At 42.2% G+C, this 72,089-nt stretch overlaps 2 long non-coding RNA genes across 4 annotated transcripts; one reads left to right on the forward strand and one right to left on the reverse strand.

The window, feature by feature from the left end:
- The first annotated feature begins 1,531 nt into the window (after window positions 1-1,531).
- Window positions 1,532-52,232, forward strand: LOC123577785. Of its 3 annotated transcripts, none has more exons than XR_006702085.1 (3): window positions 1,532-1,628; window positions 45,650-45,817; window positions 51,798-52,232. It is a non-coding gene; the product is annotated as an uncharacterized LOC123577785 (long non-coding RNA). The 3 variants fall into 3 exon arrangements; XR_006702080.1 differs by lacking the exon at window positions 1,532-1,628 and adding an exon at window positions 38,897-39,140; XR_006702084.1 differs by lacking the exon at window positions 1,532-1,628 and adding an exon at window positions 39,187-39,311.
- On the reverse strand, window positions 30,747-38,747 carry LOC123577789. Its single transcript, XR_006702086.1, has 2 exons — window positions 38,535-38,747; window positions 30,747-31,034 (listed from the first exon to the last, which is right to left on the reverse strand). It is a non-coding gene; the product is annotated as an uncharacterized LOC123577789 (long non-coding RNA).
- Window positions 52,233-72,089: the final 19,857 nt, after the last annotated feature.

The raw sequence follows: 72,089 nt of genomic DNA on the forward strand, positions 1-72,089 counted from the left end.
AAGACAAATAAAATGTCTTAAATAAACAAACAGTTGTTTTGTTACAGGTAGGTACACCTCACCATGCATCATATTTATAACTATCTAAACGGAATTTGGGGCAATTTTCAAGCATTTTTGCTTGTTTGTTTGTTTAAAGAAAATCAAGCAGGGGTGCCTGGGTGGCTCAGGTCAGTTAGGCCTGACTCGATTTCGGCTTAGGTCATGATCTCACCGTGCATGGCATCAAGGCCCTCAGTAGGCTCTGCACTAAGCTTGGAGCCTGCTTGGGATTCTTTCTCCCTCTGTTTCTGCCCCTCCCTCGTCTCTCTCTCTCTCTTTCTCAAAATAAATAAACTTAAAAAGTAAAGAAAATCAATCAATATAGTAGGATTGGCGGGCGTTGCAGTGTCTATCCTATATCAATTTCCCCCTTCTTACAAATAGAACCCTGATTATGTTTGGAAGGGTGTTGTGAACGGAACTGTGTCTTTTTAAGATTCATATATTAAAGTCATAACCCCCAGTACCTCACAGTGTAAATGTATTTGGAGATAGGATAATTAAAAAAGTAATTAGGTTAGATGAGGTTACTAGTATGAGCCCTAATCCAATATAGACTGGCATCCTAATAAGAAGAGGAATTATACATTTTCTTTTTTAAGTTTATTTATTTTGAGAGAGAAAGAGAGAGTGAAGCACAGACATATATGGAGAGAGAGAGAATCCCAAACAGGCTCTGCATTGGCAGCACAGAACCTGATGTGGGCTTGAACTCATGAACCATGACATCATGACCTGAGCCCAAACCAAAAGTCAGATGCTCAATGGACTGAGCCACCCAGGTGCCCCTAAACTTAAATATAGATAACACATGGGTGTGAGGGTGGCTCAGTTGGTTAAGTGTCCAACTTTGGCTCATATCATGATCTCATGGTTTGTGGGTTTGAGCCCCACGTTGGGCTCTGTGGTGACAGCTCAGAGCCTGGAGCCTGCTTGGGATTCTGTGTATCCCTCTCTCTCTGCCCTCCCCCGCTTGTGCTCTGTCTCTCTCTCTCTCAAAAATAAACATTTAAAAAAATTTAATAAGTACACAAATACATAAATAAAAAGATACAGATTACACACAGAGAAAAGACAATGTGAAAACACAGAGAAGGCAGCCATCTACAAACCAAGGAGAGAAACCTCACAAGAAACCAATCCTACTGACAGGTTGTTCTTGGATATCTAGTCTCCAGAATTATGAGAAAATAATAACTACTCTGTGGGTGCTTTGTTATGGCACCCCTAGCAAACTAATATAAAAGGTAAACAAAAACCTTTTTTTGTTTTGTTTTTCAGTTTTTTTGCAAACATGGGTGGCCATGACTCAGCATTCTAGCCAAGGAGACATACAAGCAGAAATTCCTTGGTTGACCATTTGCTAGAACTTTCTAGAATAGGTCAGAATTAGCTCCCATGTGTCTTTTGCTCTTTGCCCTTTCCTTTCTTCCTGCCTGGAATGGAAATATAAATCTGACAGTGTAGTAGCCAACCTGGGACCATGAAGCAACAGCCAAGGACGGCCAAGTGGAAAGACAAGAGACCTGATGGCATCATAAGGCCATTGTACCAACCTAGTGCCACCTAACTCCAGGTTCTTGTAGGTGAGAAAAACAAAACATTTAATTTATTTAGCCACTTTTTCCCCTTCAAGTTTCTATCTCCCATAGCTGAATGCAATTCCTAAATGATACCATAGATATTTGGTGTGTATATGTATGTGTGTGTGTGTGTGTGTGTGTGTATAATTCCATATATTTAGTATGTATATATCTATATACACTAAATATTTATATATACTAAATAAATACTGTATATATTCCAGAATTTAGTGTATATAGATATATATATGGAAAAGAGAATTGTGCTATATAGGTGAAAGATCTAATTGGAAATCACAGGGAACATGAATTTATTTACTTCCAACCATCTGCTTAGCTACACAGTTGCCACCTTCTCATTTGTGAGCAAATTTCAAATGAGATAATTAAACAGAGAGATACTGACTTTTTACTTAAAGTGGGCAATGATGCCTACAAATGCATTTATTGAGTATCCAAGAGGATTTCAAAGGAACTATAATTTGGTAGGCAATGCACTTAGATGTAGAGAAGTTGTCCACTGTGATCATTGGAGTAGGTTTCAGAGTAGCATCATGGGATTCCTTGTCAATTTCCTTGTCAAATTCCTTGTCAATTGTCATATGTGGGCTACCCAGGTGTCTGACCTCTAGCTCATTAGCCTGTGTAGTGTGTGAACCAGCTATGGGGCTGCAAACTGTTACCAATTAGCAAGAGATAAGGAGATAAGGAGCCTGTCACCAAATGTAAAGGAACTACCTCATTTGAATAAACTGTTTAGTTCAGTTTCCTTACTTTATTTTTTTGGTGGCAAGACTTCTCGATGGAGGAAGCAATAAGTTGGATTACAGTCTGGTGCCAGCTCCATATCTCATTGTAGGTTTGTACCGTGAGCAGCACAGTATAACTTGGGTCTGATCAGCTAATCATGGTGGAAGATAAGGATGTGTGTGTCCGCCCTCTGTAACTCACCAGGATGGGAGTCCAATTAAAATCATATTTCTATTAGGTCCAGACTGTGATGATGACTTTGAGCCCCAACTATCTGCATAAGAACTTGGCCATGCTCTGAGAGTCCCTAGAAAACTGTCTCATATTTGTTCAGGAAAAATTCACTCAAATTCTTTCACTTTGGTCTGCTAGCCAAATTGTCCCAGCATGGCCTCTGCTGCTGATATTTTCAGTGACAAAACTGAAGTGTTCTATTATTTAAGATACTTTTGGCTGCAAGTAACAGAATACTCTCCTTTATCTTAATCCATCATATCTTTAGTAATACAGACATTTAATTTTCTCACATAACAGAAAGCCTGGAGGAAAGCAGGTCTAGGTTTGAAACTGGCTCAACGGATGTTTGTAGCTCAGGCTCTTTGCATCTCTCTGTGCCATCCTCAGCATGTTGGTTCTGTCCTTGTACAAGTCACCTAGTGGCTACAAGGGGACCTTCACAATTTTAGATGTCACGGTGTCCAGCAGGAGCTTTCTTTTCTTTTATTCAAACCAGAAAACCTTTTCCAGAAGCAGCAGATGTCATCCCCCCATCTCCAACCACACACACCCAGATTTCCTGTTCATCTCATTGGTCAGAACTAGGTCTCAGGAAATGCCCTACCTTCAAGGCAGTCTGAGAAGGCAATCACCTGATGAAGGGGAACAGGATAAATATAACTGGCATAGTCAATTAGGATTCATTTCCTTGGGCTCCACTCATGGATACCCCAAATTAGATCAAGGTTCTGTTGGCAGAGAAGAATGGGGGGGGGCGGTGTGGGTTTCTGTTGTGTAGTTACCCAGCAGCATTTTCCAGGGATACTGTCTCCCCAAAGCCATCTTTCTTTGGAGGACTAGATCAGTGCTAATGATAGTAAAGAGACCTAGGCTTCAAAGCAGCTTGATCCAGATCAAGTCTCAGAACTTCTCTCATGCAAAGAGCTGCTTTCGCTTCTAACACTCAGTTTCTGAGCCCTTGACAGCATCTTCCGGACGCACACTAGCACTCCCATGACAGGGAACCACAGTTTTCCAGGAACAGATCTGTTTCAAATGCACACTTGGAAAGGAAACATTCTCTCAATGGAACATCATTCTACTGAACTGTAACTGCTGACCACACAGATATCATCATCCACTGTAGCTTTAGCCCCTAACGGCTTGGAGCCAGTCTCAAACATCTTTTTTTTTTTTTTTTTTTCCAGACTGGTCTTTACATTCATAAATATACCATAGAGGTAGTTTTTTTTCCAGAACAAAGAAAAGTGTGTGCAACTCTTTGCTTCTTGCATAACACCAAACTGCTAGATGCTTTGAAATAGCAGTTTTCCAGCTCCCATACGTCCTGTCAAGGTTTCAATAGATTCAAGTTTCAGCCAGGGATCGAGAACTTACTCTATCAAAGCCCTCCTTACAGCAGTTTCCGAAAAAAGCTGCTCTCAAGCAACTGGCGTAGGAATGGGATCTCAACTCTGAGATGGTGGCAAAAAGTTATTTCCTTTTTTTCATCGCCTATTTAGTGATCCTTGTAATTAAATAATACAAAGGAGTGTGTGCCACATACAAAAACAACTGATAGAATTCTATCAAGTACAATGGTGTGTGTGTGTGTGTGTGCGCGTGTATGTATGAGTCAAAATAAGCTGGATGACTTAGGAAGATTTTTTTTTTTTTAATTTTTTTTTTCAACGTTTTATTTATTTTTGGGACAGAGAGAGAGACAGAGCATGAACGGGGGAGGGGCAGAGAGAGAGGGAGACACAGAATCGGAAACAGGCTCCAGGCTCTGAGCCATCAGCCCAGAGCCCGACGCGGGGCTCGAACTCCCGGACCGCGAGATCGTGACCTGGCTGAAGTCGGACGCTTAACCGACTGCGCCACCCAGGCGCCCCTTAGGAAGATTTTAAACAAGAAGCAGGGTTAGAATTATAAGTAGGTTTTGGCCAACGGAGACAAAAAAAGGAGTGAGCCTTTCTGGGTGAGAGGTGTTTAATATTAATATATCTCAAGGTAGGGAGGTTAGGGCTGTTGGTGGAGGGAGTATAGTTAAATTCCCAAGTGTATAAGCAGTTTAGATAAATTCATGATTAATTTATATTTTTGAAGCTTTGTTTTCTGTTTATATTGACTATTATGGTCATTGTGGTGGGTTCCTTAGGAATAACTGGAGCTACCCGGATTCAACCATTTCTTTTCTTCCACTCAGTTTCTTCATGCAATCTTGACCTTGATCTAGCTGCTTCCAAAACAACAAATTCTGAATTTAAATGAATACTAATCAGAAGTTTCACAAGATCTGCAGTCTCTCACATTATTGTTCATCCCAGTAAAAGAAATTGGGGCACATAACCTGTATTCTCTTGAACTTTCTTCAACTGGTATAATTGCCTTTATTAATAGGGAAACGTTAGCGTCTTCTGGTCTTTTCCATGCATAAATTCTGGATATAATTCTCCAATAGTGCTATTATTATTATTATTATTTTATTTATTTAGCACCAATTCTTAAACGTCAGTTCCTTTTAATTTAGAGAAGAGTAAAAAAAAAAAAATGGGTTGATTATTGTACGCATGAGAGTCACTTTTCCATCTTTCCATTTTCTTTTTCAAAAAAATTTGACAATATGCATAAAGGCATGCAATCCTTGCCTTCTGATGAAAGGCAGTTTCTGGCTTCTACTGGCTGGGTTAAATCTCATTAGAGAATTTAGAAAATTGGATTTTATGTGTCAGCAAAACTGATTGTTCTTGAAAGCATTTGAAAAACCAGCAAGGGCGGTGTGAGGGTGGTGGAATCAGACAAATGGGATAGGATATATGGATCCTGAAACAGGGCTTGAGAAATCTTCTTTATTCACATAAGACCAAATGTGTATTTACTGAAAACAACACATGGAGAGGATGGGGAGCTAGAACTTACTTTGTTAAGCTAAAGCTTGGGAAATATTGTAATTGAAGATCCACCTGGTGTGTTCAAAGCAGATTATAAAGCCTGTTGAGCAGCAACCAATTTCTCTGGAGATCAGTTTGTACCTGTGAACGTAGCTGGGTTGGCCCTGTGGTAGTCCAATCAAATCAAACCACATTTTGGTTTCACTCATGATATCTCTCTCTCATTTCACTCATTCTTTCCCTCTCTGTCTCTGTCTGTCTCTCACAGACACACGCAGAGACACAGAAAGTTTTAGTGGGAATGAGTATTTTGGTAGGTTGAGTGATGGTCCCCAAGTATGTTCATATTCTAATTCCGGAAATCCTTGAGTGTTACTTTATATGGCAAAAGAGATTTGCAGATGGAATTAACTTAAAGGTCTTGAGATGGGAGAGAATAACCTGGATCATCAAGGGGGAGGGCTTAAATGCAACTGCAAATATTCTTATAAAAGGGAGGTGGGGGAGATTTGATACAACAGAAGAGGAGAAGGCCATGTGGCCACGGAAGCAGAGATTGTACTGATGCAGTTACGAGCCAAGGAATGTGGGCAACTGCCAGAAACTGGGAGGAAAGTACTGGATTCTCCCTTAGAGCCACTGTGGGGGGGGGGAGTGTGGGCCTGCTGACATCTTGGCCAGGGAGACTGGTTTTGGACTTCTGGCTCCAAGAACTGTGAGAGAATAAATTTCTGTTGTTTTAAGCCACTAACTTTGTGGCAATTTGTTCCAGCAGCAAAGGACATATAGTGGAGTGACATCTTAGATACCAGAATTTAAGGCAAAAGTCATATACAGATAAATCATTGACCCCTGAAAATCACTTAAGAACACACCACATTGGAGAACAATATAGCAAGTTTTGTCCCCAGCAAGCGCTGGAATGGAGTGTTGTTTCTTCACATGAGATGGCAGATGAAGGAGTTGGCTTGTGTTTAGGGGCTATGTTCTGGCAAGAATATTTATCTTTTTTTTTTTTTTAAATTTTTTAACGTTTTATTTATTTTTGAGACAGAGAGAGACAGAGCATGAATGGGGGAGGGTCAGAGAGAGAGGGAGACACAGAATCTGAAACAGGCCCCAGGCTCTGAGCTGTCAGCCCAGAGCCTGACGCGGGGCTCGAACTCACAGACTGTGAGATCATGACCCGAGCTGAAGTCGGATGCTCAACCGACTGAGCCACCCAGGCGCCCCAAGAATATCTATCTTTAAATATTAGACTCCTCACAAAAGTACCTGGCAACCAAGATGGCAGATTTGTATCTCCCACCTCACTCTCAGTCAAGGCACATGCTCTTCGAATGGAACAATGGACAAAATTGCTCATGTGATTTAAATTGTCCTTTTTTCCCCCCCCAAGTGTGATTTGTTTAAGATAAATAATAATAGCTAACTGGTAACTCAGCACATGCAAGATGCTTTTCTAATTGCTTATATTAACTCATTTAAAGCCACAAGCTGAGGTGTACAGAGGCTAATAATTTCACTAAAATGAATTTTTCGGGGGCGCCTGGTGGCTCAGTCAGTTGAGTGTCTATCTCTTGATTTGGGCTCAGGTCAAGATCCCAGGGTCTTGGGACTGAGCCCTGCATCAGGCTCTGGGCTGGGAGTGTAGCCTCCTTAGGATTCTCTCTCTCTCTCTCTCTCTCTCTCTCTCTCTTCCTCTGCCCCTCCTCTCTCTCAAACTAAAATAAAAATAATAAAATAAAATGGATTTTTCATATATTTATATGTATATTTAAATAACCTTCCAATACAAAATCAAAGACACTTGAATATCCCAACTTTTTGTCCCATAAAATTTCTTTGGGGAGGTGCCTAATAAAGTTGCTCTCGATTTCAGAAACTGTGGATCCTTTATGAATATGCTACTCCACAAGGAAGCTCCTCTCTTGTTTCATGCAGACTTTCCCAACTACTTTCCATTCAGCTTGAAATAAAAAGATATCCTTAGAAAACTTTTCCTTTCTTTGCTATTAACTTGAAGACATTCTGCTATTTTCCAAGCCTCTATTTTCATAATTCGGTCTGATGCTGCTAAATTAATATACACTTTATTCCCAAATCCTTTTTCCAGCAACCTCTGTGGATATCAAAGCTGATACATTCTGTGCTCCCTTTACTTATTTTTAGTCCATTAAAAAAATGTCTATTTTAATTTGTGTTTCATACGATGCATTTGAAATAATTTCTTTTCCCTTCCTAACCACAGAACATTTTCTTGGGTTCAGTAAAATTGATGCAATTTTATACAATCTTTGGTAACTCTCTTACTAGAAGAGCCATATGTATGCTTCAGCCACGGCTCAAAGCTGCCATAAAGCTTTGACTCTACCGGTTAAATAACCAGACTGTAGCACACTTGATGGGATTCTTCAGGTGTCCTTAATGACTGAGTGGTGTTGCTGCATAGTTGATGGCCACCCAATGATTCAGAGAGATTGCAAAAAAGGGTGAATTGGTGGTGGCAGCCAATTCGGTCACAGAGCACGCAGGGGAGATCCAAGAACGAATGATTCTGTAGCTTTAAGATCACCTGCATCATTACTGTGCACCCCACTTGTCTCACTGATTGTTTAAAAAATAGAGGAATTCTTTTTCTGGCTTGTTATCTAGACAACTTGGCAGTCTATGGTGGTATCGTCTGTCTTTCTGAGATGTTTCTCCTTTTCTTTGCTACAGCAAAACTCTGTCGCCTAAGGACACCGATTCTCCTGCATCCCTTTTGGGTTTATTTTCCTTTCTCCATATACTTTAGGCTTGTGAAGAAGGATGGTGCAGTTCTTATACTGTTGCTGCCCTGCCCAGATTCCCCTTCCTCTCGGTGCCCTCATCCCATTTGCTGGCTACTCTAAGTGGGGGCTACTGACCACTCAGAGCTGCTTCCTTCTCTGTCACAACATCTTTCTAGACATGTCTCCTAAGGCAAGGGAAACAAAAGCAAAAAGAACCTATCGGGACTACACCAAAATACAAAGCATCTGCACAGCAAAGGAAACAATCAACAACCCAAATTGGCAACCTACTGAATGGGAGAAGATATATGACTTATCTGATAAAGGGTTAGTATACAAAATACATAAAGAACTTATATAACTCAAAACAAACAAACAAAAAAACCCAAAGTATCCAATTAAAAATGGGAAGAAGACGGGGCGCCTGGGTGGCACAGTCGGTTAAGCATCCGACTTCAGCCAGGTCACGATCTCGCGGTCCGGGAGTTCGAGCCCCGCGTCGGGCTCTGGGCTGATGGCTCAGAGCCTGGAGCCTGTTTCCGATTCTGTGTCTCCCTCTCTCTCTGCCCCTCCCCCGTTCATGCTCTGTCTCTCTCTGTCGCAAAAAAAAATAACAAATAAACGTTGAAAAAAAAAAAAGAAAAAAAAATGGGAAGAAGACACAAACGGACATTTCTCCAAAGAAGACATACAGATGGGTGACAGACACATGAAAAGTTGCTCAACATCACTCATCACCAGGGAAATGCAAACCCAAACCACAATAAGACAACACCTCACTCCTGTCAGAATGACTAAAATAAAAAACACAAGAAACAACAAGTGTTGGTGAGGATGTGGAGAAAAAGGGACCCTCATGCACCGTTGGTGGGAATGTAAACTGGCACAGCCACTGTGGAAGCAGTATGGAGGTTCCTCAAAAAATTAGAAATAGAATTACCATGTGACCAAGTAATTCCACTACTGGATATTTATCCAAAGAATACAAAAATACTAATTCAAAAAGATATATGCATCCTACGTTTATTGCAGCATTATTTACAATAGCCAAATTATGGAAGCAGCCCAAGTGTCCATCAATAGATGAATGAATGAAGAAGATGTGGTATACACATATAAAGTAGAATATTACTCAGCCATAAAAAGAATGAAATCTTGCTATTTGCAACAACATGAATGGACTTAGAGGGTATAATGCTAAGTGCAATAAGTCAGAGAAAGGCAAATACCGTATGATTTCACTCATATGTGGAATTTAAGAAACATAGCAAACAAAGAAAAAATAGAAAAACAAACAAACTTTTTAAAAAAAACCCACACTCTTAACAAACTGATGGTTACCAGAGGGGAGGGGGGATGGGTGAAATAAGTGAAGGGAATTAAGAGTATACTTGTCTTGGGCACCTGGCTGGCTCAGTTGGTGGAGCATGTAACTCTTCATGTCGGGGTTGTGAGTTTGAGCTCATGTTGTGTGTAGAGATTACTTAAAAAAAAATCTTTAAAAATAGCATACACTTGTTTTGATGAGCACTGAGTAATGTATAGAATTGCTGAATCACTATATTATACAACTGAAACTAATATAACACTGTACATTATACTGAAATTAAAAAAAAAAAAAAGCTGTTTCTTTTTGAGAACTGCCCTACATCAGTGGGTCTCAAAGTGTGGTCCCTGGGCCAGCAGCATCAGCATCATCTGATCATTTGCTAAAAATGCAAATTCTGAGGTCCCACCCCTGGGCTATTAAGAAACTTGGGATTGGGGTCCAACCACCTGTGTTTCTCATGCACATTAAAGTTGGTCAATTACTGCTTTAGAGTGAACGGAAACCCAGAGCAGAAATGCCCAGGATGATACATCTTCCTTTCAGGGGTTATCTGCAGCTAATGGCTGAATGATTCAGGAAAAACAAAAGGCTGTTAGTCCCTTTCTTCAATAGGGGACAACTTCATGATGCCATTCAGCCTGCAGAAATCCTTGAGGGATCAGGCTGAGGCTGGAATCGAACTGAACCTATATCTTGGCCAAACGTGTTCCCCACCCTATTCTGCACTCTCATTCCCTTAAGAGGTATTATGAGTTTAATGTGTCCTCCCAAAAGACAGATGTAGCTCAGAATGTGAACTTATTTGGAGACAGGGTCGTTGCAGATGTAATTAGTTAAGATGAGGTCATATTGGAGTTGGGTGGGCCCTTAACCCAGTATGACTGGTGTCCTTGTAAGGTGAAGACACAGGGACACAAGGAGACTGCCATATAAAGATGGTCTATGGAGTGTAGACACTTTAATGAGAAGAAAAGCAAGGTTAAGGGTATGATTAACTGGCTACGCATACAGTGGAAAGGGACAGATCCAGCTACCTTTGGCTCTGTCACGGCCCCTCACTCTTGTTGCTTTCCACTGTTCACCATTCCTGGGGTGTGTGCCCCTTCCCAAGCTCTTTCCCAGTGTTCCCAAATGGTGCTCAATATACTGACCTATCCACAGAAGGTACTCTGATGAGGACAGAGTGGCATTGCTCTCAGAACTCCCTCAAAGGGAGGAATTTCCAGTTATACCTCCGCTCCAAGTTGGAGTACTTGAATTAGGAGAAGAAATCAATAAACAGGGCATCACGGAAGGCCTTTGGTTTCAACTCCTAAGTGAAGCTAAATAACAAGAACTCATGGAAGGTATTAAAGGGAAATTCCTAGTGTTGATTTGTTGGGTTTTGGCATGTCCTTTCTTTTGGAACTTCTCCAATGAAAACTTCTAAGTCATTTTCTATTTGTAGAATTCTGTCATGGCTCAGGTTTGGCTTCTCCAACTGGTGCTTTCCTTAGATGAAGCATTCAGTAAGATGGAGCTAAAGAAAATAAGCATTTAACTAGAATTACTATAATGTGCTTATAATGAAAGGACAGGTTTAAAAAATAGTGTATATTAAAACTTAAGTTTCCTAAAGTAGCTTTTCCAAAATAACAAAACATCATTTGCTGGGTAGTGACCGAAGATACACTGACTGGCTCTAGCTCTTTTTTGTTTAATGTGGAATAATTCTATATACTTCAAGGCCAAATTTGCTTCACTTAGCTTAATTGTCAGTTAGATGAATGGAAAATAGCATGTTACTAATTCCAATTTATTTTGCTTTGATATAGTCAAAATTCATGCTGTGGGGAAAAAAAGGAGGTCAGATTCTGATGTGACAACTTTTTCTTTTTTATTGTTCATATTTTGCTATAATTGCTAACATTTAGCAAACGGTCCAACTAAATTACAAATAAAATACACAGCTGACATTTCTTCTCATAAAAGGAAAATGTTAAGCCCAGGATAATTACAGAGAATGAAAAAAAGGCATACTGGTATGGTTAATTTTTGTGTTTTCTGTGAAGAAATACCATACATGATGAAAACCTTTGTAAATAGGTTTTAAGTTGATTCTGTTTTGGTCAAAACTAGTTTCTTAAATCTGATTGCCCAGTTTTGGATTAATCTTCTTAAAGACAATCAGTTCAGGGACACCTGGGTGGCTTAGTCTGTTGAGTGCCCGGCTCTTGATTTCGTCTCAGGTTATGATCTCACGGTTTGTGAGTTTGAGTCCTGCGTCAGGCTCCTCTCTGACAGTAAGCAGCCTCCTTGGGATTCTCTCTTTTTCTCTCTCTGGCCCTACCTCTCTCTCTCTCCCTCTCTCTCAAAAATAAATAAACTTAAAAAAAAAACCAAAAAACCAACCAGACAATCAGTTCATATTATTCTCAACAAGACTGCTTTTCCAAAAGCCGTTAGAGAATCTAGTAGTTTTGTTTTTCATATATAACAAGTGTCATTTTTTTCTGTTCAAAATGGTGCGTGTAGTTGTCTGAGGGGATTGGTGTTCCATAGATTTGCTATTAATAAAATAAGCTCAAAATTGTTCATGGTAAGAAGAAATCTGGTAAAACCCATTATCCTGTATTACACTGATGCTTGGGAACTTTCTCTTTGAATGGGAATTGTCCTAGAAGTTGAAGGTTGTCTGGGCAACTTCAGTCCTCTTGGACTCTGGGACCATCGTTGAGTTAGGACTTCTGTGTAGACATAAATAGGCAACCAGCTCTCTGGTGTGAGGAGTGTGTATATAGGTGTTTGAACCTCAGTTTTTTCATCTGCAGAATGGAGGCAATTCTGCCTACTTTACTGGGTTTTTGAAGGGCTTTAAAATGAAGCAATTTTTTAAAAGGTCTTTACATTATGTTAAAGGAGGGATAGAAAAATGGGAACTGATCAACATAAGGATTATGCTAGTGGTCTCTAGCTCTGCACATATTTATTCAGTGCCTTGTTTTTCTTTAAAATGGAGATGATGATATTGACCTACTTCAAAAGGTTGATGAGAACAACTAATTACTGTTGGTAAAACACTTTGAAAACATTGAGTGCTATCTATGAAAATGCTAAATACAGACTTCCTGATGCAGTTGAAAGGATTAATTAGGGAATGTTTGCTTGAACCTTGATCCCCTAATGAAAGGTGTTTCTCCTGTTGCTATTTTTGTGTTAACTATTATTTTGTGCCACAATTTGTTAGGTGGTAAGTGTCACGTCTGGCTGGTTTTTAACTGTCTCCAGACGGAGTTTTGATAATTTTTCTTCGAGAGATCAAATGCATTTCACATTGTAAAGTGTCTTGTCCAAGGTCATTCAACTAGACTGACCTTTGCTTATTTTGGGCTGTCACTTACAGCTTCCTAGATGTTCTCATCCAAGCCTCTCTTTCATGTTCTGCTTGAAATATTGTACTTAGTGATGGATTTTTAATACTCTAACCCTCTATCTCTCTGAACATTTTTTTTTTTTACCAATTACAAGAAAAAATTAAGAAGATTTTGAAAAAAATTGTTCTTTATTTAAAAAACTTACTGAGAATTAGGATTTACATGAGAATAAAAGGTTGTCCCTTCTCTTTTCCATACTTAAATTTGTAGGCATACAGGCTTATTCTCCTGTTTTATTCTCTTAATTCTCTTGGTGGCAAAAGGGACTGCCTTTAGACTATCCTCATCCCGAAGGGTATTTGATGAAATTTCATTTTCCCTTCTTTCTAATGGATACAATTGCTCCAAGCCATTTTGCAGTGTTCCAATATATTGTGAATGATAATTGTGTCAAAGAACCCACGTGATTTCAGAAGCTGGTGAAAAGGATATCGGGCAGCTCACAGACTCTGTGGGGAAGCTACAGGCCATGAACGATGGCCAAATCATGTTGGAGAAGTGCTTCCTCTAGAAAACAAATCCTATGGCTCGTACTGTTTATATTCCTGACACTGGTACCACCAGCTTCTGCCACCATAACTGTCATTGCTGCCTCTGAAAATCAGATGCTGCCATTGCCACCACTAACACCCATCTCCACGGTAAATGTGGGCAGCCCTTCGTCTTTTAATTAAACTCTGAGGGGAATGAATGGAGCCATAGGAAGCCTGAGAAATCCAGGGCCTGGCATTTCCAACTTCTATAGTGGAAAAGGGGCTCTCTCTGAGGAGTGCAGATGAGCCTGGGGAGGGGTGTCCTTCAGACACTGGGAAGAAGTTCAGACACTGGGTGGCCAAGAGGAATGACAAATGTCCAATAATCTAATAGGACTGTAGTCTGTAAATATGTGCATTTGATTCCTTATATTTACCCCTGGAAGAAATATTTAGATGTTTTTAATTTAAAATTTTTAAAGTTTATTTGAGAGAGCGAGTGAACAGGAGAGGGGCAGAGAGAGACAGACAGACAGACAGAGAATCCCAAGCAGGCTCCTCACGGTCAGCACAGAGTGCAACGTGGGGGCTTGAACCCACGAACCGCAAGATCATGACCCCAGCAGAGACCAAGAGTCAGACACCTAACCGACTGAGCCACCTAGGTGCCCCTAATTTAAATTTTTTCATGTTTATTTATTTTGAGAGAGAGAGAGAGAGAGAGAGAGGACATGAGCAGGGGAGGGGCAGAGAGAGAAGGAGAGAATCCCAAACAGGCTCCAAAGTGCCATCACTGCAGAGCCCAATGTGGGGCTCGAACCCACCAACCATGAGATCATGACCTGAGCTGAAATCAAGAGCCGGACACTTAACTGACTGAGCCACCCAGACGCCCCAAAGATGTTTTTAATTTTAAAGATATCTTTTTACTTTTCCTGTTTACAAAGGCTAAATTCTGCTTGGGATTAAAAAAACAAAACAAAACAAAAAAACCCCTCCGTTATTAATCTCATGGTCTTTAAATGAACATCTCACACATAATTTGTATACAGATTTTCTACAGAATATTTCCTGTTAATATGGCATTGCAAATCCTCTTGATGGCATATTTGAAAAATAATTATCATAAGAGTCAGTAAGGAGGAACAGTGGACTTCTTTATTATTATCAATAGTCATTTCTGTTTGTTTTTTCATTCCTTTGGTTTGTGTCAGCAAAAGATAGCAACTGGTGCCCATGCAATGCCAGAATTCTAACCAGCTCCGGATTAGTTGATTGCATTACTATGGTTTTAACACCCACTGGCTTTTCTCTAAATCTAATTACTGATTTTATGCTTCTCAACATTGCTGATGGTGAAAGCTTTTTTTTTTTTTTTTTTTTTTTACTTTTCTTTCTTCCTGAATACAGTGCCTAGCTCCACCAGAACCATGACAGTATGTTGGTGACTTTTGCAAACCAATAATGCTATTTGTAAAGTTTATCAACAATATTCCCTGTGGCAATCTCTTCAAATCTCAGTTTTCAGAGTTCTCATTTGAAACACATTTTGAATTCTTTCAGTATCAAGATTCCCAATATTTTATTTTATTATTATTATTATTATTTTAAGTTTATTTATTTTGAGAGAAACAGAGACAGCATGAGAAGGGGAGGGACAGAGAGAGGAAGAGAATCCCAAGCAGACTTCATGCTGCCAGGGCAGAGCCCGACACGGGGCTTGAACTCACGAAACGAGAATATCATGACCTGAGTCGAAACCAAGATTCGATGCTCAACCAAATGAGCCACGCAGGCACCCCAAGATTCCCAATATTTTAAAGTAAATTGTACTGGTACTGAACAGGTACCCATGTAGCTTGCCACAAAAAATGGACTACTCTTGTTCAGTTCAGGTATTTGTTGCTCAGCTCTCCTGAAAGTTTTGCAAAGAATTTTTGGTTTTGTTTTAATGTAATGGTGGAGGCAGAGAAAGCTTTCAGAATGGAGACGCTGTAGATGTCAACTGCTTCATAATGAATGTTCGTTCATTCATTAGCATTTGACAATTCATCTTTACTCAGCAGTATTCGATAGTATATCCAGACGGGCTCTGTTGAACTCTCATCATGAATCAAAGTGTAACTGGTAAAATTGAAAACCTTAATCTGGTTGGGGTGCAAATTTTAAAGATTTTTTTTTCCCAATCGCTGCCCTAACTGTACTAGACAGAAGCACCCTTGCCCTTCTTTACCTATACTCTGAGATCCCACTGAACGGTCTGTGAGAGCTCCCATTTATTCCGTCAAGTACTCAAAATTCCCTAATTAGGCACCCAGTCATGTGAGTTGTGCCTAGCGAGTACCAAGGAGCATCCCTCATCTCCTGGTGGCCTAATGCCAACAGAACATTGCAGAGGGGAAAAAAAAAATGAATTTTAAAAGTTGTAAAGATGCTTCTAACCACCAAGAAATGAAGGGTGTCCCACCCCTGCTTCTCACCAGTGCTCACTAGGCACAACGCACATGATTAAGTGCCTGGTTAGGCAACTTTGAGTATCAGACAAAATAAACTGGAGCTATTACGGGCCATTCAGCGAGGTCTCAGTTTGAAAACGTTTGGCTTACAGATCAATAACTCATAAGACTGAAATGGCTCTGAAAAAAGTTGGTCTCTGATCTATGAGGGTACTGTGGTCTGGGAGGCTTGAATGGATATGGAGAGGCATGTTGGGTTATTCTGACATAAAAGACTTTGTAGGATTCTTGAAGAAGCTATGTTGGGTCCTTCTGGGCTCCTACCAAATAGGAGCCACATATCTCTGTATCATGTATAATTAATGTTTTAAAAGACATATTAGGGGTGCCTGGGTGACTAAGTCCGTTAAGTGCCTGACTCTTGATTTTGACTCAGGTCATGCATGATGTCACCGTTCGTGAGTTCAAGCCCCACATATGGCTCTGCACTGAGTGTGGATCCTCCTTGGGATTCTCTCTCTCTGACTCTGCCTCTCTCTCTCTCTCAAAATAAATAAACTTAAAAATAAATAAATAAAAGACATATTAAATGGACTGTTGGTTATTGGTAATATATTTTATTTTGGAACAGATCCACGTTGGTTTGGTTTAAAACACAAAATTCTTCTCTTCCGAAGAGAATATGTTGTAACAGGATCCGTCTATTGATGCAATAAATATTGATCACCTGCTATGTGTGAGGCACCACGTTAGAATACATACTCTCTCTCTCTAATACACGCACACACACACGTGTTTGTATATGAATCTGTATATAGAGAGAACGTACATGCACAAAATTGGTGGTAGCTATTTAGCACAGGGAATTTACTAAATAGGTAGCACATACTGTTTAAGCTGCTCATATGAGAGTCACTCTGCCTTGTGTGACCCCTTGAATTATTATCTCATGTAATTACTTCGTTCTTCTTTTTTGGGTTTTGGCTCCCCACCGAATCTCTGAGCTTTAACAGGGCTGGACTGTAGAGCAGGCTCTGCCCTCCCTCCACTCATTACTCCTTAGCGGTAATTAGTGGATAGATTGCTGCTAAGCATCAAACAGGTGCAGACATTTAGCAGAGGGTAGGGTTACATTTCTCCAAAAGCCGTGCCTTTCCCGCACATTTTGAAGGCAACGTGTTGACAGTACAGAACGCAGATGAAAAGACGTTGGAGGAAAGTATACACATTACACAAACTTTCGTGTGCGTAGCAATCACCTAGGGATCTTGTTAAAGAGTAGATTGTGAATCAATAGGCCTGGGGCAGGGCCTGAAATTGTGCTGGTAACAAGCTCCCACGTGATGCCGGGGCTTCTGTGTGGATCAGACTTGGCTGATGCAAGGTTATGTGTAATGGCCGCATTAGGGACCAGACTCTTACAACCCTAGATAAAGAAGCTAGAGCGCTTCCCCTAGCCATGGCCGCTCTCCAGGCCACCCCCGCCCCGCCGGGTCAGCACCCCAAGTTCGCCCGCCTGTAGTCGCGCCTGGCTGGCCTATGACAGCTGTTTGCAAGGACCTGAAAGGCTTGCCTCTCCCTACTCTCCGAGTCGGAGTCGGAGCGCAGCCGCCCGGTGAGCGCCGCCGCGCGGGCAGACGACGCGACTCACGTGGGACATCTCCAACTGCTCCTCCTGGAAACCCGGCAGACCGGTTTTACCCGTCCTCGTCCAGAAGTGGCTACCGATCCAACTGCAGGCAACCGGAGGAGGCCGGCGTCCTTCCTCACCTCCACCCGCCCCCCGCCTTCCCCAGTCACTTCTTCATTTTTCTACCTGACACTCCCGGAGCCGCAGAAAGCGAAGACCCAGCACAGCAGCTGGCCGAGCACCGTCTCCAGCGACGTGTGTGAAACTGTTCAACCCCAAACACAAACACCAGCCACTGACATGTTTTAAGAAACGCCACAGTTGGATGACTGCGGAACCAAAACAGACCAAATGGGGAGGCAAGAAGGGAAAGCAATTGGCCCAGTTCGGTTGGAGAAGCGGCTCGTGTTACACTCCCTTTGCCAGTTAGCGTCGTGGGCGTTTGTTGCTGTGTTAATTACAGTTCTTCCCCGAGTCGGAGGCGAGAACAGCCCTGGTGGAACGGTTTCAAGTGGAGCGTTCCGCCAGGGGGAAAACAACTGCCTTTCTCCCCAGCTGGGGAGGGATTCCCAGCAGGCAGCCCACGGTGCGCGCTGTGCGCCCGCATCGCCGGCGAGGCTCCGACCGCGGGCTTCCGGGTGCGCTCGCAGACGGAGCCTCGCGCGCTTCCACCGCGTCCGGCTGCCCGGCCGGCCGAGGCAGAGGAGGAGCAGGTCGGCTGGCGTCTCCTGAGCGCACGCCTGGGGCCGGCGAGAGGGCTCACTTCTCAATTCCTGGTTTTCTCTAAGCGTTCCGGGGGAGCTCCCGGAGTGGAGGTCTGGCACGAGAGACTGCCCGTTTCATCTTTGGATGGACCCCGGCAGGGTGGGCGCGGCTGGTTCTGAAGGAATCGGGGACAAAAGTCAGATAGTGCCGCAGGGTGGGAAGTAGGTGCAGACAAAATGACCTGGCTCCAAATCCTGCCTCTGCCCCTCATTAAATTTATGTGACCTTGGGCAAGTTGATACTTTCCTGTGCCGCGCTAATTCTCCCCTTATGCGGTATCGACTATGTTGCAGGACTCTTCTAAGCACTCAGTCCTCACAACAACCTTATAAAGAAGCACTTTTTAAAATTGCCGTTCCACAAATGGGAAAACTGAGTCCTAGAGACGTTAACCGCACAGCGGATGAGTGGTAGGGCTGGGATTGGAAAGGAAAAGTCTACGCTCTAACCATTATGCTAAACTGCACGTTAAGCGATAATGCGTATGTATGTAAAGTACCTGGAAAATAGCAGGGAGGGGGTGGCTATAGGCACATACTCATCACACTGATCCTAGCTAAGATGTAATGGACCCAGTATTGATTTACAAGGGAAGTGACCGAGGGGGGTGAGGGCCCACGTGGTTATGGGAAATCCATCAGAGGCAGCTGAACAGGGATTGGGGAATAGGAATATGGATCCCAGCTCCAACCCCATCAATGTGTCACCCTCATCCCCACCACCTTGCCAAATGTGTCCACAGCCCAGACATGGCTAAAGACCCTAGAAAAACAATTCGAAGCCATAGGGTCAGAAAAGCCCAGAGAAAAGGGGCCTGAGTCTGTGAGTCTATACTAAAGCCACCTACCAGCTCAAAACAGTATAAAAAATACTAAACTGTTGGTTTTCCTGCTATTTGGAAAAATACATTTTTCTACAGTGCTATTTGGGCCTTTTACGAATAAAATTCTTGGAAATGACTCAAAAAATGCAATGCAAAAGCCATGGTATGCACTTGTAACTGTCATTTATGTACACTGAAGGGCTGGCACAGATGTCTGAGACAATATATGGGAAGTGCTTTGGAATAAAAGCACTAGGTAATGATATTTTAAAAGGATACCATACATGTTTAGATTGTAATAATCTTCCTGAGAGAATTCTGTCAATAACACGTGGCTTTCCCTCAGAGTTTCATGTCCCTCTTGGTAAGACGGTTTTTAAAATAGTGCAGTCAGGTTGGGAAAGGGGAAGCCTTATTCATGGGCTCTGAGGATCAAGACGTGGACATCTCTGGGGGCCACTGTTCTGCCTGCCACACACCCCAACTGCTTTGGTGGGAGGCATAGCCTTAATTAATTCAGAAACATGCTCAGCACTTACTCTGTGAAAGGTACTATTAGCAGGGACTCCTGAGTCTCATAATCCTGTATTTGAGTGCTAGCTCTGCCACTTACTAGTTACGTGATTTTGGGCCAGTTACACAACCTTTCTAACCCTCAATCTCTTCATCTGTGAAATGGGGATAGTAATAGTACCCACCTTGTTTTGTTGTTGGAATTAAATGAGATAATGCTAGAAAACATTTAGCACAGAGCCTGGCACATGGTAAACACTCAATGAATGTTTTGTTTATTATTACTAACCTGTCATGAGGATTGCAAAGATACATAATGCATGGTGTCTGGCCTTGTGGAGTTTGGGGAATACAGCGTACTCTACATGTAACTGTGAAGTTAGATAACACACAGGAACAGATAAAGATGCAGAACAGTATCCTACTACAGTGCTAAATGGGGTACTATAGACAGTAAGTGCTATTGAGTGAAGTAAGATATTTTCAGTAAGCAGCAAAGGTAGGAATGAAGGAGGCAGGATTGGTGTTGGGACTAAAAGAAAGGTTAAATATAGACAGGTAGAGGGGGAAATGTCGGGCACATGAGCATATACATGACAGATTACAAGGTGACAGTAAATAAGATGATTTACTTGTCATCTTATGGAATGGAGGGTTTGTGTAGGGGTGTTCATTCATTTCCACTTTTCTTCTGGAGTGTTTAGGGAAGGAGTGTACTATCGGACTTGAAGGGGCCAGACTGGAGGGGCTTGAATACTAGGCTATACAGTTAAGATTTTTTTTTCCTGGTGGTAGCAGAAAACCTTGGGAAGTTTTAGAGCAGAGGTAGATTCCTGGTGGAAGCTGTGTTTAGGAAGGTTGATCCAAGAGTAGTAAATGTAGGATTGGTGGGAGGAGAACCTGAAGGTAGGGAGAGCTGTTGGGAGATGTCTTCAGTGGTCCAGAGAGTAGTGACTGGAGGAGATGTGATAGCAATCAGCTTCAGAAAAGGGGATGGACGAAAGAGACATGACAAAGCAAGAACAAAGAAAAGAAGGCCTTAGTGACACAGAGGGAACGGATACAAAATTCCTGGAAGTCTGGTAATGGAAATAATAGAAATGAGAAATGAGTTCATTTTGAGCGTTGCTGTGTTTGTTGAAGATGCTGGCAGGTCATCAGGTGGCACATGTCCAGGAGGCCATTGGAAATGTGGAACTGGAAGAGAGAGGTCAGAGCTAGACAATGAGGTTTGGCCATCATTAGCAGAGAGGTGGTGGCTGAAATCCTTCACTCCGGTCCCCTAGGCTTTCATGGTCAAACCCGTATTAGTGCCCACATGGGTGGATTCCTAGCCTCATTCCTCTTTTCCTCCCCCTTTATGGGCTAAATTGTGTCTCCCCTAAATGCATATATTGAATCCTATCCCGCAGTCCCCCAGCAGGTCACTGTATTTGGAGATAGTGTCTTTAAAAAGGTAATTAAGATCAAATGAAGTCATCGACCAGTGCCTTTAGAGGAAGAGGAGATTAGGACAAAGACACACACAAGGGAAAGGCCACGTGAAGACATAGGGAGAAGATTGCCATCTACAAGCCAAGGAAAGAAACCAACCCTGCAGGCACCTTGTTCTCCAACTTCTAGTCTCCAGAATCGTGAAAAAATAAATCTCTGTTGTTTAAGCCATCCAGTCTGTGGCATCCTGTTACGGCAGCCCTAGCAAAAGAATGCTCTCCTCCAGGGACCAGCGTCCTTGTACCTCCAGCCCATCTGAGCTGAGGGCGCTCCATGCTGCCAACATATCCCTCTGCTTACGTTTTAACAGCCTGTTTCCTAGCCCCTGATTATCTGGCTATGGTGTGGGTGGTATTTAGTAGCTATCAGAAATGTTGTCCCCTGTGAACTAAAAACAAGGTTATCCTTCCTTGATAACAGTGATATCTTGGGAGGCTCCCCTTGGTGGAGACTCTGGTGTCCAGAGCAGAGCTTGTGGAAGAGAGAGTTGGTCAAAGACGCCTTTCTGAGTACCCAGCTCACAGCTGTTCGAGGACTGTTCTGCCACCTGTTCCTAAGGCTGTCTCTGGCAATAGATTCTCCATGGGCCTTCCTCCGAAAGCATGCTCAGAACAGAAAGAAATGTGTCCCTTCTCGTTAGTAAGGCAGAAAAATGAGTTTTACTGCACTTGTAACTCATACTTTTTTCTTTTCATTTAATAATGATTCTAAATCTTGGTGGGGCCCTATTTTTCAAAACACAGAATAAAGTACATGGGGGTTGAAGACCAAGTTAGCACTTAAAGTAGCCCTCAGAGGAAACAAACAGAGTGATATATTCGCACAACCACCTACAAAGAGCTTATCTATGAAAGGATAGAATAACAAGTGTCCAGAAAGCTCCTGTTAATTCACCTGGACAGATTCCAAGTCCCGTCTTGTAGACCTGTGACAGAGAAATATTCAGACCAGGACCGTGTCCTTGCGGACTTCCGTGTTCGTGAGAGCTGGCCTTTATGATGGATTAAGGCCCTTATTCTGAGGAAGATGCTGATGAAGTGTTCTCCATCTTCACAGAGGACAGAATGAGAGCAACTGGGCTGAAGGTGTAGCCAATAGAGTCATCCTGTCAGAAATAGAAATCCTGCTTCTAAGTCCATTTTAAGGTCTGCCTAGGTTGTGGTTGTGCTCTAGCTCCCTCCTCTGGGCTCCCGCAGTATTACCCTGCATTTTCCACAGTCTCTTTACTACTACACTGTGGTTATTTGTTTATGTTTGTTCCTACCTGGAGCCTGCGAACTCCCAAAGGGCATGGCTCCTGTCCATCTCTCTTTGTCCCTCTGCCTCAGCTGAATATTTCTAGCTGGCACTAGGTGAGGCCTCAGTGGATGGTGACTGGCTCTGTCCTTTGAAAACTTTTTGTGTTCTGGAGACTCTGTGTGTGTGTGCGTGTGTGTGTGTGTGTGAGTGTGTGTGACAGAGAGAGAGAGAGAGAGCGCAAAAGAGCAAGAGAGAGAATAGGTGAAAAAGGCCACGAATAACTGCTTTTGGAAATGTTTTGTTACTCTGGATATCAAATAAGGACATGGATAGTGTAGCTGAATATCTAGCATATGTTGATAATTGATACATACTTATTGACTGGTTGACTGAACAGGGCCTGTGAAACAGGTATTTGCTAAAGGGAGAGGTGTGGTTTCCTCTGTAGAGATTTTTAAAAATATTTATTTATTTTTGAGAGAGAGAGAGAGCAGGGGAGGGGCAGAGAGAGAGGAAGACAGAGGATCTGAAGTGGGCTCTATGCTGACAGCAGAAAGCCCGATGCCGGGCTTCAATCCATGAACTGTGAGATCATAACCTGAGCTGAAGTCAGACGCTTAAGCAACTGAGCCACCCAGGCGCCCCTCTAGAGATTTTTAAGCAAAATGATAGTGATATTTCTGAGCTGGGGTGTGAGCAACCTGCTGAATGCACATTCTTTTTTCTTCTAGACCTAAAGGGTGATCGCAACCATGAAGCTGTGTACTGGATATACATAGCTATCATTTATTGACTCCTACCATGTGTCAAGTGCTTTGTACATGCTATTTCACTGACTTTTCACATGCTTATTTAGATGAATATTGTTTCCCCCAATATTACAGATGGAGAAATGGAGATTCAGAGAGGTTTGTTTATTCATTCAGTCAACCATATTTATCACTTTCTTGCTATGTGCTGAACACTGTGCCGGGCTCTAGGGATACAACAAAGGGGAAGGAAAGTGTTTCCAGGGAACAGGATATGCAAAGGCCAGAGGTGAGAACTACCATGATCCTTGAGAGTTAATTCTGGCTGGAATACAGATTTTGAGGAGAAATAAGGCTGGAGAGTTAAGCAGTGACCAGATATTAAGTATTATCATAAAAACCTTAGACTTGGGGTGCCTGGATGGCTCAGTTGGTTAAGTGTCTGACTCTTGATTTGGCTAGGTCATGATCTCACAGTTTGTGAGTTCGAGTCCCAGGTCGGGCTCTGTGCTGACAGCATGGATTCTGCTTGGGATCCTCTCTCCCTCTCTCTTTGGCCCTCTCTGGCTCTTAAAATAAATAAATAAACATTTAAAAATAAATAAATAATAAGCTTGGACTTGCTTTTAAGGCAACCCGACAGAGGATGAAGGCAGTGGTGGCTTAAATAAAGTAGGAACAGGTTAAGGGACTTATCCAATGTTGCATGACTAGAAAGTGGTAACTTGGGGTTGGAAATGAGATTCCATCTAATTCAGAAACTCATCCCATGTTGTCAGAAAACACTTCCACAAACTGGAGAAGAAAAGGTGGTGACTCATTTGTGGTTTTCTACCAATATCCTCTCCCTACTCCCAGCCCCTCACAGGCTTTCCCTTTTTTTTTTTTTTTTTTTTTTTTTTTTTTTTTAATATTTCCCCAGAACCTGCAATGGCCGAGAAGAGGGTGTGTCTTAGCCTGGGGACCAAGCAACATTTGCTGGCACCAAGGAACAGTTCTAGGACAGCTTCTTGACTGCCTCTTGACTGCTTTCCACCCCTGTTCCTGGGGCTGACATTTCTGTCCATTACACATCAGTACAAGAAACAACCTGACTGCCTGCAGGTGGTGGGGAAGCTACCTCTGGGCGTCTTTCGCTGCCTTCCTAAAACATGAAAAGAAGAACCAGATTCCCAGCTTGAAAGAGGAGGTTTTTGAGGGGGGGGGGGGGTGAAGAGGATGAGATGCTCATGTTCTCTTCGCTGCCATTCGTGTTCTTGGGTGGATTCGAGGTGCGTATGCTTGCGCACTGTTTTTTCCGTGTACCTCCTCAGTAGACGGCTCCCATTTTGCCAATGTTTAACTAAATCCGCATGCCATTATTTCGTATTTTGGAACCCCAAATGTTAAATCGCTTTCATGGTAAACAAAATGTTTTCAATAATTGCTCAGGAGAATTTGGAAAAATCAGCTTGTTCTCTCCGTCTTTATATTTTCAGCAGGATGCTTGTCTTTGTTCTTCTTTTTTTTTTTTTCTCAGTATAGTGTAGTGGGTGAGGGTGCAGTCTCTTCCAGAGTTCAAATCCTGAATCTCACACTTTCTAGGTAGGTGACCTTGGGCAAATTATGTAACATTTCTGTGCCCTCCCTTCCTTATCTGTAAGAAAGAAGTAATAATAGTATCTGTCTCACAGTATGATTATGAGGTCGAATGAGTTAATAAGAGTATGTGGCACATAGTAGGTATTTCATAGTGTCAAGCTACCATTATTATTCATTAATTACTTTGCATAGTTTTTTTTTGGGGGGGCGGGGGGGATTCTAATCCTCAGCTCCAAATATGCTTTTAGGAAAGCTTTGGAGAGATAAGTAGTACAGAACTTCATCCTGAGCACCCTGTCCGTGTGAAGTCCATCAGTGTACAAGGCGATGATTATCGGATGAGGCTTCCCTGAGGATCGAAAGAGGGAGGTACAGTTCTGCTTTGCTAAAGCTTCTGAGAATATTCAGAAGCCTTTGCAAAGGATGAAATAATATCCTATATGTTAACACATGTCACATCAATCATCCCCAGCAAACTTCTGGGTTAGCTTATAGCATGAAGCCCAGTAACAAATTGCAGAACCACAGATGATTTTTTTTAAAAAATGTAGATAATGTTCATTGTATGAGTAAAATTCCAAAGCTTTTCCAAGTCACAGAGGAATGTACCTTTTGAAAAAGGTAACTTTTGAACAAAGTTTTTGTTACGGGTCAGTTAATTCTTTAGCTCTGCATATGAGGTGACTTTTATTTTCTTCGGAAACAGCTTTAACCAGAAAGCGCATGCCTAAGTGGAGGGAGAAGGCTGCCCTTTGATTCTTCTAGATAGAGGCTGTGATAAACAAGTTCTTGACAGTCTGTACTGCCTGGGAATGTGCAGGTGACTATGGAGACAGCCGTGGAGGCACAAGAACGGGCATATGGTCCTCATTGGCACAGCATACCAAAGTAATTAAAAATGTCTTAAAATGCAGAAACCCCCTAAACTGTAAAGTATATCATGGTAGATGTCAAATTAGCATTTTCTGCCTCTTTTAAACAATGCCATAATCTCATTAATCTGCAGAAGGAACCAAATGCATGGACTCCAACCAGTTGGCTGGACATATGTTGCATATTGGACTGGCCATTTGGTTGGATCTGATTAAAGTGGAGAAATTGCATTTTATTTTGGGCACTGAACCCAAATCTGGGTCTGCTTATTACTTTTTGAGCTCCCTTTTTAAAGTGATAGGTTTTTAAGTGCCAAAAATTCAGTACCAACTTGCGTTAAAAAAAAAAAAAAAAAAAGCCTATAAAGAAACTACACAGAGGAAAAGGACAAGGAGTGGAGATGGAAACATAAGGCGGGCTTCAGATCATTGGGATATATTAAATATCAGCATTCACAATATTATACATTAGAACTGTCAAACCCACAGGCTCTCGCTCACTTATGGCAAGGTGGCTCAGTTGATCAAAACATCTTATTTATTTTGCATGGTATCATATACTTTTAAGCCTTTTAGCACAGCGCTTTGTTTTAAAATTCTTTATTAACAAGTATGAAATTTTTAAAATTCTAAGTATATTTGTAAGCAAAATGAATGTATATTGTTTGCTTGCACGGATGTACCCACTGTCTTAGTCAGTTTGGGCTGCTGTAACAAAATGCCATAGATTGAGTGGCTTAAACAACAGAAATTTATTTCTCACAGTTCTAGAGCCTAGAAGTCCGAGATCAAGACACTACCTGATCTGGTGTATGGAGAGAACCCGCTTCCAGATCTGCCTTCTTGCTATGTCTTCACACAGTGGACAGAGAGCTATCATCTCTCGTGTGGTGTCTCTTCTTATAAGAGCAGTCATCCCATTCATAAGGGCTCTACCCTTACGACCTAATCACCTCCCAAAGGTCCTACCTCCAAGTACCATCATACTGGTGATTAAGACTTCAACAGATGGATTTGGGGGGACGCATTATCGATCCATAGCGCCCACTGATATTTCCCAAATATTCGGTGTGTGCTTAGCCCCCTGTACTAACCATTGTAAGAACACAAATTTGCATGGGACGCGGTAAGGTATTTGTGATTAGGGCAAGTTCACGAGTAGCTCACATGCTGGGCAGGGTGTGTCATCTTCAGAAAAGTGCAAAGGGCAAGGGGATTCAGAGGAGGAGGAGATCATATGTGGTGTGTATTTGTGGGGAGAGGTAGGGTTCTGACAGGCAGATGTGGGAGCAGGAAGGTGATTTGCAATCTCAGGAGTAAAGGGTGGAAGGAAACACAGGAAACTATGTAATGGTGGCCACTGGAGGATAAATTTGGAAAGGTGGATATGGGGGATCATCTTGTGGAGACGATGCCACGGCAGATCACAGCGTGGTGGGCAGCAGGGGGATGCTGAGGGTTTTTGAATAGAGGAATGATGACTGGACCTGTTCTCTAGGATGAATAACATGACAGTATGTGATACGTGGGACAAATCGGTGAGAACATCAGATGATGACAGCAGACTGGGTGAGGGGGGGATAGAGTCCTCATCTGAGGAAGGGGGTGAAAACAGAGGGGATGAGAAGTTAGAATTACTGTGAAAACAGAATCCACAGGACACAGACACTGAGTGACTACTGGCTGATGCAGCAGGATCATAGGACTTCAAAATTGTCACTTTAAACAACGATAATCAAAATTGTCACTTTAAACAATGATAATCATTACACATTCATAGACAGGCTAGTTTTCATAAAGCACTCTGGTTGACTGAATGCCCAACAGACAAACTTTTGTTCTATTAAAGATGTCTTTTGAAATGCTAAATCTGGGGCCCCTGGGTGGTTCAGTCAGTTAAGCGACCTACTTTGGCTCAGGTCATGATCTCATGGTTCATGGGTTTGAGCCCTGTGGTTGGGGTCTGTGCTGACAGCACAGAGCCTGGAGCCTGCTTGGATTCTTTCTCCCTCTCTCCGTGCCTCTCTCCTGCTTGCATTCTCTCTCTCTCAAAAATAAGCAAAAAACCTTTTAAAAATTAAAAAAAAAAAAAAAAAGAAATACCAAATCTTTCATTCCCTCAGACTAAGGTAAACTATGCCTGGGGCAGGATAGATGTGGGTGAGACAGGGAATAGGGTTCATGTTCTAAGCTGTCTAACACTGCACCGCAGAGACATTCTTGTTAGCTTGTTCAGAGATGAGGAAACCTGACAGGAGGACCAGAAGCTGGAACTGTCCCTACAACTTAACAATGCCACATGCATTCTTCCATGACAAGCCTTGAATGTTTTTATAAGGTCTCAACACTGACTTTTTTCATTCATTTTATAAGAATTTCTGCCAAGATGGTGGCTAGAGTGGAGAAACATGTTGGTAAGGATTTTAAATACTTCAGTTCCAATAATCTTGCAAAATCTCTATGGATTTTTAGAAGCAAAGAATGCTACCGTTGGGCATTTGCTGGCATGTGAGAGGTGCTCAAGTCGATGGAAGAAAGAGGTTTTTCCTTTTGAAAGAGTGTTCTTTTGACCTATGCCCTAAATCCATGTTCAGATACAAGCAGGTCTCAGTCTTACAAGACGTAGTAGTCATTTGATTTCATTATTCTTTTTGTGGCAGTAGAATTTTCTGAAAGGAAATGAGACCTCTGAGACTTGGCATAGAAACGGTAAATTAGAAATCTATCCAGGAAGACTTCTTTGCATTTAATTAAGTGACACTCTCTAGGGACTTAGCAGCGTATAGAGTAATAAACCCATCACACAGAACTGCTAAATATGTGGTCTTTAGTACCAATTTGTGACAATCGTAGTAAGATTCTAGTGCTATGTGAAAACATGCAGAAATGAATATTTTTGAAGAAATACTTGCTAGCATTTTTTTTTTTTTTTTTTTGGTCTTGATATTGTGACTCTGAGGCAAACATGAATTAAAATGAGTTGCCTGAGTTCAAGTGAAAGTATCAAACCAACACGAACTTTTTGTGGTTTTTCTTACGATGGGGGAAAGCTGCGGAGGAGAAAGAGTCCTTTCTGCCTTATGACGGGGAAGTTCTAGGATAACTTCTACATTGTTCTGTGTGACTCATGACTAATGACTGTGTTGGAGTATCAATGAAGCTGTGAGATCTGTTCCTAGTCCTGTTGAATCTTTTAGGGATTTCTTTAGAAACTCTCTAATACACTGGGCAGAAACAGCTTATAGAGGTAGGGGAGCTATAATGTTGGAATTTAACTTGACATTGCTCAGTTCATATAGACCTGCCCACCTCCTTGCAGAAAGGACTTGCCATAAATTATAGGCTAGTAAAGGTGTGTGTGTGTGTGTGTGTGTGTGTGTGTGTGTGTGTAACTAGCATTTTAATGAGATGTGATACAGTTCCATTTCCGGTTTTATGGGCTTATTCGATTACAGTAAACACTGGAAATGTACCTGGTTTTGATGTTGTCACTTTTTTTTTTCATGCTTACTTATTTTTGAGAGAGAGAGAGAGACAGAGTGTGAGCAGGAGAGAGGCAGAGAGAGAGGGAGACACAGAATTCGAAGCAGCCTCCAGGCTCCGAGCTGTCAGCACAGAGCCTGACACGGGGCTCAAACCCACAAACTGTGAGATCATGACCTGAGCCGAAGTCGGACGCTCAACCGACTGAGCCACCCAGGCGCCCCTGTCACTGTCTTTTTTAAGGGTCTTGCATCTTTTCTGTGATAGGTAGATTCATTTAATGACAGCTTGGAAAATTTTAAAGCATTTGGAAGATTTTTTTTTTTAAACTGGCTTAAAACATTCACTCCCTATTAAAAGAGGAGAGGAACTTATGAGCTCATTTTGTAGATGATGAAACCTAGTTAAATGAGGCATTGAATTAGCGCACCCCCTAGTGATGTTAGTGGCAGGAAGAGCTCAGCTTGGGGGCTCTAGGGTGACTGGGATCGGGGTACTGGCTTTGCCTCTTCCTTCCTACATGATTCACCTTGGGCAGGTCTTCTAGGCCTCTGAGCCTCAGTTATCTTGTATGTAAAATGGGGATATAAGAGGTGAGAGAATGCATGTAGTGGCCTAGAACCATGTCTGGTACCTGGCTGGAGCTCGGTAAATATTAGTGGTCGTGAGCATCATTCCAAGCCTGATCCAAATTCCCATGTACAGATGGCCTCTCATGCCAATGTTGACAGCACCTACTTCTGACTGTAATGGGGATACTTGGCTGCTGATTTGGGCAATGGGCCTTAACGTCCAGCTTCAGTCTGTCCCTTATGATTCCTTTCTCCTTCTAGATGCCTCCATTTTAAGTTTTTTTTTAATGTTTATTTTTGCGAGAGAGAGAGAGAGAGAGAGAGAGAGAGAGAGATCAGAGGAGGGGCGGAGACAGAGGGAGACACAGAATCCGAAGCAGGCTCCAGGCTCTGAGCTGTCAGCACTGGGCCTGACATGGGGCTTGAATTCACAAAAGGTGAGATCATGACCTGAGCTGAAGTCAGACACTTAACCGACTGAGCCACCTGGCGCCCCTAGATGCTTCCACTTTCAATTCTCTTTGACTACCCTTGGGTCAGTGTAGCCTGTGTCAATATGTCAGTATTTAAATGGGGCGATGCTGCTTCTTAGACTAGAGCCTCATTTGGAGAATTGTGTAATCTTGAGCCAGAAGGTAGAATGGGCTTTGAAGCCAGACACATTGAATTTGAATCTTACTTTCACATCTTATGATCTGAGGAAGCCTAGCCCAGGGAGCTGGCATAGCCCAGTGATTTCAGGCTTGAGTTGTAGAGTAAGACTGTGTATGGTGAAATCCTTATTCCCTAGATAAACTACGTAATCTCCCTGAGCCTCCGCTTCCTCATCTGAAAAATGGGGTTAAAATAATCTTTACTTCATAGGATTAGTACGAGGACTAAATGGTACTACATTAAGCGCTCAGCTCAGAATTATAGTGGGTACCCAATAAATATTTGTTACCAGTAATATTTTCACATATGGCCATGGGAAGCTATTTAACCTCTCAGAGACTCAACTGTTTCACTTGTGAGATTGGAAGAGTTCTATCAGTCTCATAAGGATTGGGGAATAGATGTGATAATGTACATAAAGGACATGATGCATAGTAGAATCCTGATAAATGAATTAGCTATTTTATTACTTCTGCAAATTAGCCTTCATGCTGGAGAGCCCTCACTGGCCAAGCGCCTTCCGTGACCAACTTCATGCCTTTCATTTGCTGCCAAAGTTGAACCACATTCCCTAAAGAGCTGACATCTTTCCAGAGTGGGTTCTTTTCCAGGTATCACCGTGAGAGCCAATCCCTGCCCAGGTGGGGCCTATGTAATTGATGTGCACACAGACATGGCTCCTCAGGCCGTGGTGGGGCCCTGGCCTGTGAGGCTGCTGCATTTGATTTCTGTGGGTCAACAAAGAAACATCTGAAATTAAATAAGCATGTTAGTCATGGCGGGTTCAAGTTGCTGTAATTAGCTTCTGTCTGGCTTGCTGTAGCAGCAGCAGGCCCGTGCTTCTTACTGCAAGACAACACTGGTCCCAGAGCTCTGAGGAGAGCTCTGAGGGTGCTGTAGCTAAAAGCCCTTGATGTTTATGCTGCAAGACAGATGCTGGCAAAAGCCTCTTCCTGTGGTGGTGGTGGTGAGTGCTGGGCCTTTAATTTTTCAGGCTACAGAGAGTTCCTGAGCAAGCTATTAGGCCTAGCATTGGGAATATACTGATGGGCTCGACATGGTCTTTGATTGCAAGGAATCATGATGGGGGCAGAGGCAGGGATAAACACACAGAGACCAGGGGCAAAAGGTGATTACATCTTTCTCGCTGGCTTCAGGGATGAAGCCACTTTGGGTTCACACCACTCTTTTGGTCTTGCCGGGGGGGATGTCGTTGATCCAGGTGTGGCTACCTGCTGGGCCCCAGACCAGCTTACGTGTGTCTCAGTGCTCCCCTTGGTTTCTCTACCTGCACAGGCCTAGCTTCTCTCTCTCCTCAAAAACCCTGAACTACCTGGGCACCAGCTTGGCCTCCCTTCTTTCTCTTTCCTGGAAAGTTAGCATGTTTTAGACTGAATTATAGTCTCTGTATATCATTACCCTACAATCTGCCAAATCAGTGATGCATTTAATCATAATGATAATGATGATAATAATAATAACAATACATCGCTTTGGTAAAGTTATTTTGATTTGTCAGAGCAAATTGTATTTTTAAAAAAATTTTTAATGTTTATTTTTGAGAGAGAGAGGGAGAGAGACAGAGTGGCAGAGTATGAGCAGGGGAGGGCAGAGAGAGAGGGAGACACAGAATCTGAAGCAGGCTCCAGGCTCTGAGCTGTCAGCATGGAACCCGATGTGGGGCTCGAACCCATGAACCGTGGGATCATGACCTGAGCTGAAGTTGGACGCTTAACCGACTGAGCCACCCAAGTGCCCCTGTCTCATTTTTTAAAGAAGTTGCATATTCATCACCATCAGGCATGTGAGTACCAACTATGTTTGTCAGCCTTGGAGGTACAAAGAAGCATAATACGCAATACCCACCCACTCACCCTCTATCCTCCAAGGGGAAGCAGTGTGGAAAGTAAATGAAAATAATATGAGCTTTGTCAACCTCTTTGCTACTTACTAGCTCTGTGACATCTGTCACGTTATTTAACCTTAGTTTTCATGTCCATAATATAGGACTAATAATAGTACTTCTTTGTGTGTGTAAATCTCATATATAATCCTAGTAAAAGAATTAGGCACGCAGAACGTGCTAGGGACTTTATTATAAGCATAATCTCTTATACCTTACCAAAGCTCTGCAAGGTAAGCATTACTATTCCCATTTTACAGGTGAGAAAACTGAGGCTTGGAGATGTTCTTATGTGGTAAAGCTGGGATTCAAACGCATACTACACTGGAGTTTATTAGGCACTAAGCCCAAAGGAGTGGTATAAAGCGGTGAGAAGTGGAGGAATGCAGAAATGAGCTCGAGAGAGAAGTGCCTGGTCATTCTGAACATGTTTTTGTTTCCACCCTATTTTTAATGTTATGGACTTCTACTTTTTTTTAAGTTTATTCATTTATTTTGAGAGGGAGTGAGAGAGAGCAAGTGTGAGCAGGTAGGGGCCAAGAGAGGGAAAGAGAGAATCCCAAGCAGGGTCCATGAGCTTAGCACGGAGCCAGATGCAGGGCTCCATCCCACGAACTGCGAGCTCATGACCTGAGTAGAAATCAAGAACTGGAAACCTAACTGACTGAGCCACCCAGGCGCTCCTGCACCTTCTAATTTTAACAAGACATTAACAACACTTAAGAATACTATACTGGAATAATTTGTGTTTGTGTATTTGCATGTACTTAGACATTCTACTTTCAGTAAATGCTAGTGTGAGATATTTGTATTCAAAGGTTTGCTCAAATAAAGGGGGCATTTTGTTTAAAGGGCAGCATTTTGGTGATAAAAGACCAAACACACTCTTTGTGACTCACTTTTGCATCAGTGCCCTCTGGTGGTAAATCTTAGAAATCATTTACCTCTTACAGTGTGTACCAACTAAAGGGGGAAAAAAAACTCCTGAATTTACCCACGATCTTTCTGACTCTCTTGCTAAAATATTGGCCAGTTAATGCCAGCTTCTTTATTTTTTGTATAAAAATATCTTTATGAAGGTCCAAAACTTGTAAGAAAGAGGTGACTTTTTACACAAACATTAGCTGTGTTTGCCTTTAATGATTTTGGGTAAATATTTGGGAAAATATTTTGAAATCAATTTCATGTTATGTAAATTAATGTCAAGGGAAGTAAATACTGCCAAGAGATCTCTACTTGCTGCCTTTTCCTTAGAATCATTTGAGAGAGTGTTGTACTGGAATAAGCTTTTCATTTATTTAAATCTTTTCCTCCATAAAATCCACTAAAAACAAACAAACAAACAAGATATCCAAGTTGGATTTTTCTTGTGCTTGTTTGGAGTCATTGTTGCAAAGCCCTTGGTTAAACGCTGAAAATTCTACTTTTCCTCTGATGCTCAGGAATCTAAGGTTGGATTCACTATCGTGGAGAGTAAATTGTGGAGAGTATCATTCAGATTTCCATATTTTCTCCTAGGTTCTCAAATGTGGCATCTAATTCTGTGGTCCAAAGGATATCCTGGATGGTGTTCCTCCAAAACAGGTGATATGAGCAGGTGCTACTGGCCAGCCATTGTGTCAGGTGTTTTACATCTTGTTTCATCTTCACAATCCTTTGAGGTCTGGTTTTCTAAAGAAAAGGACTCAGAGAACCTAAGGGACTTGCCACCCAGCTGTTAAGTAGCAGATCTGGGATTCAACCTCAAGTCTCTGACCTCTCTCGTCTTATGGTTTTGCCTTCTTCCTTTGTAGGACTCCAAATGCTGGGTGGTGTTCATAGGCAGCTCTAACTCCAGACTGAAACCGTGACCTTGGCTGTGTGTCCGGGGAGAGTAGCAGTGGGGCTAATGTGTTTTGTAAACAATCTAGGCTGACACGTGCCAGTGTCACCTCTATGGAGCCACAGGAAGCAGAAAGCTCTGCTTTGCCCCCTACCAATAAGTTACGATAAATAAAATGGATGACCTGAACTCAGGACGGTGAGATTTGCAGTCACACCTGTCCAGACTGGCAGGACTCCTTTAAACACATAACCACCTCTATGGCACAAGTTGGAATTCTCCATTCCCCTCAAGAAACTAGACCAAACCCAAACTTGCATCTTACCTGGTATCTCTCTTGGTCCCTGATTTTGTTACTCATTTGCTCATCATGGCCTCATCCTGTCCCTGAGATTTGATACACTTTGGTGCTTTCCTGCTTAATGACGTTAGCTCCCAACTGCAATTCTGCCTCCCTTTCTTGGAAAAAGTACTTTGTAAAAAATATTTACAATCCTAATCTTCTCACTTACTGATACACTGTTGGCAGGAGGGTAAATAGACTCTTTGGAAGGCAATTTGGCAGTTGCTGTCCCGTAATTTCACTTCTAGGAATTTATTCTATATACTACTCATGCGTCTGTTCAAAGTTACATTTAAAAGAATGTGCACTGCAGTATTGTTTGTACTAGCAAATAAATAAATAAAAGGAAAACCCCTCTGATATCCATCAATAGGATACTTACTAATTAAGCAAATAAAGGCTACTTGATTCCATCATATGTTTATACTATAGAATCAAGCAGCTGTTAAAAACATGACATGGTTGTATGTGTTAATATTTCCCAGATGTACGGCTACAAATGGCTCTACAGTATACTGTTCAGTTTAAAAAACAAGACAAATTGCAGAACAGTGTATATAATAGATAAACTTTATGACTTGGCATCTGCATAGGAAAAATATATGGAATGATATATACCAAACTCTTAACAATAGTCTGGGACTGGGAGTGGGGCTGGGATTGAGGAAGGATCAGAATAGGGTGCAGGGAGTGCCTACAAGATTCAGGATTATGTGAATTCTTAAAAATAAGCATGTGTGAGGGACGCCTGGGTGGCCCAGTCAGTTAAGCGCCCGACTCTCTTGATCTGGGCTCAGGTCACGGTCTCACGGTTCGTGAGTTCAAGCCCCGCACTGCGCTTTGTACTGATAGTGTGGAGCCTGCTTGGATTCTCTCTCTTCCTCTCTGCCCCTCCCCTGCTTGCGTGCTTTCTCTCTCTCAAAATAAATAAACCTCAAAAAAATATATAAGCATGTGTGAGTTTTGGAATTAAAAAGCTAATGCTTTCTATATATTAATTGTAGCAATAATTGAAACAATTCTGCCACAAATGTAGACGACAGGTAGGACTTGAAGCCCATCTGATCTAGTACTCCCAGGACTCCCTATTCCGCTCACAGGTTTCAGATTTCCCTTGGCCAATGCCCCTCGCCCCTCCCCTCGAGCTTGCCTTAGGAGGATCTGAGCACCCAAGGGTGTGACGGCTGGACAGAGGTCAGCAGTGGCAAGTAGCCGCACTCTGCTACACTTTGCATGCCTCCCCTCAACTCTGCTGTAGGCCTTTCGGGTATATCATCATGGATAGGAATTCACAGTGAAGAAGGAAGGTGACATGGCAGCAATAAGTTAGAAAGCATCGTGGAAGACCAGTTCCACAAACCGGTTCCCCAGACCTCAGGTGGGAGCCCCAGTCCCCAGAGAAAGGCTAGTCCCCATAGGTTGACAGGTCACTGTGACTACCGAGCAGGCTGGCATGTTGAACATGTGCCAGGCTGGGGGCTGACAATACCAAGGCATGTCCTGAGTCCTAGAGGAGGTGGGGTACCAGGTCAACAGCTAAAAATCAGGTATAAGGAAGAAAGTTACACAGAATGGGCCCAGGGCGGGGAAGGGTCTCACGAACAAAGTGGAAGTTCTCTAAGAGTCTTCTTGTAGAAGGTCAGCATGGGTTTGGGGCTAGCCCTGAGTACACAGGGAAAGGGAAGGCTCCGGCTCTGTAGGGAGAGAAGGCGTGCAGAAGTGGCAGCTGCAGATAGCCTGAGACGTGGGGAATTTTGTCTCTTCTGGTTTCCAATTGCTCCAGCTTCTTGAAAAAGTTTTCTTGAAAAAACCGAGTGTGGGTGTCGGGTTGGATGGGTAGGAGGGGACTGGCTTAATGAGCAACAGAAGCTGCCATATATTACCATCAGGACTACATTATTCTTTTCATTTGGAATCCTGAAAATGATAAGTACATAAAGACCTCAAGGACTTTATACATTACTGATTTTTCAAGAGACCAGAACATGAAATAGTGCCCTAAACTTCTGGACTTTCTGGTGAATGTTTTTTCTCTGTCATCATCTCTAATCACCCTCACTTCCAGCCACACTGGCCATGTCACTGTTCCTTGGACATGCCTCAGGGCCTTTGCACTGGTTCTTTTTCTATGCCTATTCCACTCTTTCCCAAGATAGCTACATGCCTAACTTCCTCACCTCCTCCAAGGCTGCTCAAAAGTCACTTTCTCAGGGAGGCCTAACCTGACCATCCTATTTAAAAGAATTTTAAGTTTATTTATTTTTGATAGAGAGAGACAGAGCATGGGTCGGGGAGGGGCAGAGAGAAGGAGACACAGAATCCAAAGTAGGCTCCAGGCTCTGAGCCTTCTGCACAGAGCCCGACAAGGGGCTTGAACTCACAACCCACGAGATCATGACCTGCGCTGAAGTCTGACGCTTAACCAACTGAGCCACCCCGGTGCCCCTGACCATCCTATTTTATTTTATTTTATTTTTTTTAAATGTTTCTTTTTTTTTTTCAACGTTTATTTATTTTTGGGACAGAGAGAGACAGAGCATGAACGGGGGAGGGTCAGAGAGAGAGGGAGACACAGAATCGGAAACAGGCTCCAAGCTCTGAGCCATCAGCCCAGAGCCTGATGCGGGGCTCGAACTCATGGACTGCGAGATCGTGACCTGGCTGAAGTCGGACGCTCAACCGACTGCACCACCCAGGCGCCCCATGACCATCCTATTTTAAATTGCACTCCAAATTTCCTTTCCTTTGCTTCCCCCCTCCCCCATAGTGAGCACTACAAAATGTACTTAGTTTTTAGTATTTTATTGCCTACCACCATTCTCAGCCTCCTTCCTGCATCCCAGAATCTAAACTCTGTGAGCAAGCATAGAGGTATTTTTTGTTGTTGTTTGTTTTAGGGTTTTTTTTTTTTTTTTGGTCTGTTTTGTTCATTAACAAACACCCAGTGCCTAGAAGAGTACCTAACACAAGAAGTGTTCTGTATTTGTTGAATGAATGAATACACTGTAGTACAAGTGGTAAAGGACTTGGGATCCTTTGGTCATGGAATGCTGCCCAGATATGTAGAAACCATTTCCGAAGCACTTCCAAAGACCTACTTTCTTTCTCCTCATTCTACTCCCAAATCCCTATGGATTTAAGTCTTGGCATTCAGCCCAGGAGATATAATTACTGGCAAAAGTTGAGTGAAACAGTTAAGAGCATGGATTTGGAGTCAAGGAGACCCAAATTTGCACCTAAGCCTTTCCACCTATCAGCTGTGTGACTCCGGGGCAATTATCTTCCCCAAGCCTGAGAATGAAATTTGTATGTGAATACACAAACCCCGGCATTAAATGTGCCGTTAAATGTGGTACTTTACATTATCAATGATGGAGATACATGAAAGAAATGGAGCACTGAATTTTAAAAGGGCAGTTTCCCCCATCATAGTCATTTAAGCTGCCTTAGATGGAAATATTGGGGGAAACTCACCACATTTCTATTTAATTTAAACATATCAAGAGATTTTAATAGATTCTGGGGTTTTCCTTCAATAATATGAACTATTTTTTTTAAAAGCTCACGTAGGGATGCCTGGGTGGCAAAATTGGTTAAGTGTCCAACTTTGGCTCAGGTCATGTTCTCACGGTTTGTGAGTTCAAGCCCCAGGATGGGCTCTGTGCTGACAGCTCAGAGCCTGGAGCCGTTTCAGATTCTGTGTCTCCCTCTCTCTCTGCTCCTCTTCCCCTCGCACTCTGTCTCTGTCTCAAATAAAAATAAACATTTAAAAAAGAAAAAAAAAAGCTCATGTAAGCACAGCGTCTTGGAGTTGGGTTAGGTCTTTGAGCCTCGGCTCTCCCGTAAGGTGCATAGAAACTGCGGAGGCACCTCGTGCCTGGGATGCAGCGCAAGCAAGCAGAGAATATGCGTGGTTCCAACATCGGGAGCCAGGTTACCGGTGCAGATGGAAAAGAGCAAAATGCAAAATCTGTGGTTCAGGTGAGGGATGCCAAGGCAGAAAGAGTTTGATAAAACGGATGAAAAGTGAGCCAGAACCAAAGCCCGCGCAGGTGGCTGTGGCAACTTTTTATCTAGAGCCCAGGACTCTGGGAAGAGACAAGGAGATGGGAGAAAAAAAGAGCTACCTGGACCAACCTTCCTGTCTGAACCAACCTTACCTCCTCAACAGCCCAGAAGAGGGCTCCAGGGAAGCCGCCAAAGTCTTTTTCCTGACGCCTCCTCCATTGCTTGGCCTCTTCCCTATCCTGCTTCCCCTTCTCCTTGTTAGTTTCTCCTGGGAGGCTTCTGGAGCCTTGCCTCAAAAACGTACTTGCGCCTGAGTTTTCGACTCCACGTACGCTTCTAGAAAACCCCAACCCAACACAGAAGGCCTCGCACAGCTTCGCTTTTTTAACAACTCAGCAAAGAATTCTGATTGGCCAGCCAAGGTCACATGCCCGTGGCCTTTGATTGGCAGCCTACCCTCCCTGCCCTGCCCTCCCCCCCACCCACGTGACCTGATCCCGCCTGCCCGCCGGCACCGCTCCAGCGGTAACAGGCGGTGTAACAGGCCCTGAGGATTCTCTGCTCTGCGCTGCCCCTGCCTTCCTGTGCTTATAGTCCAGCGGGAGAGAGTCGGTAGTCAAATAATTGCACCTCTGCACGTTTACAAACTGTGGACAGTGCCAAGAAGGAGAAGCACAGGGTGCAGGAAGTGGCAGGGGGCGTGGTAGAGGCAGTGCAGAGCTGGCTGGCTGCCGCGTGGACAGCGGGTAGTAAAGCCGGTAAGTGTGGAAGCCACGGCAGGAAAGCCGGTGAGAGGTGGTGGTGGCTCCGTTACAGGGGTGGCCCTCGAGTTGGAGAAAGGTGGAAAAAACTCAAAAACCTTCTAAGAACCTAACCGATTGCCGTGGAACATGACCTCATCATTACCAAGTCCCCGTCATAGTCCTAGGGTAAATGGAAAACCTAAACTAAGCAAAACCAAGAAAAAACACATTGCAATCGGCTAACGTTGGGAAACTTTAGGAGAAGCAAAAGAAAACCAAGTAGTGCCCTCTAGTCTAAAGGTTTATCTTATTTAATTCCCACCCCCCTTCCTTAGTTTCAATGCATCCATCTCCTGTGTGGGAATTTTTTTTTTTTTTTTTAGTTTATTTATTTAGTCTTTTAGTTCATTTATTTTTTAGAAAGAGAGCGCGCACACAGGGGAGGGGTAGAGAAGGAGAGAGAGAGAATCCCAAGCAAGCTCCACAGTGTCAGTGCAGAGCCTGACCTGGGGCTTGAACATACAAACTGGGAGATCATGACCTGAGCTGAAATCCAGGGTCAGACTCTCAACCCACTGAGCCACCCAGGTGCCCCTGGAACTTTTAATAGAGAAAGGTTTCTCAACTTCTGAAAAATATTGCTTAGTTGAATTGCACCTTGGCATTTCCCCATATTCCCATTTTTATTACTTCGGGGGAGGGGTGGAGGGCGGTATAAAGGATAAACTGGTCTGTAAATCTCATCTCCATTCCTGATTCTGTAGGTGATAGCAGTGATTTTCAAGTGTATTTTTCATGATGTTTTTGACATACGAGACAAAGAGCTCAGAAATATAAGCTCTTTCACCGTCTCTCCACAATGTAGTGTGAAAAGATAGTGACCATTTTGTGAAGACCCTGTAATTTGGGGTGGCTAAATTATTACCCCAAAGCGTATTTGATGCTGCCCAGGCCTCCTTCCCCTACAGACCGTTAATGGGGAGGGAGGCAGAGGCCCCGCCCCCGTGCTGCTAACCTTGGGGCAAACCCGGTGGATCCCACTTCCTCTCAGCAACGGCATGGGTTTGCTTGGGGATTCAAAGCCTGTTGAACCAGCCTTGTTTCCAAGCAGTATATGGGGGAACTCCCAAGTAACTTGCCCACGCCACCTGCTAGGGCTGGAGAAGAGAGGTCTGAGGCTTTAAGAATCTAACTGGCTGATTCGAATTTGCCAGACCAGACATCGATTTCGCACTTTACTGAGCTTATTAACAAATATTTCTAGATGACACTGCTTAGACTACAAAGGTGTGCCCGTGTTGTGTATTTCCTTCCTCTTTTTTTTTTTGGTCTTGTGTATTTTAGGTCTTCGGAATCCATCAGTCACACAAGCCCCTTGGAGCTTCTAGTTCTTTTTCCAGACATGCTTTGTCCCCCAGTACTCAGTTCCTTTAATTTCTACTCTTTTTGCTTTTTATTTTCTCCTCCTCCTCCTCCTCCTCCTCCTCCTCCTCCTCCTCCTCCTCCTCCTTCTTCTTCTTCTTCTTCTTCTTCTTCTTCTTCTCTTTTTTAAATCACTTTTCCTCTGCCCCTTAACTGCTATTCCACTTGTATTGTTTTTTTCCCCCTGCTATGCTGTGTCTTTGTCCCTCTTCTCTCTCCTTTCCCTTTTGTTTTTCCCATCCTGTGTTCCCTTGTTATATCTCACGAACTCAGAAATTGCCCTGGAAATGCCATGGGTATCACCATCTATTGAGTGGTAAGGGCTGCTCCCACGTTGCCTTGGAAGATGACATTTCCCAGAGTGTTCCCCGTGGAGGCTGACTGGTCTGACCCAGATAATGCCACCAGTTAAAATAACCCTGACTTAGGGCCCATGGGACTCACCAGTCATTATGCTGTATTGGAAAGTAAAACTGATTTGGCAGCCTCATTAGATTATAATCAGCTCAAATCTTCCTTCTGACTTCACAGAGCATAGCATGTGTCCCCAGGAGCAGCAGAGGGAAGAAAACCACATCTCCTCCCCGGCTTTTTGTACTTCTTCTAGGCTCTTGGCTCGAATTAAATATTTGCTCATTGGCCACCATGCTTATCACCTTAAGTGGGTTTCTAATTTCTTTTAGAAGCTATGGGGAGCTCCAAGATACCATCTACCATTTTAAGAGTACAGTTCCAGAGTAGAGATTGTGTAGGCCAATGGATGCTGGGCCAAGAAGTCTGAGCCATATTCCATAATAATAGTAATAATAGCTACCACTTATTGGATGCTTATTAAATACCAGACCCTTTTCTATATTAATTCATTTCATCTTCAGATTAATCCTATGTGATATGTATATATTATCCCTATTTCAGGTGGAGGATGTTGTGGCACAGAGTGATTAAGTAACTTGCCCAAAGTAACAGTTAATAAGTAGCAGATTCAGGATTGGAGCCCAGTATCCATGCCCCTTAATATTTTCCTATACCACCATCATGACATGAAAACAATGACTCTCAGGAAGAGTCCTTTGAAACAACAGAGAGTGATTGGTGGATGAGTCAAGGAACACAAGATAAGAGCCTCTTCTAATATATCCTGGTATGCAAATAGTAAAGTCTGAATTAGAGTCAAAGCAGTGAATATGGAAAACTACAGATGTAAGAGATAGTGTGAAGGATTCATCTGAACTAATTTGGGACACAAAGGGAAGAGCATGGCCTGGATGTTCTGCCCTGGGAGAATCATGGGGTCATGGGCAGAAGTAAGAGGTGGCAGAAAGGACCTCTGACTTGTGTGGCCCTGAGATATTGGGTTGATAATGTTTCCAAGCTGCAGGGATGAAGCATCCTCCCACTGCCCCGTATTCTATCCCTGAAAGGAGGGATGCTGATGTGGATTAGTTACACTCAAGGAGGCCAGCATACTAGAAGGCGGGGCTCTTGCTGAGAGAAGTGTAAAGATTATAAACAGAACCACCCTTCATCCCCTGTCTTTTCTAGGATGATAGAAAGTCAGGTTCCAGGCACCTCCAGGCCTGAGGTCCTCCTGTGGATGGGGCCAGGGAAAAGAAGCCTAGGGGATAGTTCAGAGGAAGGGCTCCCTCACATTTTACACATCCCCCTACTTCCTTCTCTGGAGGGACAATGGTAAGATGTGAGAGTCAGGAACATAGTGAGGGCGGGAGAGAAAATAGACAAGTAACAGGCGATTGAGCCTGCTCTAATTCTAGGTCTGGTATTAAAGGAGGAAAAAAAAAAGTCCTCAAAACTAGCTCCCCAGGGTAGAACTGGAAGTGTGATACTGAAACTCCAGGCTGTATTGAAGACTATATGTTTACCCTTGATCAATGTCCTCCATAATCCAGAGCAAAAGTCATCAACAGGGGGAGTTTAAGGATTCAGTATCCATCTGTATCAACCATGATAATGACATTTCCTTTGTCTAACCAGTTTTAAATTCTCTGGAGTTCTTTAGTGACCGAATCCACCTATGTTTTCCTATTTCAATAAGATACTCAGTGGCAATAAATATCCTTGAAACATTTGTTGAAAAGGGCTATAAAGAGCTCCAAAAAGAAAGACATCTCCATGTACCCTCTGACACATTGCTGGTGCCTGATAAAATGACGTATCTGAAGCCCTGATTTAAACAAGCTCTTGTTGCCGATAAACAAACAAAAGCAAGGGCCATGTGAATGTTAATAATTTGGAGATGTAGGTGGAGGTATCAATATTCTTGAATAACACATGTTCACACTTCATCTTTTTAATTAACAAAGTTCTTTTTCTTGTAATTTCAGCAGGAGGGATCCCAGGGTAAGAGAACAAAACTTGGATTTATGTGAATAGGATTTTTTTTTATTTCATCACTGAATCCAAATAGTGTTTTCCTAGTGTGAAAACAGATGGCAGAGACTTTATTTGTGGTCAAAGGCATTATGCATGAGAGTGAACCTTTCTTCAACAGGCAGATTTGAATAAATTCAGGAAATGATTTAAGACATGATAGGTCTCCTGGAATCTGATCTATAGCAGGTGATTTTATTAACAAAATTTATACACTCAAACCCACTGAATCAGAGGAGCTAATTTTCATTCTGACAAATCATCAGGTTTTTGTTTTTTTTGTTTTTTTTTCTGTCATTGAGTACATGTCTGGACATTGATGTTGTCTTGGGAAACTCAGTCTATGAGTCAGAGTTTGCATGTTTCTCCATCCTTGCTGAAGAATGTCTTCTCATCTTGTTTTCAAGACCTCATTGTGTTGAAAAGAAATTATTTGAGGGTCACCTGGGTGGCTCAGTCAGCTAAGCATCTGACTTTAACTCAGGTCATGATCTCGTGGTTCACAAGCTTGAGCCCCAAGTTGGGCTCTGTGCTGACAGCTCCGAGGCTGGAGCCTGCTTCAGATTCTGTGTCTCCCTCTCTCTCTTCCCCTTTTTTTTTTCTCTCTCTCTCTCTCTCTCAAAAATAAACATTTAAAAAAATAAAACAAAGAAAACACTACTTGAGGAGACAACCAAATCCTGGCTTGCTGTTAACCTTATTACTGTATACATTATAATTTGGGTATTTCTAACAATGCAAAGTTTAAGTGGGGTATTATCCTTAAAAGATGTTAGAAACCATAAATTACTTTGCAATTGTAAATTGTAAAATGGTGTTATTATAACACATAGCTTTGAGATAAAGCCACATTTCTCCTGCATTCCCAATGGAAATTAAACAATTGGGTTAACTCCTCCCTGCTTCCAGAGTATAAGTTGGATAACTACAGTTTTGGAGCCAAAAGGGGATACCTGCAGGAAGTTATTGAAGGCCATACACAGATGTGGGAAATAGTTGGAAATATGTGTTTTCTGTGACTTAACTGTCATGGTTTATTCTTGGGGCAATTTCCTCCTGAGTTCATCAGTGAATTTCTTGGATTGTAGTACCTTGATTTTTCTTCTCTTCTCAGTTTCTTTTCACCCCTACCAATTCATTGACTTAAATTCATGTAATGAAGGAAGATTAAGTGATACAGTGTCAGAACTTGCCTGAGGGCTCTGAACTGGACAAGGCATAGGTGATGTCCACTAATGAAATCTTTGTTTGGCCATGTAGGGCATGTAAGTCCTCATAGATCTTGGGGGGGTCTTCAACTTTAGTGTGATGAGAATCTCCTGGTTAATAATAACCTGGTAAAAAACCAAAACCAAATTCTGTTACATTAAGTCTGAGAAAGAGTCCAGGAATCTATATTTATAATCATGGCAGGGAATTCTGATGCAGTTGGTCGAAGGGACTGCAGTTTGAGAAACACTGCATAGAGTCCTAACTCTGTGGCATCCTGGTGCTCAAGAAAATTGATTAAAGTCCCTACTTGTCTTTATTTTTAGACTTAAAAAAATTTTTTTTATTGTATTTTAAGTAGACTCCACACTCAGCGTGAGGCTTGAACTCACGACCCAGAGACTGAGTTGTGTGCTCTACCAACTGAGCCAGCCACATGCCCCCCTACTTTTCTTTGTGTAGAAATAATGTATTCTGTCTCAATAAGTGAATGGATGAATGTGGCATTGTCTACTCTGGGAGGTTTAATGATTCTGATCTCTTCTTCACCAAGGTTGGGAAATGGTAGGTGAGTGGATATTCCCAGAGACGACATGGTCTCTGACCAAAGAAGCTGTGTAAGAATATAGATCCAAGGGGCGCCTGGGTGGCGCAGTCGGTTAAGCGTCCGACTTCAGCCAGGTCACGATCTCGCGGTCCGGGAGTTCGAGCCTCGCGTCGGGCTCTGGGCTGATGGCTCAGAGCCTGGAGCCTGTTTCCGATTCTGTGTCTCCCTCTCTCTCTGCCCCTCCCCCGTTCATGCTCTGTCTCTCTCTGTCCCAAAAATAAATAAACGTTGAAAAAAAAAAATTAAAAAAAAAAAAAAAGAATATAGATCCAAGCCTTCAATACTCTACACTTGAATCACTTTTTCTGAGTTGAATTGTAAATCAATAGGAAACAACTAGAGCCAGCCAATTAGTAAATAAACACAAAAACAGGAAGAGCACAGAGGATGGCACAAAGCAGTGGGGATCTGGTTAATCCTGTATGAGCAATATAAGCAGTGGCAGCTCAAAGAGCTGTGGGTTAAGAAGCTATGTGATCACAAAGGAGGCCGGCGGTTCTCAGTCTCAAAATGCTACTGTGTGACTTCCGCAAATGTGTTTAGATCCCTGTTATTCTGGGGTCTGGCATGTAAAAGGTACAAGTAGGGCTCGGTGTAGAGAGCATAGAGATGTATTACGTGGCCCCCAACAATTTACTTTTGGCAGGCACTTGGAGGGAAGCGGAGCCTTGGCTCTCAGAGCTCACGGGTAGTTTGGCAAATGTTTCTTGTGTACCTACTGTGTGCTCAGCATTGAGCCCCGAGCCATGATAGGTCTGACTCACGTTCTGTGTTCATTACTGGCCAGACAGGTGCCTTGCATTTCTCAGAGCCAAACTGAAGCCGGCTTTAAATCCCTGGGTGTAGCACACAGACATAAGCAGCTTTCTATGTTCTGAACTTTCTCTCTTGCTTAAAGGGACAACTCTATGCCACGACCTGGAGAGATTAAAATGCCACCTAATTGCTGCAGATCACTGATTTCGAGTTCCCAAACTGACAAAACTGAAAGATGAAGACCCCTGACGCTGTTGAGAAACAGGCACCTAACCCCAGGCATGAATTAGTACGTGGGAGAAAACATCAGGTAAGTGGGCAAAATATGGACTTGAGAGTCAGACTTGAATTCAAATCCTGATTCTGTCACTTCTTGCTTGCTGAGCAGTTTCCTCATTTCTTACAAAAAAAAAAAAAAAAAAAGATTCTACCCACCTCATCAGGTTTATGTAACAGTTGATAAGATACAAACATATAGCACAGTAGTGGCACGTAACGGGGACTTGGGAAATATAAAATACTCCCTTCTCCTCCTTGTCCTCATATCCTGGGCCTTCGGGAATTATAATCTTGCCTTTGGCAAAACCTCAGATGAAGCACACAGTACATTTTGGTTTGAACCTTCCTGAGATGAGTGTGCTTGGGGGAGAAGGCCTGTGTCAGAGTTCCCTGCAAATTGAGCATAAAATATCAGGAACCAGAAACCATTATCTCTCTAGGAGATTGTTTATACCAGGGTTCCTATCAGAAATAGGGCATAAGACAAGGGTTTGTATGCAGGTGGTTTGGGAAATGAGGTCAGCGAATGGGAGTGGGGGATGGGGAAGAAGGAAAACAAGACAAGCGGCAAAGCCAGTTGGTAAAGAGTTTGTTATCCAGTTTGGTCACTGCTGTGAGAAACTGGGGCCTGTTCCTTCTGGGACTGAGAGCCATGAAAAATGCCTCTCACAACTGTCCACTCAAGGGACACAAGTGGGACAGGCACCCGCAAGTTCTCAGCCCTGACATGTCAAGGATTGCCCCCAGGTGTCATCTCCCTCGCTTCACCAGTTTCGCACACGTGCTGGGTGGTTCCCGTTGGTGTCCTAGCCCAGTGTCTGAGAAGTCGAGGCAAGCGTGTGGCAGAAGTGAGGTGCACTCGGGAAAATCAGAGTAAAATGTTAGGGTCCAGAGCATGTGAATGTGACCAAGTCCAATACTGGGATCAAAGGAAATGCCGACCCACAGAAAAATGACCAAGTGTGTGTGTTTCTCCTTTCAAACCTCAGACACCTCTACTGTTTACAAAAGTAGCTGCTAGAATATTCTTCAAGTGCCTCCATGTGGCACTCCACAGCCTCACTTGTCTCTTGGTTTCCTGAGCTCTAATTCAGGTACCGCCTCATTAACTTTGTACTTGATGACATATTTTCTTCCTTGTCCTCCAGTTTCTTTACATGTTTTAGTTGTGTCCCTCTTCTTCACAAGAGACACTTCTCTCCTTGGGTGGCTTCGGATGGAGTCTTCTAATTTTTTTTTTTAATTCCATCAGCACCTAACTGTGCTCAGCAAAAACCTGTTGACTTGAACTCACTTGATACAAGATGATAAATCCTTTCTCTAGTGAACACAGGCAGTAACTTCTTTGACATCAGCCGTAGCAACTTCTTTCTAGATATTTCTCCTGAGGCAAGGGAACAAAAGCAAAAATAAACTACTGGGACTACATTAAAATAAAAAGCTTCTGCACAGCAAAGGAAACAATCAACAAAACTAAAAGGCAACCTATGGAATGGGAGAAGTTATTGTCAAATGACATATCTGATAAAGAGTTAGTGTCCAAAATAGACAAAGAATTTATAAAACTCAACACCCAAAAAACAAATAATCCAATTAAAAAATGGGCAGAAGACATGAATAGACATTTCTCCAAAGAAGACAGACACATGAAAAGATGCTCCACATCACTTATCATCAAAACTACAATGAGATATCACCTCACACCTGTCAGAATGGGTAAAATCAGCAACACAAGAAACAACAGGTGTTGGTGAGAATATGGAGGAAAAGGAAGCCTCTTGCATGGTTGGTGGGAATGCAAACAGGTGCAGCCACTGTGTAAAACAGTATGGAGTTTCCTCAAAAAGTTAAAAATAGAACTCCCCTACAATCCAACAATCACACTACTAGGTGTTTATCCAAAAAATACAAAATTACTAATTCAAAGGGATACATGACCCTGATGTTTATAGCACCATTACTTACAATAGCCAAATTATGGAAACAGCCCAAGTGCCCATAGATAGATGAATGGAGAAAGAAAAGCAACTGGGTGGCTTGGTCCGTTAAGCATCCAACTTCAGCTCAGGTCATGATCTCATGGTTTGTGAGTTCAGGCCCTGCATTGGGCTGTCTGCTGTCAGCACAGAGCCCGCTTCAGATCCTTTTTCCCTCTCTCTCTCTCTGCCCCTCTCCCACACTCCTGGTGTCTCTCGAAAATAAATAAACAAAAAAAATTAAAAAAAAGAAGAGGTGGTGTATATACACAATGGGATATTATTTACCCATACAAAATAATGAAATCTTGCCATTTACAACGAGATGGGTGGAGCTAGAGAATATGATGCTGCGCAAAATAAATTCGTCAAAAAAAGTGCCACATGGTTTCACTTTTGTATGGGATTTAAGAAACAATACAAATGAGCAAAGGGGAAAAAAGAGAGGCAAACCGAGAAACAGATTCTTAACTATAGAGAACAAACTGATGGTTACCAGAGGGGAGGGGGGAATGGATTAACTAGGTGATGGGGATGAAGGCGTGCACAGGTGATATATGGAAGTGTTGAAACACTATATTGTACCCCTGAAACTAATATTACGCCGTATGTTAACTAATTGGAACTTGAATAAAAAATTTAAAAAATCCTTTCTCTAGAAGCACAATGATTTTTTTCAGGGGCTTGTGCATCTTTCTACTCCTTAAGTATATTGGGACCCTCACCAATTAATGGGGCTTCGAAAGCAACATCTATAATGAGGGGCAGGGAGGTGGGAGCGCAATACCAGTGCCTCAGGGTGTTGTAGGGTTTTCACCAGCAATTCATTCTGTGCTCTTTGTATTTGCTTTCATTCCAATTGCTTCACAGCAGTAGCACTCAGAAGGGACATATATTTAGACTAGACTTCCAGCCTCTTGTTGAAGCTTATAATGAAACACAAATGCACTGGTCCTTTTTCTGCCTATCCTTTTCCCTCTCTGCTTTAGTCCTGCCCAACTGTAGACACCTTGTAAGCATGAATAGTAACTAGGACCTGGGTGGATCAGCAGGGAACTCATATTTGTTGGATTCTTTGAGATGGCAAAAAAGGAACATATCTAAGTCACTCTTCGTATTTCTTAGTGTGAACTTAGAGCCACTTACATGAGGACTACTCATGGCCACCACATTTAGGTGGGCAGGTTGTGCACTGCACAACTCTCAGGAAGCATTCGCATTGTCGTCAGTATGAATGTGTTCCTGGAGGAGTACAGTGAATAACCTGTGAGTGAGGTCACAAATAGCGACCCTCCCTGTCGGAGGCTCCACTCCAGTTCTACTGAATCAGAATCTCTAGGGAAGGGGCCCATGAGTCTACATTTTAACAAATTTTACAGGTTTCTATTAACACTGAAGGTTGAAAATCACCACTTAAGAGATAGGTTTTAACACAAAGATGCACCAGAAAGATCCTAATCAATTGAATGGAGCCCACATGATCTGAATACAATATGCACAGTGTTGTAAGTCCTGGAAATAGTCTTTCTTTTTTCGTAAAATATGTGAATGAAGTGTTGGTGTCTTCATCAAGAGGTGGCACCTAAGGGTTCTGAGGAAATAAATGTATAGACCCTATGTATAGACTTGTGTATAAACAATTTTGTATATACATACAGGATAGCTTTTTTGAATTTATACAGCTGTACTTAAAAGTAGCTGGTATTAGTTAATCCTATGTTAACAGTTTGGATATTTTTCACTTGTACATTTGGGACTTTTTCTTTTGGTTGATGAAAGTTGCATATGCTAAGTGTGTGAATGAAGTGAAAAAAAAAAAATGTGGGAAATTATCTCACCACCTGTGCCATCACTGGATCCTCTGCTTCCCAGGCTTAAAGTTCTTCTGGCTTCATGAATAACTCAGTGAATAATTGCCGTTCAGAATATGGTTGCCCTACTAGTGATCTGGCCATTTTTTCAATGTCTTTCATACAGGCCTCTATTGTTTTCTTCCCTGTGTGCTTTTATATTCCAACTTTCCAAGAGAGAAATTCTGATCAGGCTGGGTTGTCACCACTCAATGTGGAGTGCTCCGATTAGGTAGCTTCTTAGGTCAAGTTGTCTCCTTGGCAATGTCTTGCTCATGTTTATCTTATGGACATGTGGTTGCCTTAGTCCTGGGCACTCATTTTTGGTTCAGTGACCATCAGCGATAGTATCTTAATAAAGAATAAAGAATATCCATGACCACTTCCTCTGAATGAAGGTGTGGGCATAGCCAACATCTAGTACTTTACTGTTTGTTAGAACAGGAAGGAAATGTAATTACTCAATATGCCATCTAGATGCCATATCCTGTAACAATAAGAGCTGATATATATATTGAGTACCACCTTATGCCAGACATTTTTTCTGATCACTTGAATAGCATTCATAACCTAACCTTCAAAAGCAACTTTTTGTGGTAGATGCTATTATTAACTTCATTTTACAGATTAGAACATTGAGGAATAGAACTTGCCCAACAGTTTGTATATGGTGGAGCCACAATTAGAGCTCACACTATTTAGCTCTGAAGTCATTGCCTTTTATGACTATGTTGGAGTTGTGATAGAGGATCATGTGTGTGTGTGTGGCGGGGGTAAGACAATTAGGGAGAATGAAATGCACAAATTAGGTCTGGTAGGCAAAGCATAGGCAGAAGCCTCCATTGGTGCATGTTGGGGGAAGGAGTTGTAAGAGAATGACAGGCAGATGCCACAAAGGGACAAGACACAGCTGGACTTGCCTTGAGGGCCAGACAGGATTCTAAAAAGATATCCTGAGAGGTTATTCTTACTCCTTCCTTGATTTCTTAAAAAGGAGTGTAAACGACATTTAATTGCCCATGGTTCCTTAAAAATAAAGACGTAGTAGCGCCTGGGTGGCTCAGTCGGTTGAGCATCTGACTTCAGCTCAGGTCATGATCTTGCGGCTCGTGAGTTCAAGCCCCGCGTCAGGCTCTGTGCTGACAGCTCTGAGCCTGGAGCCTGCTTCTGCTTCTGTGTCTCCCTCTCTCTCTGCCCCTAACCCACTCGCATTCTGTCTCTGTCTCTCTCAAAAATAAATAAACATTAAAAAAATAATACAAAAAAAAGGCATAGTAAACACCTTCTTTTGGGGCCATTATCCTCCATCCTGGCCAGTTCCTCCAGGGGGCGCCTAGCATTCCTTGATAGAAAAGCCTTGAGAATTTAGGGTTAGACAGGAATGTTTGGGTCTGACTGTCAAAAGAAAGTGAAGGGTATTATCCTGTATTGCCGAGGAGCACGAAGTTTGCAGTGGGGACGTGGAATGGAAGACCGTTCCACTCTGAAGAATGCTCTTAAGGTCCATGACCAGAGCAGCTACTAAGCTGTAATCAGTCTCCACCGAAGTTTGAGGCAAGGATTTTAGCATTTCAGGAGGAAAGGGGGCTATTGAATTACTACAATAATTATCTTCATTTTCTTTCTTTCCCTCTTTGTTTGCAGAGAGAGAGATCTGGTCTGCTCAAGTCAATGTGTTCTACATTGCTTGCTGTGGGCTGTCTCCCAAATCCTTAACTTTTTGAGTAAAACACAGTAATCATTGAAAAATCATTTTGAGGGCCCATACGGGTTTTGTCAAGGTCTTCTTGGTGCTTCTGAAGTGGAGTCTTTTCACCTTTCATTAGCTACTTGTTTTCTTTCAATCAATGCCTTAGGAAGTAACACAAGAGACCAGAGAAGAAGATGGCTATTTTATGTCATTCCCAGGTTACAATCAGTTTCTTGTAGGTTGGGATTAATTTTGCATAGTCCTGACTGAAAACAGGATGATGGACAGGATGACCTTTGCCCTCCCAAAATCTGAGCAGGCCAAGGGGCTGTGCAAGGTTTGGGTTCTGGCCAATACTAGGCACAATGAATGAATTGGGTATTTATATACCCAAAACCAGTACTCTGCTGAGAATAGAATTTGAAGGAAGGGCCTATAGTTCTCTGGGTCAGTTGTTCCTCTGAGAAACACTCACAAAGATGTTCTCTGTTTCAGGCAAAACAATTACTCTAGAGACTTTGGGAGTTTCAAGACAACTGAATGCACGATAAGAAAGGGGATATCTTGGAGAAGACAGACTGCTCATCTCTACTGGGATTCTTCTGTAAGTCACATTATTGACTTCAAGAGGCCATGAAAGTGTGTCTTTCCTTGAGACAGTAAACTCTCTGTTTTCTGAAGTGAATGGAAAAAAAGGGGTGTATTGGTTCGCCATGTCAGTTTCCAGAAATGAGTATACTGTACAACGTACTTCATCTACAATGCTACCAAATATAATTTATTGTTACTCAGATGATTCAGAAGACCTTCTGGTATCTCATCAAGGTAAACAGCAAATATTTTGTGCTGCAGCTGTGTGGAGGAGACATTGCCCAGTGATTTCTAGAAATGAGTCAGAAAAATAAAAATAAATGCTTTTCTCTGTTATAACATATTCTAAACCAGTCATTCAATCAATTGGAACTTACAATTTATTTATAACTGTTGAGGAATTAAAAAATAGGTATGTGAGGAATATAAAGAAATGTAAGTAGTGGACCCACTGGTTGCAAACAGAGTTACAGCTACAAAAGTTCTTTGTCGGAGCTTCAGACTAGAACTTAGTATTTGGGGTTTGTGATGGGTTTGCTAGATCTGCTCCTACTGTCTATGCCACCTTCCTTCTAATATGCCTTCTTGTACTGTAGTGGCTGAAGAGCCAAACACCACATTTTCCAGACTACCCTACCCTCAGGGCTGTGGATGTCATTTAAGTTCTGCCATTATGTTGCACTGTGCAATGTTTAGAAGGTAGAAATGAGGCAGAGGCCATGCTTTCACTGCTTCTGTGTTTCCTTTAAAGTTTGGTCATAGAGGCATTAGAATTTTCTTTTTTTAAAAAAATTTTTTAGTTGTTTATTTATTTTTGAGAGAGAGAGTGTGAGCAGGGGAGCGGCAGAGAGAGAGGGAGACACAGAATCCAAAGCAGGCTCCAGGTTCTGAGCTGTCAGCACAGAGCCCGATGTGGGGCTTGAACCCTCCAGTTGTAAGATCATGACCTGAGCCAAAGTCGGACGCTTAACCGACTGAACCACCCAGGCGCCTCTCTCTCCCTCTCTCTTTTTTTTAATGTTTATTTGTTTTTGAGAGGGAGAGAGAGAGTGAGAGTGGGTGAGGGGCAGAGGGAGAGGGAGACACAGAATCCAAAGCAGGCTCCAGGCTCTGAGTTGTCAGCACAGAGCCCAATGTGGGGCTTGAACTCAAGAACCGTGAGATCATGACCTGAACCGAAGTGGGACACTTAACAGACTGAGCCACCAGGCGCCCTAAGGCATTTGAATTTTCTGCAGCAGCATTAGCAGAAGTGTGTGAATGTCAGGAGACAGTCACAGAAAGCTCATTTGCAAGTGAGGATTAAAGCATGTCTGGTTTGGTGTGGTGTCAGCTTCCTGTCCATGAGGGCCGCTCCACTGTGATGGCTTCCGGACTTTGGTAGTTGTAAAGTTTAAGAGGTGGCAGTTTCCTAATCTTGGGAGAACCAAGAGCTCCCCTGGTGACCCAGATCTACCATGTAGTTTGGGGAGCCATTTCTGAAATGTCAACCTAAATCCTTGACTCTCCTAATGATGCAGTAAGCTTTAAAAATTTTTTAAAAATTATTTCTTTTTAAAGCTTATTTATTTATTTTGAGAGAGAGAGAGAGAGAGAGAGAGAGAGAATATGAGTGGGGGAGGGGCAGAGAGAGAGGGAGAGAGAGAATCCCAAGCAGGCTCCTCACTATCAATGCAGAGCCCCATGCAGGGCTCAAATTCACAAATCCCAAGATCATGACCCGAGCCAAAATCAAGAGTTGGACACTTAACCAACTGACCCACCCAGGCGCCCTGATTCAGTAAGCTTTCTAATGCCCTATAATAAGTTTTTTCATTCTTCATTTTCTTGCTAGAATTGCTTATGTTCCCTGGAATGGAACCCTGTCCATGACTGTGATTGGTACCAGGAGGGTTATAGGCAACAGACTCTTAAAAAATTGGAAATTTGGATTTTTTTTCATTTGATTGGGTTTGATTTGAAAGTAGCAATGATTATGTTAGCATTAGAATATGGAATACTAGCAGTATATGAGAAGTAGTGGTGAAGTAGTTTCTTCAAATATTGATCACTTAGAATGAAGCGCCCAATGAAGGCAAAGTCTTTGGTAGAGTGCCTGCTGACCACCATGGTGAGAATAAGGAATACAAGATCTGTGGAGTTGGGTGGCTGTTTATAATTACATCGGAGAACTTCAAGAAAGAAAATGATATGATCAGGATTTTAAGGTTATTGTCATGAGACATATCAGAGGACTAAGGAGCTTCCACAACTTTCTAGAAAAACCATTTATTTCATGTAGCTGCAGAGCTGATGCATTCTAACATCAAATGCCATTTGATCCTGTGGGCTGATGATTAAAAGATAATCTAAACTCATAAAACCACTAGTTCTTTTATGTAAAACTTTAGGTATTGATTGGGAAAGAGTGGGACCCTGAGAATTGGGACTGTTTGGGTGGGTTCAGTTGAACCTGAGTACCAAGTTCCCCAAAACTCCATTGGACCTCATTGCCATAAAAGCATCTTGTCCTTCTCTGTTTGATAAGGCTGGTCAGGGCTTGCTTAGAGACTCTGTAATGACCTTACTGAGATAAGTTCCTTGCTAGGGGATTTCAGTTTTCTTCCTGCCCCTATTTCCCACCACTCATTGTTCCAGATCTGTAAGCAGAGTCAGACACCAGCATGTCCCCAGAAGGACAAGTACAATGTCTATCTTATGAAGCAAAGGTTTACACAACTGAGGAATTGCAAGAGTTTGCTCATTTATATAGGCAAAAACCTAGGGAACAGGTGTGGGGATGCATTATGAGAATCTAGGCCAGAGAGGAAGAAGCTTAATTTTAGATCTGGCTTAATTTGTTGGTGTGGGTGCATTTCCCAAAGATTCTGGACTCATTGTTCTAGTTGGTGCAACTGGTAATGGTTGTAACTCTTGGCCTGGCTGAATGACTGGAAATGGGACTCAAAGGTGGCCTACATGGAAGGATATTCAGGCGTCAAAAATCCATGGTATAATGTAGGGGGAGGAATCCTGAGAGAAAGAACCATTGAAGTAGGTATTTCACATATGACGTATGACCCAGTAACTAACTAAAGAGGTCCAGAGGATGCTCTCTTCACCAATGCACTGAGAAACAAAATTGTGAGAAATATATCCTTGGCAAATATTGCAGTGTAATCCTCTCTAGGTCAGGGCAGGGGTAAAGGTGAGAGATGCTGCTATTGAAATGGGAATTTTGATTGCAGTGGGCTTGTTGAGATCCTGGAGTGGCAGAAGACAAGTAGCAATAGTTAAATGCACGATTCAAGGTGAAAGCTGCTTCTGGTAAGGCAGCTGGAATAGTTAATTGGGTAGTTGATTGATCATGAGTAGTTAAGGATCGTGATGTTTCCAGGAATGGAATAGATGACTGGTCTGTCAGGATCCCACTTGACATACCTAATCAAAAATACTCCCTTTGGGAAATAGGCCTGGCTTGTTTTTCATGGAATACCAAGTGACCATGTGACCTGAGCTGTCCATGGGCTTGGTGTTATCTGATTAATCAAGCTATAAGAGTGGGTCTTCTCATTCTTCATTCTTCCACACTTCATCATTAAGTGGTCTTGAAGGCACAGGTACATTGCCTGAACAAAGGGCTCACACTCCCAGGGTATCGCCTATTGTTGCATTGTCCTCTCCCTTAATCCCTACCTATAGATCCTTGGGTGTGGGCCCAATGAACGTGTTAACTGGGTAAAAAAAAAAAAAAAAAAAAAAAAAATCAAGCCTGGTTTATAGATGTGTTCCACATGACACGCTTGTATCAGCTGGAAGTCAGCTTCTGTAGCATGATAGCCCCACTCGGTGGTAATTTTGAAGGACAGTAGGGAAAGAACAATGTCTTAGTGGGAAGAACTTGTCAATATTACCTGAAAGTAAAGATGTTCAGAGGTCCAGGCTGAATCACTGGTGATGGTTAATGGGCACTGGAATAGCTAGATGGTTAGACATACAGAGGGAAAAACATAGGGGGACTGATGTCAAGGACTGAGGAAGAGGTATGTGAATGGAACTGTTAGGATGGTCACACATATCTTCATGTTCAGGATAGGGCGTGTTTTGAGGATTAGTTGCTAAGAAATAATTTGGACACATTGACCTATTTTGTGGATATCTGTAAGCCTCTTTCCACGATCTGACAGTGTTTCCTCATAATTAGATTCAGGTTATGCATTTTTTGGCAGGAATATCACGTAACTAATATTGGGTCCTCAGTGAAAATACCAGGAGGCACATGATATCAGTTCGTACCATTAAACTGAAATTTGAGATTGCCAGTCACCATTTGGGCACCTCATGCAAATGAACCAACAGACAGAAGAGGGGTAATCATTAGGTCAGCTGGGTGATTGAGCCCCGTTGTCAAGAGGAAATAGGATTGCCATTATACAATGGGAGCAGGGAGAAGTATTTTTGGAATGGAGGGGATTCTCTGGGGCATTTCATAGTAGTGCTGTGCCCAGTGGTAAAAGTTATATTAAATTATATTTTTAATGTGTATCTTAAATATATACCTTTAATGGAAGACTACAGAAATTGAATATAATCAGGATCCCCTAGTGTTCAGATTCATTAGGAATAAAGATCCGGGTGACTCCATCAGCTAGATAAGTTGGCCCAGCCGTGATGCTGACTGAGGACAAAAGTAACCTACAATGGGCTGTGGAGGACAAGAGTTGTAAATAGCAACTATAGACTTGCACCTGAAACTGGAACTATCATAACCACCAATGATTTCTTCCTTGCTCTGACATGTATATTTTATATAATTAACCATTTCTCTTCCTCCCTTATCCCTTTCATCACAACTTTACATATGGTCTACTGATAGTGGTTAATTTTATAAGTGAATTTATATATAATAAATACCCTGGCGGAATTGAAACTGAACTAGAGAAGGAATGAATGTCACTCAAAGATAGATGCAGACTCATGGAACTTTGAGTTTCTTTTGAGGGGAGGTGAGTACATGTTTTTTTTTTAGTACAGGGACAGTTATGTTATTATTGTTTGGAAGTTTAAATATGGAGAGAATGTAAGTATGGATGGATGTTGACGAGCCGGAGGAACAGGCTATGGCATTTATGGTGGATCGGTGCTCAATATCCATTCAGGATTTGTTCTGTGAACTTTCATGATCTGCACAAGTTAGAAAATAAAATACTTGTTGACTCTCTTGCAGCTAACATTTTGGATGTCATTTAGGCTGGGCCAATCAAACACACTTGGGTAAGATTTGGAAGGTGGACGTGGAGTGGAGGCTATACTCTGCTGTTCTTGCTTTTTTCTGAAAAGCAGAGTCACGGGGCGGAAGGCGGGGGGCGCGGGATTTATTTTTTTCTGTGGCAGCTTCAAGATAGGTACCAGTGTCTAGTAACCTAGCTGGTTTGAGTACTAAGAGGCAGAGCGTTGGCTCCTCCCTTATGCTGGTATGTATGTAGGCATGATACAACTTTCTGATGTGGCAGCCTTCCCGTTGTAGCAACTTCCTGATCACGGCAGTGCAGCGTGCCTCTGGAGCCAGCTGCTTCCTGCAGCAGAGGCAGAAACTCCTTTGGTGACCTGTTTCTGCACTGTGGCTTTTTGTTCCTGAAAGCTTGAGTTGGAGGCTATATCTTCAACTCTCCCAATGATTCAGTAAGCCTTTACAGTGGCCTGTAATAAGTATTTTTCCTACTTAGCACAGCTACGATGGATTCTGCTCTTTGCGCGTACAATCTGATCTCTATATATACGGGTTTAGGAGGCCACTATTCCTATGCCCATACTTCACATGAGGAGCAAGCAAAGTTCAGGTGTGGCTTCTCCACTACTGCTGGTTATGTTCCCTACTTATTCTGGAGAGAAGTCTGTCAAAAATGACATGTTAGTTTATATCTTTTATTGCTTTTTACCTGCTTTTGATTCTAATAAGAAGCAGTGTGGTCTGAACAATCTGAGACCAAAAACTGCAGAGACACAGAGGGGTTAATGAGAACATATGTCACACCCTTTATGACGGTGGTTCTCAAACTCACCTGCACATTAGAATCATGTGGGGAGTTTAAAAAATTCCTGACCTGGGCTGTCCCCAGATCAATTAGTCAGAATTTCTGGTGTGAGTCCCAGGATTCAGTATTTTGAAAGCTCCCCAGATGATTCCAATTGGTGTTTTCAAGGTTGAAGAATCAGTTAAGTCTGGGAAGAAAGAGAGAGGTGAATTTTGGGGTTATGTAGGAGTTGCAGCTGGGGAGAAATAAAATACTAGTAAAGTAGCAAATTTACCATCTCACAGTCAAAAATCCAAAATGGGTCTCACTGGACTAAAATTAAGGTGACTGTAGGGCTGGGTTCCTTCCTGAAGACACTAAGGGAGACTCTGCTTTCTTGCTTTTTCCAGATTCTAGATACTGTCTGCATTCCTTGGTTCTTGCCCCCCTTCTATCTTCAAAGCATGCAAAGGCTGGTTGAATCTTTCTCATGATGCCATTTTCCTAGTTCTGACTGTCTCCCTCTTCCACTTTTACAGACCCTGTGATTCCATTGGGCTCACTACAATAATCTAGGGTCATCCTCCCCTCTCAAGGTCAGTTAATTAGCAACTTAATTCCAACTCCAACCTTAATTCCTCCTTACTGTGTAACCGAACATATTCACAGGTTCTGCAGGTTAGGATGTGGATGTCTTTGGGGGAGCCATTCTACTTATCATAGGAAATAATGGACAAGGACGCTGGAGAATAGACACCCATGGGATTCCTTCCGCATACTTTTGAATCAGAAAAGGTAATGGGAGGGGCCAAGTCACTCAAAAACTATTACAATAAAATAAGACAAAAACAGAGAGGGAGGCAACCCTTAAGAGACTCTTAAATACAGAGAACAGGGGCGCCTGGGTGGCTCAGTTGGTTGAGTGTCCGAATTTGGTTTAGGTCATGCTCTCGTGGTTTGTGAGTTTGAGCCCTGCATCAGGCTGCTATCAGCCTGTCAGTGTGGAGCCTCCCCACCCCCTTTGGATCTTCTCTTCCACTCTCTCTCTGTCTCTCCCCCATGTGCGCTCTCTCTTTCTCTCTCTCTCTCAAAAACTAAATAAAACATTTTTAAAAAGTTTAAAAACAGAGAACAAACTGAGGGTTGCTGGAGGGAAGGTGGGTGGGGTGTTGGGCTACAGGGGTGATGGGCACTAGGAGGGCACTTGTTGCGATGAGCACTGGGTGTTATACGTAAGTGATGAATCACTAAAGTCTACTCCTGAAACCATTATTACACTATATGTTAACGAACTTGGATTTAAATAAAATTAAAAAAAAAGAAAAGATAAAAAGCCCACAAAACTTATTGCAACTCAGTATGGGAGCTATCCATCTTAAAAAAACCTATTACGATATTAATTCGGATGTGATGGGAAGCCTGGTACACTGTATATTCATACTTCTGGAAGAAGCAGGGTTAGCCAGAATGGATTGTTAAGAAATGAGATAATAATTTGGGATTGTTTAGTTTGTCACTTTTCACCTATGTGCAAAATTATATTTCAATGATTTGAAACTTTTGTGCAATCACCTGGATACCTGGCTATAGATAATAGGATAATACAAACATGCAAACCTTCCAGTTTACTGATCTGTGCCCTCTTGTAAGGAACCAGGAGGGGTCTGCCGCAAACAGGTGGTCCTGCTAGCTAATTGTTTTTCTCTTTTTAAGAGCCATTTGACATTAACTATTCTAAAATGATAATTATTCTTTTGGCAGATGTCCTCCAAAATTTATTGCTCTGTATCTAGTAACGACTGCTGCAGGCTAATTCGTGTAGTTCCTCTAGGGGCACGTTGTGCGGCTAATTCATCCAGGCAGGTTCACTGGGAAGCTTTTGCGCATGAGAGCATTTCTGAGATTTTTTTTTTTTTTTTGACCTTGCTGAATGATTGGTAACACCTGTTTTAACTAGAGTCCATGCCAAGAGCATCAGAGCCACGATCCATGGTATAGAATGCCACAACCTCAGCATTTACTTGTTGCCATGCTAGAGTAGACCATGTCTCTTGAGAAAGTTCCTGCCTTTGTGGCAGGTATTCAACAGATGCTTACTTTACCACTTATTCATCTGATCTTAAAAGCATCTGGAAGCACCCTTAACCAGCATGTCGGACTATCTACACACTGGGTCTTTGGAAACTAGTGATCTGTGTTTCCCTGGGGCCATACTAGATGAAGAGGTGGGTGGGGTTGGGTTGAAATAATGGAAATAAAGTTGGATATTTCTGGCCCACTGGCTGTCCCCAGTCCAGAATTGCAAGATCTTCAGCCTCACCCTGCAATCCCATTTTTGATTCCAGTGGCTCCTGCTGTTTCCTCCTCTCTAGGCTTGAGGTTGGCCTCGTGGGCCCTGGCTCCTGGGTTGCTGCTCTGGTTTCCTGGAAACTACTCTCTGTAGCTGAATTTGAGGCACACTCTAGCCTCTCTATTAGCTGCCTTGGGCTTTCCTTAGGCTTGATTTTCTATTTTTGCTTATTTTATCCCTGCTGTTGATTCCTTATTCTAATTTATATTATGTCATAATATTATTGTACAGGTTCTTGCTGAAAAGCTCTTCAAGTTTCCCGAGGACTAATACAGGACACAAATAAATATTCAGAACAGTGACACTGATGTCCCTCTCCCCATTGAGAGACTGGTGATGAACGTCATCTATGTATTTTATTCCTGTACATCAAAAGAGCCTTGGGGATGATGAAATATCACTCATTTCACTGTGTTGATCAAAGGAGGTCTTGGTTGCCTGGGTCAGGAGAGGGGAGCTTTACCTTATCAGGCACATTTTCTAAGTATTCCAGATAGGCAAATGGCCCATGAAATGATCACATACCAGGATTTAGTCTTAGGACTGAGTAGGTAGAAAAAATTATCACCTGGGTCTTTCATTTTTGTTGGAAAAAAAAAAAAAAAAAGGAAGGAAACTAAATATAGCTAACTGAATTTCCAATCTGGCATAAATTTAAAATATACAATTTTAGCTCAATTGGCAGCATCTAACAATCAGATTTTAAAAAATGTCATTTTGGACTGTGCGTCTAGGGTAGAAGTTATCCTGGGGAAAGCTCGCAAAACTTGTCTGTCCGATTCTTGGTCTCTCTTTTTCTCTCCTCTTTCTTCCCCGCCCCACCTCTTACTGTGCATTTCTCCTCATTTTTCCTCCTCCCTTTGCCTAATACCGTATGGAGTTTCCACACGGGCCCCACTGCTGTGTTTAATAATAGCGGTAGCTGCTATTTATCAAGCCTTTACCACTTGCCAGGCGTCGTGCAAAGCACCCCGGATACATTACCTCACTCGCTCCTCCCCACAGCCCTCCAGAAGGATGGGCATATTTGTGTAATGAGCCCAGTCAGACGTGCTGGTTAATAGCTGCATTATGCCCTTTGTCAGCACTCCAAATAACAGTTATTGGTATTCTTGACTTTTTCATGCTTGGCTTAAAATTTATTGGTAAATATGATGCTGGCTACAGAAAGGAACTAGCAGGTGGACTGTGGGGAATTGGAGTTATGCTTTATATATACTTTTAATCCTTTCCCTGAGCAGTAATCACTGGTGGTAAATGAAAGTACTGGGAGCTGTTGTTTTATGTTGAAATGGCATTGCTTCTTTCCCTGGAGTTTTAACACTGGTAGGAATGTGTCAGAGCCCACAAGGTAGGAAAGTGTTAAGTTTTGTACAATTTTTTTTTAATGTTTATTTTTGAGAGAGAGAGAGAGAGAGAGAGAGAGAGAGAGAGAGAGAGAGAGACAGGGCACAAGTCGGGGAGGGGCAGAGAGAGAGGGAGACACAGAATCCGAAGCAGGCTCCAGGTTCTGAGCTGGCAGCACAGAGCCCGATGCAGGGCTCGAACCCACAAACTGTGAGATCATGACTTGAGCCCAAGTCGGATGCTTAACTGACTGAGCCACCCAGGCACCCTGAAAGTGTTAAGTTTTAAATTAAACTTTCCTAGTAGGCTCAATAGTAACCAACATTTTCAGTGCTTAACCCTAAGAGAAAATAAAAGTACCAAGTCTTTGTGCTAGGTATTTCATAGACAAGATGTTCCAAGCTGTCTCTGGAAGGTTGGAGGCAATGAATCAGGAAAGTGTGGCAGGTCCATGCTGTGGATCCCCAGGCTGAGGTGTTTGTTTGTTTTCCCTTTTCTTGGCATGTACATCACCTTACCTTCCTGACCGTCATAGCGAACCCACCTGTGTGCAGAGTTCTCCAGAGTTCTTCTGCTTCACATGTAAAGACCTAAGGTTGCTTTCAAAGTCAGAATCTGGAGCTCTGGGGACTGGCAGATGTTCCCCAGCCAGGCAGCCGGTTCTCACACAGGGGACAGAGCCAGCTTGTTGGGTGAGAGGGCACCGAGGGAGCACTGTCTTGCATCAGACGCTGTAGGTCTTTCATCATGCTGTTCTGACAATGACAATGAGGCTGGAACAACCACAGCTGGAAACTGATGCAACAGGACGGAAGGGGCTGGTAGCACGGGGAGTTAGGTGGCCCTTGCAGGGGGGAAGATGGGAAGGGAAATTGAAAACAATGTCTTGAGGCACTGAACTGAAATTACTGGCTGCATACGACCTGTGACCATCCCACATCTTTTAAGATGAGCTTAAAGGGGGCACAGTTAAGTCCCTCACAGGGCAAGTGATAGGGATGTTAGAGATTCATCAGAAAATCAGCCTTTCTTAGTTTTGTTAACATGAGTAAGTTCTGGGCAATGGTTGGGTTCTAGATATCGTCATTAATTTGTGAAAGGAAGCTTTAATGTTAACTGATCCACAACTTACTGGAGTGGTCTGAACAAAAGCCCCCAAAGATGATTGGTCCTAATACTTGGAACCTGAGATTACTTCTTTATTTTTGGAAGATTGTCTTCACAAGTGTGATTCAGTTAGGGATCCGGAGAAGGAAAGATAGTTTTGCATAATCATACTGTAATCCTTTCAAGAAGGACACAAGGGGAGATTTGACATACACAGAAGAGGAGAAAGTGATGTAACTATGAAGGCAGAGATTGGAGGGATGTGGCCACAAGCCATGGATTGCTGGTAGCCACCAGAAACTGGAAGAGGTGAGGAGCAGAGTCTACCCTTGAGCCTATGGAGGGAGCTCAGCCCTGTTGACACATTGATGTGACCCAGTGATGACAGTGGTTTCAGATCTCTTGCCTCCAGAACTGTGAGGGAATAAGTTTTGTTGTTTTAAGCCACCAAGTTTGTGGTCATTTATTATAGCAGTCATAGGAACCTAATACACTTACCTACCTTGAACCTCGTGAGTTAGAGTCTTAAGTCATAAATATAGTTCTCTCTACTGAAAAATATGTCAGAACCTGCATGTGCTTGTAGAGAAGGAGATACGAGAAATTGGCAGCCATGGTTGCTTCTGAGAAGGAGAACCAAGAGAATAGAATCTAAAATAAGAGGCAGACTTACTGTTACATTTTATATATTCTGGTTCTGTTTGAGACTTTTTTCAAATGCATGTATTCCTTTTTTTAAAACATCAACTTTTTATAGACATATAGATCAATGGAACAGAACAGAGAGCCCAGAAATAAACCCATGGTCTTATGGTCAATTAATCTTCCACAAAGGAGGCAGGAATATGCAATGGGAAAAAGACAGTCTTTTCAACAAATGGTGTTGAGTCAACTGTACAGCTACACGCAAAATGATGAAACCAGACCACTTTCTTACATCACACACAAAAGTAAACTCAAGATGGATTAAGGACCCAAATGTGAGGCCGAAACCATAAAAATCCTAGAAGAGAGCCCAGGCAATAATTGCTCTAACATTGGCTACAGCAGCATTTTTCTAGATATGCTTCCTGACATTTGGCAAACAAAAGCAAAACAAAAACAAAAACAAACAGCCAAAAACAAACAAATAACCCCCAAAACAAAACTATTGGGACAACTACATCAAAACAAAAAGCTTCTGCACAGCAAAGGAAGCAATCAATAAAACTAAAAGATAACCTACTAAGTATGTCTGTAAATGACATATCCAATAAAGGGTTAGTATCCAAAATAGATAAATAACTTATACAACTCAACACCAGAAAAAAAAATAATCCAACTAGAAAAACCAGGCAGAAGACGTGAATAGGCACTTCTCTAAAGAAGACATCCAGATGGCCAACAGATACATGAAAAAATGCTCAACATCACTCATCAGGGAAATACAAATCAAAACCACAATGAGATATCACCTCACACCTGTCAGAATGGCTAAAACCAAAAACACAAGAAACAACAAGTGTTGGTGAGGAAGTGGAGAAAAAGGAACCCGATTGCACTGTTGGTGGGAATGCAAACCAGTGCAGCCACTGTGTAAAACAGTATGGAGCTTCCTCAAAAAGTTAAAAATAGAATTACCATACGATCTAGGAAACGGCACTACTCGGTATTTACCCAGAGAATGTGAAAACAGTAATTCAAAAGGATATATGCACCCTTATATTTATTGCAGCATTATTTATGATAGCCAAATTATGGAAGCAGCCTGAGTGTCCATCAGTAGATGAATGGATAAAGATGTGGCATATATACACAATGAAATATTAGCCAGAAAAATGAATGAAATCTTGCCATCTGCAACAGCATGGTTGGATCTAGAGAATATAATGGTAGGTGAAATAAGTCAGTCAGAGAAAGACAAACACCAATATGATTTCACTCATATGTGAAATTTAAGAAACAAAACAAACAAAGGGAAAAAAAGAGACAAACCAAAACCCAGTCTCTTAGCCATAGAGAACAAACAGATGGTTACCAGGGGGGTGGTGGGTGGGGGACGGGCGTATAGGTGAAGGGGATGAAGAGTAAACTTATCATGATGAGCACTGAGTGATGTACAGAACTGTTGAATCACTATATTGTAAACCTGAAACTAATATAACACTGTATGTTAACTATACTGGAATTACAAATGAATAAGTAAATAACTAAATAAAATATAAAAAAACCTTTTAAATTTAGGATAGTTTTAGATTTACAGAAAAATTACAAATATGGCTCAGAGGTTCCATATACCTACATCCACATCCTCCTATTACTAGCATCTTATATTATTAATATGGTACATTTTTCACAATTTGTCACAATGAACCAATATTGATACAGTATTTACGTACTTTGAATTTCCTTCATTTTTACCTAATGTACTTTTTCTGTTCCAAGATCTCATCTAAGATTTCACATTACATTTAGTTGTCCTGTCTCCTTAGGCTCCTCTTTGCTGTGATAGTTTCTCAGACTTTCCTTGTTTTTGATGACCTTGACAGTTTCAGTAAGTACTAGTCAATAGTGGCTACTAGTCAGTATAATATCTCTGAATTGGGATTTATGATGTTTTTCTCATGATTAGATTGTGGCATGTTTTCCTTTTTCAATTAAAAACTAGTTAATAGAAAAGGGAATATATTATTAGTACAATAAAAATACTCGTGTAGATTATTGCCAGTATTAAAAGAGTACATATGTGTATGCAGATACAAATATTGTTTAGGACATTATTTAGCATTTAGTGTATACTGCATGGGTATTATGTATTACTGGAACTGCTATTTTATGAGGTAAAACGTTAAAAGCATACACTCAAATAAATGTTTGGATAAAAAGATGTTATGTAGGATAATGTGGTAAAGTCAGAAAGGTCGATATTACAATCTCAGCCCTATCACTTGGTAGTTCCATGATCTGGGGCAAATAAGCTCTCTGAGCTTCAGTTTCAAAATCTGTAAAATGGGGATAATAATATGTGCCTAGTAGGGTGGTGGTAAATATTAAGAAAAAAAATGTGCAAAACTTGAATGCAGCTACATTAATTTTGTGGTTGTTTTTAAGTTTAATATTGGAAGATAAACTAGATACAGCGGATTGTGACTAATTTGCTGGTAAGACAAGTAAAGTACAAATAAAGCAGCCAAGTTATTGCTTTAAGTTGGCTGTTTTTATAAACATCGCAGCCCCTCTAATTGTGATTCATCCATCAAATACCTGTTGTCTATCAGAGGTGAAATTCCGAGCAGCACAAAGTTACAAAAGACAGGGTGCTTGCTTACAGTATAACAGAGCCAGGAATGAAATGACCCATGAGTGCAGAAGAGGAGGGGGTATTTCTGGCAGCTGGGGCAGCTTTGTCTTGAAATACAGGTGGCTAGAATTTTTATACCTTATCTTCTCTTGATTATCAACATATTGGATGCATACCGCAGAAAATTTGAAAAAGTATAGACAAGTAGAAGGAAAATATTCAAACATAAATCTATTTTGGCATAGTTCTTTCTGGTGTGTTTAACCATGAATTTGTTAAAGAATTGCTGAGATCATATTATATATACAATTTAGTATCCAGTGTTTTCCCATTTACTGTATCATAAACATTCTTTTGTGACATTCAGATCACTCCTCAAAGCATCATTTAAAATAGTTGCATAATATTTCTGTGTGCTAATAGCAAACAGGTTTGGCTCTTGTGAAAGAGACACAGAATAAGAGTGGGCTCACCAAGGTAGAAATTTGTGTCTCTGTGGTGGCCCTCCAAGCCAGTGGCTCCGAGGCTCAGCTCCTTTATTGTATAGCTCTGCCATCCCCTGGGTGGCCCTCATCTGCATGATCCAAGCTGTCTCACCACCCCGTTTATGTGAACACAAGAAGGAAGGGAAAGCAGATAGGGAAGACACACCCCTAATCTTTAAGGACACAACCCAGAATGTAGGCCTGTCACTCCTGCTCACATCCCATTGACGAGACTGGTCATTTGGCTCTAACTAGCTGCAAGGTAGGACGGGAAATGTATTTATTCTAGGTGATTCTCTGCCCTGCTAAAAACCAGTGTTTCTACTTCTTTAGTTCTCCTTCTGTAGAAGGAAAAGACTGACACTGAGGGTTGACTAGCAGTTTGTGCCACCCTTCGTGTGGCCACATACTGCTTCTAGACACCACATGCTGTTGCTAGAGGTTTTTGCATTTTCTTTTGCTTTCATGATAACTCCTTAACATTTTTGTGTTTACCAAGTGTCAAGTGTTTCACATATTAGTTCATTTAAGCCTCACAGGAATCTTATGGATAATACTATTATCCCTATATTCAAATGTGGCAAGTGACGTTCAGGAGTTTGCACAAGGCTATATTACTGGTAAGTAGAGTGGCCAGCATTTGAACCTAGACTCCATATTCTATAACCGCCACTTTATGCTTCTCATCTTTGACCATTTACTGATGATTTCCTTGAAAAAGATTTCTAGCAGAGGAATTACTGAGTCAACGGCTATGGGCATTTTTGAGGCTTTTGATATATCTTTCCCGGTTACTTTAACTTTTTTAATGTTTATTTATTTTTGAGAGAGAGACAGACAGACAGTGAGTGGGGGAGGGGCAGCGAGAGAGGGAGACACGGAATCAGAAGCAGGCTCCAGGCTCTGAGCCGTCAGCACAGGGCCTGACGCGGGGCTCGAACGCACGAACCGTGAGATCATGACCTGAGCCGAAGTCGGACACTAAGTGACTGAGCCGCCCAGGCACCCCAGAAGTGCATTCTTGAGTAGAGAAATGAGAGCCGATGGAAAACTGTACAATTCATTTCCAGGCAAGTCGTTGCTCACGCTTGTTCTTAGGTTGTCTCAAGTAAGTTATCATGCAATCAATCCGTGGTCTACACGTGTAGACACCACCTGTGGTATGTAGGGTGGCAGCTCCATGAAACTAACACTCTTGTCTATAGGATAAAATGGGGGAGATGTCTAAGTGACCTCTTATTGAATTGCCCTAAAGTCTCTTCAAAGGCATTGAGACACTAACTGGAAAAAAATTCTTTCTTTTTTCCTCCTCTTCATTTCTGTCAAATTTAATTTTTTTGTTTTCTTTTCCTGGAACTCTAGTAGCTATCAAGCATGTATTGCTGGGAGCCAAATTGGCCATTTTATCTTCGTCCATTGCAGAACTTTGATTTTTCTTTCTAAGGGTAATGCATTTCCACTTAGAGGACAGCTAAGTGAAAATGCACTCCGGAAACAAGATTTGTTCTGTCGGCTTCTTTCAATTTGTCAGAAGGACAAAAATCTCCCCAGCCTCAGTCTGTAATAATGCCCTCAAATTACTTAGCATCATCTTCCACCTGCTTTTCTTATCTGGATTATCTACCACTTGTGGCAGGGAAGAAGAAAATGAACACGTTTAGAATGTAACGTTCTGTATATCCAAAGCTAATTGTTTGGATTGCCAAAGCTAATTGTTTTCAACAAGGTGTCTTATAGCTGATTAAAATGATCAGGGCCTATAAGTATAAAATAAACAATAGTAGAATCTTACAAGCCTTTTACATAACTCTTTCATGTGCTGACACTGATTTCTAAAACACAAGTCCTGAGTTAAGCCATGATTATCCTTCAAAATAGAAAGATGAATGGCCCATTCATTAAGGAAACTTTTTGAGGTTCCTCCATGCTCTATCCAGTTAGTGAGAGGCATTTTTCCCCCCAGAATCCTCATTTGCAGAGGAGGAAACTGAGGCCACTAATCGCTTAAGGATTTTTGCTTTTCAATCCAACTGGGTATGAACAATGTTGAATATTCAACACAACTTTTAAGTCTCCTAAATCCCAGCACCATCTTCAAAGCACATAAGGCTTTCCTCTTCAGGCTGGCCATTTGCTCTGACACAGACCTGATGTCTACTGCTTGTATATTTGATGTTAACCATGGATAATGGAAAAGCAGAAAGAGGTTTTTATTGTCTTCACAGAGTAGGTCTAGTAAAAAAAGAAGGATACTATCTCATGCTTGCCCTGGCCATGTAAGTAGCATTTTCTTTTCTCTGGGTTCCTCCTCCTCACCTCACCCTCCATCCCTATCCTGGGCAGACTCATGGTGACAGTGCTACTGTTGGGCAGTTCCAGTTAACTATCATCTGAGAGGTTTCCTGGAGGTCGAAATCTGTGTCTCCCTCTCTCTCTGCCCCTCCCCCCCAATCGTGCTGTCTTTCTCTCTCAAAAATGAATAAACATTAAAAAAAAGGTGTTATGAAGCTCTCAAAAATTTTTTATGTTTATTTTTGAGAGAGAGAGAGAGAACAAGCAGGAGAGGGGCAGAGAGAGACACAGAATCTGAAGTGGGCTCCAGGCTCTGAGCTGTCAGCACAGAGCCCCACATGGGGCTTGAACCCATTAACTGTGAGATTATGACCTGAGCCGAAGTTGGATGCGTAACTGACTGAGACACCCAGGTGCCTCTAAGTTCTCAATTTTTAAAAAAGTCATTGAATTGTTTTTGTGTTGTATATGTTTGTTTATATTACATATATACATATATATGTATACATATAATATATGTATGCAAATACATACACATCGTATCTGTGCTACTGAAAGTCCCAGAAGGTAGTGCAAAATTAAGCGAATTTTGTTGTTTTTTTTCTTTAATTTCATAAAGGAAAACAGATGGAACACGGTGCCAGGCTGAAAGGAGCTTACCATGATAGGTAACTGACAAGCAAGAGTGTTAGAGATAGAATATCAAAATTCCAGAAACATTGTGAATGCCTGATTCAGGGAAATTATACTCCATCTAGAGTAAAACCACTTCTTAGCTACATTGGTTCTTGACCCAGGGAAGGTTCTTCTTAGGGGACATTTAGAAAAGTGTGAGGGTATTTTTGGTTGCCACAGCAACAGGAAAGGGAGGGTGGGAAATGGGAAAGGGTGGTGGAGAAGGTAGAGGGGTGGGGGAACAAGCAACATTTGGTGTGAGCAATCCGGGATGCCCCACGCCTATAGTTCTCAGGGCAGTCGTTGATGGCTTGTCTCACTGAAATAATAGTAACCTGTCTACGAGAGACACCAAAAGGGAAGAGGATAGTACTCAAACAGATGCTAACACTGGTCCTTTGGAATTCATCAAGTTAAAGATGCTGCCATTGAATTGAGAACTTGCTTAGTGTTCGTTCTACACTCCCCTTGCCTTCAGACACTGGACAGGAAACACACTGAGAGTCTCCTGGGCTTTCTCTGTTTATCTCTCTCCTGTGGTTGCACTGTGATGAGTCACACAGGCTGGACCAGCCTCCCTTACCCCCTTGGCCATGATCACCACCACCATCATCAACCACCTGGAGAGGGAGTAGGTCCTGCAGACAGAGACTGCTCTGCCTTTGAGATCACAAGCTAGTTTGGGAGGCTGGAATTGTATGAAAGTCTGAAGGAGAAGTGTGTTCAAGACCAAAGGCTCTAGGGGCGCCTGGGTGGCTCAGCAGGTTGAGCATCCAACTTCGGCTCAGGTCGTGATCTCGAGGTTCGTGAGTTCGGGCCCCCCATCGGGCTCTGTGCTGACAGCTCAGAGCCTGGAGCCTGCTTCTGATTCTGTGTCTCCCACTCTCTCTCTGCCCCTCCCCCACATGCACTCTGTCTCTCTCTGCCTCTCAAAAATGAAGAAAACTAAAAAAAAAAAAAAAAAAAAAAAAAAAAAGACCAAAGGCTCTAGAATCAAATCATCTTAGTTGGAATTCCAACTTTACCATTTATTAGTTTTGTGACCCCAGGCAAGTTATTTAACCTAGTTTTCTCCTCTGTAGAATGGGGATAATGATAATAATTATCTTCAGAGTTTTCATAAAGATTAAATGAGACAATGTGTATAAAGAGCCCAGCACATAATAAGCATTCACTGAGTGTTTGCTCTTTTTATAAGGGAGGTGAAGAGCTAAATTTGGCTGAAGGGTTAAGAGTGCGCCTGCTGGACCCACACTGTTGAGTTAAAAATGTTAGTCCCACAGCTTGTGGCCTTGGGAAACCTACTTAAACTCACTGTGCCTCATTTTCCTCATCAGTAAAATGGGGGATTATAATAGTCTCCACTTCAAAGGGCTGGAGTGACTTGATTTTAACCATGTAGATCTCTTAGAACAATGCTTGGCACATAGTAAGCTGTCCAAGAATCTTTGCTATAATTTTAATGGAGTAAGGCAGGCAAGCAATGTTAGGAATGAAATAGGAATCTAGATTTTAAAGGACAATTAATGAGTGCTTTATATAAAATGATGAAAGGGACAAGAGAAGCAATTTTGTTTGAATCTTAATAAGTACTTGTAACTTAACATCAAAGGAGTTGTTTTGAGCATTGAATAAAATAAGATACCCCCATGCCCACTGTCAGTGGTTGTTTTCTTATCCCAATTTTGCAGCCGAGTCTTACAGAGTTTTAACCCAGGGTCTCATGATGAGCGATGGGCCCTTGGCTATATTTGCCTGTAAGCCCCTGTTGTTTTCTTCCTCCTTTCTGTCTCCAGCCACAGAAGGGAGGTGATGCAGGGGGTGTGGGGACATGAGGCATTAATTCAGCTGCAGTTAGAATTGGTACCTGGTTCCCAGGTTAATGCTTTCAAGTTCAAGATACTGCAGTGCCAGCCTCTTGATGACCACCAGATGTCAGTGCTAACAAGGAATTTCTCCCCTTCCTTCTGTTTCTAGAGCTAAGTGCCAGAGTAGACTTAAATCTTCATTTGGCAAGAAGCACCATCAGATATGTCTCTCTAAGAGAAATTTAACCTTGCCATGGAATCCACCTTCAAATTTATCCATGCGTAGAGTGATTTTGGAGGGCTGGGTCAGAGGCACATTTATTAGCGGAGCCCAGAACTGAATTTGGAAAATGGGTAGTGGTTGAACACTTGGATCTTGAAGATAGAAGTCCAAATCATCACTTCCTAAGGAAAAACTTGTATTTCAAAGATAAAAGTTCCTTGAGGGTGGTCAGTTGTGGAAACCAAAAGGCATTTAAAACCTTGAATTCGTGAGTTACTGATTGGCTATTATTCAGCAAAGTCTTTGAAATGTAGCTTTAAACTTTTAAATCATGGAGTGTAATTTATTCAGGATACAGGCCTATACACATACATACATGATTAGAATAAAAATTTCCTGAACCAATCCAACATGTAGGACACTCTGATATTTTCTATTCTATTCTACTCTATTCTATTCTTTCATTAAAAAATGCTAGTGGGAATGCAAGCTGGTGCAGCCACTCTGGAAAACAGTATGGAGGTTCCTCAAAAAAACTAAAAATAGAACTACCCTACGACCCAGCAATTGCACTACTAGGCATTTACCCACGGGATACAGGTGTGCTATTTCGAAGGGACACATGCACCCCCATGT

Source organism: Leopardus geoffroyi, chromosome A1 (genome assembly GCF_018350155.1).
Source record: "Leopardus geoffroyi isolate Oge1 chromosome A1, O.geoffroyi_Oge1_pat1.0, whole genome shotgun sequence".
Classification (NCBI taxonomy): Eukaryota; Metazoa; Chordata; class Mammalia; order Carnivora; family Felidae; genus Leopardus; species Leopardus geoffroyi.